Source organism: Lentinula edodes, assembly GCF_021015755.1.
Source record: "Lentinula edodes strain Le(Bin) 0899 ss11 chromosome Unknown C8R40scaffold_80, whole genome shotgun sequence".
Classification (NCBI taxonomy): domain Eukaryota; kingdom Fungi; phylum Basidiomycota; class Agaricomycetes; order Agaricales; family Omphalotaceae; genus Lentinula; species Lentinula edodes.
This window is the reverse complement of record NW_025764386.1, coordinates 56,515-119,330: the sequence shown is the minus strand read 5'-3', so window position 1 is coordinate 119,330 and position 62,816 is coordinate 56,515. Positions and strand designations below refer to the sequence as shown.

Below are 62,816 nucleotides of genomic sequence, written 5' to 3'. Positions count from 1 at the left end.
AAAGATCAGCTTGTGGACTAACGTTCTACTATGATTTAAATACAGTCAGATAACAAAGAGGTGCTCAGATATACTACCAGCTGTTCCCGCAAGGTCCGAGGGCAGTCTGCACTATTGCTCTGCCTTGAGCTCGCTGTCAACAACAACGAGGCAGCAAATAAGCGCTCACGGTCCGCATTTCTGAACACCGTCGTCGAGCTCCAATGCTGGTCCTCCCTCCTACAAATACTACCTAGTAGGAACAATGACTTATATATGTAAAGCCCACGATAAAGAAGTAGTACCTTAAGTAGCAAGTGTTATTATGCCTCAGAAAGTACACAGGGTACGGGCGTCGGGAAGTGTACGTCGGGTAAATTTCTCAAGGTCGGGAATTGAATACAATGGCATATATATAGTGTGTATGTAAGTTAGAGTACTACTGAGTTTATATGAAATATCCAGCTTTTATTCCGCTAGAGGTAGATAGTGGTACTCTATGACAACAGCCTTAGCCAAACCACCCCCTTTGGCAAAGGCTACTACCTTGATTTACTGGGCGTATGAGGTGTTATTAGATGGTTCTATCTTTCGAATGATGAAATAATAAATTTCTAATGATGAATTCGTAGAAGAAATTCCAGTGGGCATAACAAAAGGGTCTTAGTTGACGGAGGCCCCTCAGAAGCTCTACCAGAATTCTGTTCGGGCAAGCCGGAAACTACGCAATGTTTTCGGCGTACATACGCTATAACCGACAAGCTAATCACGTGAAGCTCAAAAAATTCCGAGATAAGTCAACCGTAGGTTGGCTTATCATATGTAGGATAAGATAAGGAGTGGCGATGAGTGCTATTAGGCGCTTGTCCGTTCTCACTCTCGACACTCACCGCACCACATCTCACAACCCCATCTTTCGTCGTAATCCCACCCTCCCATTCTCTCTTTTATTCTAGTGTCTGACAGGTAAGCTACCACAGCTCAGACACTCCGGGCTCAAAAGTCTCCGCTTAGCGGTGTGTTGCCCACCCGCGCGGGGCTTTGCCCCCAGGCAAAACCTTCATATATATACTGACACTAACTATCATATACAAATAAGAATATCTAGCTATGCATACAAGCTCACTCGAATAACTTATCCCCTGAAATTTCCAAAATTGGCCGTGTAAAGTACCCAAAATATACAATTTTCAAAATTTCTTTAGTGCTTCTAAACTACGCTTTACCCAACAAGGACAGCCCCATTGACCTTCAATTTACACTATGTTTGGACAAGGGAATGGCTGATTTTGGCCTCTAAAAGTTCTGGGGGAGCTTCTGGGGGCCTGTTGGCGGTCATGGGCTAATAGTGGCAAATTTAATGGAGGTTTCAAACAATGAACATAGCCTAAAACGGAGGGGAACCTGAGCCCGCTACTCTGAGTCTGAGTGCTTCACAATAACATCCGATTCTCCTGCAGACATACATAGGTTGGTTCACATCACATACAAGTACTTGAACAACTCAAAACTGAGTAATGAAAGAGATATCAATGCACCCTATTTTCCAACCCAAACCAAACCACCTGTTAGTGATGTTTATCTGCCTTTTCTTGATCGTTAAGCCTTCTTGTCTCTTCTTGTAACAGTCTCGCAAACTCAACGTCAGTTAGATTCACATACATAGGGAGCTTCTCCTAAACACTTGGGCCAACACCGAACTGTGGCTTTGAGGACTGTTTCAGTGGGCCACCCGACAAATTTGCCTCATGATTGCCCACAACAAGTTTACGTGCTCCAGTACAACCTGCGTTCACCATCTTCATCACAAGAGGCACCCATATCCCATGCGGAGTGAGATCCAGATCCACGGATATTCCCAGTTCATTGGGCAAGTATGTTTCCAGCATTGCCAATATCTGGTCAATATACCATAGGTTTGGTTTTACTGGAGCTTTGGTTAGCCGGAGGTAAATCTTCCTTCTAGCCACTTGTGATGCACTAAAACTCCCTAAAATTATTCCCTTAGGTTCTCGGACAACGACAAAGATATTGCCTGTGTTGGTATGCATTTTAGCTTCGTTGACCCAAGAACCCCTGGTTCCCTCTTGATTGGTCTCAAACCGAGTACGATAGCCAAAATACGTCTCTATGGAATTCAACTTCAGATCCAGAATCAAAGTCCAGTATTCATGTTCAGTGACCGGAGAAGTTTGAACCAGGTTCCTTCTTGATTCTTTATCGCGACGTATGAGCATAATCTTTACAAGTTGAGAATCCGATGGCTGAGCTACATATTCTCCAATGGTAAGGATGCATTTCCGTAGAAAGTGTAGTTCAACAACTCACATTTTTGAATATTCGCCGTTTGCGCCAGAGTATCGGTTCTTATAGGAGATGCGGCAACAGTGAGGAGGGTTGAGAGCAAAATCAAAGCAGCAAGTAAGCGTTTTGGGAATAATGAGTATCGCATTACTGCTGATGGAACAATATAGTTAAAGACTTGAGCATAAAGAGATAGTACTCACCAGCGTTTGAACCACGACAATTGCGAATCCAAAGATGATATGTATCTTGGATCAGGACTACAAATCTATACAGATGACACAAACTAAACGAAATTGATTAAATGAGGATAATGAAGAGAGCTGGTACTTTGATTGAACAGGGAAGATCTTGAGAAGATGACCACAAGTTTGGGATCATTAGAACGGTCAGAAAATCAAACAACGCACGGACCAAATGATATTGACAAATCTGACCGGCAAATCTGTTGAGAGGGATTAGAACAAAGAAGGTTGCGGGGCTCAGGTTTGATACGAGGGGCTAATTTATAGGTAAGAACAGCTGAAACAATGCCGTTGGCTTGGGATGTCGTGCCTCAGGCTCTGATTCCTCCTGATTCCTCAATTTCCTCTCCATCATTATGATGATGATGGTCTGATTTAGAATGTACAACCCTTATAAGCCCTTATACTATTCAGCCTCCCTAGTCAATCAGTAGCTTCCAGGAAGCTCTGTCAAGACGTGTTCGTGAGCAGTAATATAGGATACAATGGTACCCGGATTGATGGGATCCGGACGGTATAATTTCGCGTTCCGCCGGTGCGTTCTGCATTCCGACGGATTTGCATTCAAGTTCGTTGCATTCAATTAAGTGCATTCACATTCAATATAGCTGCGTTCACGAGGAATATTTATCATATTTACTAAACTATTCCCAAATATTTAATCTATTTTTCTGGAAAGTACATCCATATTATTGCAGCCAAATTTGAGCCCAAAAACATGATCCTGAGATGAATTCTCCACCAAATCATTCAAAAATTAGTGCAGTATAAAGTGATAGAGGGACTCTAGTGTACCTCATAGTGCTTCCCATAGGTAAGATTGTAAGATTGCTAGTTAGCACAGTCTTAGACACTTCTCTCTTGTTCCACTTCTTATTTTCCAACCAATGTCCAGAGGCCATTAACTATCCAATGATTAAAAAACCATCACATACATGTAAGAGTATACTCAGTTGTCTGTAAAGCAACTGTATTGATAATGTACCTGTAAGAGTATACTATATTGTGTTAGTACTTTAGTTTGTTGCAATATACTATGTAGCTCACCTCAGTTGTCTGTAAAGCAACTGAGGGACTCAGAAACATGCCATCAGTATGATCTATATCTAACTGTACAGTGTTCACTAATAATGCCATCTCTATGTTTGTACATATCTACTTAACCTGTATGTACCATTCCCCATGTACAGAGTATACCTCAACAATACATACCTTCTCAAAACATGGGGTTAGTACATTGTGTTGGAATATACATACAAAATAGTCTTTTCTCTTAACTATACTACACAAACATGGACCAAGTACTGTTGAAGTAAGATTAATCTACAATGAGTACTGTGTATATTATGCATACTCAGGGTAGTAGCAACTGAGGTGTTCAAGTATGCCACTTTGTGTGATCTAAGTTGAACTGTAATGTTATCAAGTAATACTGCCATCTCTTGAATAGGCATTTCAAAGCAGTATATCTGACATATGGAGTACGTTAGAATTGGTCTTAAGGATGGATTTGGTATGAGAGGTTTATGTTGTAGCATGCTAGAAGCAAGCTGGAGCTCGAAGGGAGCTACGGGAACCGCGACCGAGGACGGGAATGACCTACAAATAGTTCGGATGGAGAGGATTGACCTTCGAAGAGGTTCCTAGGAGGTCCTGGGAGATCTCTAGGACATTGACGGGGCTAGAGGTTGCTAGGAGCTAGGAAACGTCGGAGGGCTATGTAGTATGAGTTGTAGTAGATAGGATTGACAGTACAGGATCACGTTAGATCATAGACATAGGGAGTTCCAGATGTAAGAGCTCCTGACAGAGTGTAAGACCAGGAAGGAGGTCCCGGGAAGTGGAGGTAGAGGCGAATGTCCTCAAGCGTTGGAGGTAGTAACAGAGAAGCGATATGTAGTTCGACGTTAGCTATATCAAGGTCACTGAGCTCGTGGAGCACTTAGGGAGCTCGAGGAGGTTTGGGGGAGGTTGGCTCACCAAAACGATAGACATTTGGGGAGCTTTAGTATTGGTTGAGGGAGCTCAAAGACTCACTCGGACTGCTTAGAATGGGAGGTCCTTTAAGAGGAGCAGAGGAACTGACGTGCTCATGAAGCAGTTCTGGGAGGTTTAGAAAGGGAGTTTTAGGGACAGGGCATGACATAGGCAAGCAGATCCAAAATTGTCTCCAAAGGGAATTGATCATGATACCACCAAGAAAACCCTAGCTGTTTGACCCATCTTCCAAATGCACCTTCACCTCCCATCATACTCAAGGTGGAATATGATTCATGTAATGGATTAGGTCCCATTTCATACCATAAAGAATACATAGACTGAAGTCAACCAGTAGGTATCTTGGCATCCTGTGTGGTCCGAGTCGATGTATACATACAATTTAAGCTCATCCCCTGGTGTAGTCTTTCCCAGCATTTGCGCACAATACATGATCAAGTAATTAAGTGTGTTGAGGATGTATCAGCCACTGCTCTGTCTCCTCCTTCCCTCATAGCTGATCTACCACATACATCACCCCCATAGGTGCTCATGATAGTATATTTCTCACCCTGTTGTCTCCTTTGGGTTCATCCTTTGATGAGTACAATGTCTGGGTATTGTGTGGAGGGTACAAAGTTGTCCACCTATATAAATGTGGATGACACTTCTCCCCATCACTTGCATTAGGTCATCCAGTCCTCAGTTGCAGCTCCTATAGCTCCCTTCAAGCTCCAGCCTGCTCTACCTCCATGCAATGGATAAGCAGGATCAAGGAAGACATGCAGTGATTTTTAATTAAATGCAGGATGCAGTATCTGGTGTAGATTTTGAGACTTGATCTCTCCTCATTGAGGTATACTCTGTACAAGTACATGTAAGGAAGAGTTTGTCAAGTCCATGCCTCGGGGCCCCACTCCGCCGCTCAGTATTCCGAAGATCCACTGTTTATTGTAATCTCACTCTTATTGTTCTTTCTCGCTACACATACCCTTTCGTTCTAGTCCCTCCTTATTGTCTTTTACTCTACCCTGCAGGTACTACTTGTATAGCTCCTAGTAGTTAGTCTGGCACTCCGCACCGATGCGCCGCTCCGTAGATATAAATACTGCCTGTACGCTACGGTAGTTCCTCAGTCTAATTATCAACTTAGATTCCCTCCTTAACTCTGTGCTCCTCTAAGTCTTCAGGCTCATCGCCTTGAAGTACTCTCTACTCTACCTTAGGGCTTAAATGTTCTTTGGTTCGCTCCTCATCACCGGCGATACCGCCGTTCCGACTTGGCTGCTACTCAGCTCCTCACTTCTATACTTTCGATCTCCGGGGACTAACGGCGTAACGGCGGTGTTGCTAATAGCTTCACTACTGTCCCACTTGACCTCCCGCACTTAGACACCTTGTGGCCTCTGGCATGGTTACACGGTGTACATGATCTTAACAGAGTTAGCCAGTGAACAGTGTTATTACATGATACTGTACAGTAGGTATATAGAGTACATGGGACAACATCAACTCTCTCAGTTGTTCCAATACCAACTGAGGTGAGCCCGTCTACGACCACTACTTACAAACACCATACTGACTTAAGTAGTTTAACTTACACTGACACCTCTGAAGGCTGTTAATAATTGAGAATGATAAGCCTTTTATTTTTCCTTGATTATGCTGTTAAGGAAGGTGCTCCATACATTCAAAGAACTTGGACATTTCCTTTTCTGTGGACAGTGTTATGAGTAGGTACTATACAGTTGTAGTTAGATCATGCCAGCAGTGTCTTCAAGTCCCTCAGCTTCTTTACAGCCAACTGAGGTGAGCTAGATATAATAAAACTCACTGTGAGCTCATAGTATCAACATAGCATAGACCCCCACTTAGAAGGTACCTACAACAGGGTTGCTTCACAGCCAATTGAGACTCTCACTTAACTTAACATATGCAGATGCATACCAATCCATGGTGGTGATGCTGTACTCTATAACAGGACTCATAAATCATGCATAAAAATAGATAATAAAGCCGCTTAGAGGAACAGAATATGACATTTTGAAGACTAGTATCTGACAGTAATAGTGCAATGACAGGGCTAAAAATATCAGAACAGTAAGCTTTATCAATAAGATGCAGCCAGTTCCTCTCAGAGTGTAATCACACTGAGGACCTGGTCAACAAACATTAATGCAGTCATTGATATTCAAATATATAACTGAAGACTCAAAAATTGCAATCCAATCTTGAGTGGAGCCAGAACGCATCCGGAACGCACCTGAACGCATGGAACGCCAAGATTAAAAATGAACGCATATAAGGTGAACGCACCTGAACGCATATGGACGCAACATCAATTTATCAAATTCGCGTTCATAAATTGATTGCGTTCCGAGTTTACATAAATATTGTTAAATTTCAATGTTTTGACTCAAATGTAACTATTGTTCCACTATTCATTCCATATTGTACAGTCTATGCATACATTAAGTATAGTACAATTGAAGTAGTTAATAATTGAACTGTCATGCCTTGCTTCTCCGGACCTTTCCCTTTCCTTTCCAGAGCTCCGGTTCATCACTTATACATGTTTCTGATATTCTATGCACCATCCTTACGATCTTTACTGTACATATTACCTGTCACTCCAGTAGCCACATGACATATGTACCTGACAGCCTCATGTACAGTATATAGGCTGGGGACTCCCCTCGGAGCTCCCCAGCGTGTTATTGTCAAATCTTACCTGGAAACTCTTCCTACCTGGCTTGGTCCCTTTAGTACAGTCTACTAGTACTTGCTAACAGGGCCTGACACGTCTCAACAGTCATATATTTCCTCATTATCTGTTTCCTTTATCTCTGTCTCACCTCAACTCTGTTTCTCCTCTCTGTTTCCTATCTCTGGCCTCTTTCTGTCAATCCTCATATTGTCTACGCCTCTACTTCGACTCACCATCTACATCGAGGCTCTACAATTCGTCCTTCATCCTTTGGAACCTCCCATTAGGTTCCCAATTCCGCTTCATTGCTCCCTAAGCTCCCCACAGCTTCCCACTCGTATCGGCTACACCTCCCCTCCACATTGAAGTGGTGGTTATGCGTTACGTTCCACACCTCCAGGACCCTCTATTAGGTCTACCCAAGCTCCACAACTACCCCTGGTTAGGCTCCCCTCACCAGTATCGGCACTATCCCATACCTCCTCATACGGCCTAGGCAGCTACTGCGTTCACTTAGGCCCAGTCTGGGTAAGACCAGAGCAGGCCTTCTGTGCCGGGGCCTCACATGAACACTCAAAATCATATTATTGTACATAATATAATAATTATATGAACGCATATGAACGCACGAAATGCGAACGTGAACGCAGAACGCACCGACGGAACGCAAAATTCTACCTACCGGACGGGATCCCGCTTGTCCTTAGCAATAAGCACTCGCAAGAGGAAGCTGGCCACTTTACATGCACAAGAAAAGCAAGATGCGAAAAAATTCAATTTGTCAACCAAATTGCAGTTAAGTCCAAGCAGAAGAGGGACCTGGAAGCACTGGAAACCAGTTAATAGAAAGGATAGCATGAGAGCACATGAATACTGACAGCGTGTGTATATCCAACGGGGAAAAGTATGAAAGCACCGTAGAAATTTGTCAAAGGACGGAAAAGAGGGGTTTGTAAAGCCATCAAAAACATCAGAGTTCTACATTAACCACTGGTTCCATGCGCGGTATGGCACGTAAGAGTCGAGGGGGCATGGGTAAAGATGAGATGTAAGATGGGCTTGAGAGAAAAAGATTCCCCAACAGTTCATTGGTTCGGCGGAAGGAAGACTGCAGTGCTTGATATTAGAGCAAGTAATTGTCAGTGGGTTAGGGCTCACATATATTGACAATTCTCTCTTGGATGGAACCCATTAGAATCCGGGAGGTAGTTTCCTCCTTGCTTGACATTCTCTGCAAAGATCTGGGAGATGTAATTTTCAAACAAAGAAATGAACAAGGTGATAATGAGGCCTCGAGAGGCCACAAAGGTTCAGATGGTGGTTATGACTTTCACGACACCGCAGTTGGAAGAATCGTCCTACTTTTGAAGTGGGTGAGAAGCCTTTCTACCACACTTAGGCGAGAATCAGATGAAACACGACTGCAATTAGGCATCCGTTCCGCAGTTCGACAACGGGAGCAGGCGGTTCATGAGAGAGGGTAGGAGAGGGTTCGCCGGATCGATACAGGCACTTCGGACGATAAAAATGAAGAAAATAGTGGGTCTTCGTTTAAACTCGACAGCAAGGGCGTAATTTGCAATCGTTAAGGCTTCTTACTCTGGTGCGTTTCTTCAATTTTCAAAAATTGCGGGCTGCAAGACTATGACATTGGCAAACGCGATGTTCTAGATAGTTGAGAAATGGATACGCTGGTTCAAGGTTGGTTTCACAAAAGCATGTGATCTTAAATCTTCACCCTCTTATTCACATACTCGTACACATCGCCCAAGAATAAGTCTGCTTTTTTCTCTTGCAATCTTGTATGTCCTTACACTCACCGTCGGCCTGTGAATGTAACCATGGTCATACAGAAGATTCGGGTGCGATTAAGATCACATAGGTCCAGATATCATTTGACAAGGTGAATGCGGTATATTATTTCTTTCGATAAGTGTAACAGCGCAGTCGTCGTCAGATTGTTGGGACTTGACAGCTGGAGGTGGTTTCAAAAAGCCGGCCACTTGGACTAGTACTTATGTGCCTCCAAGGCATATATCTCAGAATTTTCGCAAAGGTTCTCATTCGTTGTCAGTGCTTGCTTCTTGAATCACTATCGTGCTGAGAAACCGAGAATCGGGATTTAGAATTTCACTATATCTCTGCAAGATATCCGATGGTTTTCCTGTGGAAAGGAAAGGAAAACCGACACGGTCCCATTGAGGAACAGGTGGATAGTACGGTTATCAAATGGCATTTTCTCAAATATTCCTTCCAAATGGGCGTGTTGTCAGTGTGCTGCATCAATCCGGCGGAGTAAGTTGTGCTTATAATACCATTTCAGGTCTTATTGACGCAATCTCCGAAGTGAATGGTCTATCGCGATCTTGATTTGCTTTTGATTTGCTTTTGAGTAGGTTTTGTGCGATACCGCTTTCGAAAATCCATAAAACCGAAGAAAAGAAATTCACCCGTACATCTGTCACAGCTTAATAGAGATAATCACTGATAATCTGGTGGTAATGGTGGTAATTGCAATATTGATTGTGTTTGCGCGCACTTTCAGCCAAGTCAGCTAAGTACGGGGCCCCAATGATGTTATTGTTCTAATCCAATTTTGACATATCTCTAGCGTTACTCGTATTTAGCGTTAAACATGATGGATATAATGGGAAGATTTGGTGGTTCTACACAGATATGGTGATATAACCTAGAACTCATCCGCCTAATGACCGTTGAGTATCATGATAATCCCCACTTGTAAGGAATTCAAATTTTTCAAACTGATTTTTTCAGCCTTGCAGCGTATTTACCCATTGTCAACTTCCGGTCGTGTTCAGTTGAGTACCATAAATACTAGCTTAGCATCCATCATGCCTGGTGGGGTTCTGATACATATAGAACATCTCCGCTAATTACCCGCATATATACTTACTATTATTCTTCCTCTCTAGCAACATGCTTCGTCAAGTTCAGACACTAACTTCCAAAAACCTTTCTGATCGGATGATGATCCTTGGTAAGTAACTTGTGGGTTAGTACTTCTACACCTGGATATCACACGATTTGAACATATCTTTCGCTCCCTGTTGATAGGAACAAAGCTTGTCACAATCTATCCTCCTTGTGTGTAGACTCTTTGTAAAATTTTTTCAGCGGCGTTGTTGTTTTTTGCTGAAATCACCAGTAGTTTCGAGACGTTATCAAGACTCCAGCTCAAGATTCAGACCGATCCTCCTCACAAATCAGCTCTAATTACCCGTTCCCGTTCACAGATCTCACTGATAGCTTCTTCGCGCGCGCGGGAAACTCAATGCACCCGGATACAGTCTGGATACAGTTTTCGTTTCCTCGAATCACAATTGATTCGACATTTCGGTGGTATGTGTAAAGGGTCCCTTCTGATACTTACTGTCTCCTTGGAACTAAAAAGGACTAAGAGGGGAGAAATGTATCATGCTGATCAATGAATCATGGCTCCCTTTCATCACAACTTAGATTGATGGCAGCCCCTCGCAGCTCTTCCATTTCTCTTTAAATTGTTACTGTATCCAGTTACATGGTTTATCTATCCCCTCATTGTTTATAATAAACTTCCTATCTTTGAACTACCTAGGCTATCTTCAATAATTTCACAAAAACTCTCGTTTATTTCATGATCACCCCATAACAAATATGTCTGATCCCCTGAATAAGCCTCGAGTTCACCCATGTACATAGTAAAATTTCAAACAATTTGGGTGAATTTCACGGTATGTAGCCTCGTGCGCACGCACGTCCCGAAGTTTCCGCAAAGCAGTATGTGCACGGTGTTTTTATTCCGAATTATCTTTACTGAATAATGTTGGGTAAGGACAGAGCCACCACTTTTTGTCGCATGTTTCTAAGTACGACACTAATTTTTGCAGTAAGCTACCTGAGACGTGCAGACTCACCACTCATAACTGATGTTATGGCAAAATTATATGAGAACCTGATAGCCCTCCCGGACTAGGTATATCCCGACCTTTGAGTTCACCCTCTCTGTCAGGGTCCATGATGGCGGCCCATCTGATCCCACATCTGAACCTCTTCATCGTGTTGAGCTAGAAACAAGTTTTCTCCCATTCTGAGAAAACGACAATGACTTTTGAACACCTGGTCGTAGTGTGGTACACATAATGCCGCCAGTGCTTCCACGGCTTTAAGACCTGGCATAACATGACATGCACCTTGAATAATCCGCAAGAATACTTAGTACAAAGGTATTAGAGCTCAACGAGTGAAAGGAAATTCAGAGTGTTGCACATACAAAACGTTCATCTGATCCACATTTCAGGATGCAGTCAACTGAGGACACGCAGACATAATAGTTGTAAATCGCCAATGTCAATTCCGGAGGACTCAACTTCGGATTGTAAATGTCATAGTAGAGGCACAGGCGACGCAAGCTTTTAGTGTTCTTCAAAATCTACTTGACCTGCTCCTGCTCATTCAAGTTTGGTGCACACCTATCCTAGAAAAGATCGTGATGCACTCAATCGTACGCAAACCAGAAGAGCACAATGATATGGAATCCGGAAGAGACATATTGAACATTGAAGGATTGGGAAGAATATCTAGTTCACTTAGATCATCCTGAAGAGAGTCGTAAAGAGGATCGGGATTGAGCTTTGGAAGATTGAGACCCGGCCATTCAGAGATCTGTTCAAGAAGTTTGAAAAACAATTGCTGAGCCTCAGCTGAGCTAGTATGATACTTGAGCAGTTTTGAGTAGGCTAAGAGATTGATTAATGAAAACTCAGCTCGTACCGTCCGTGCACTATGCTCATATGATACATACAAATGAAGGATTTCTGAACTCATCCACTCGTTTATTTTGATCTTTCACGATAGGTCACTTCCACGTGGTGTGACGAGTCTTTTAAGAATCGTGACCTTCGAATCTCAAGCATCCATGATCCTACGTCGCTCATCTGTATCAACATTGTATTAACACACTCTTTTTCTGCACCTCCCTATCAACCATTTTCTGGTAAATTTCTTGAGCTCGGCGAGATGCTTAAACTGCCTTTTTCTGCCTCCTAACTGAATTTCTTAGGCCGACACTGTATCACAACTTTGTAGTCTTCACCCTTATCTTGGACCATAAGCTACCACATTGGTCTTGGTCAACTCATTCTCGAGAAAAATGTCAATCATGTCAAACCATACTCTCAACATCACTCGCCCAGGCCGGTCGGTTTCTTCAGATCGCGGACGGGAGCATCGCTCACCAATGCCGTGGTCTTCTAACACAAGATTTCCCCGGCCTCTCTCTACCCCTCCTGGTCTCAAAGCTCAGATACAGGACTGTGCCTCTTCTTCACTCTCCCGTAGCTCTCTGTCTGGGGGTATCGGAATCGAGGCAGGATATTGGAACTGGGACCCGGAAAAGGCCGAGGTAGTCTTTTGTAGGAAGAGTAATAACCTGGAGTATACACCGGGCTCACGTCCGACAAAGGTATGTCGTCTCTGTGAATACTATATTATCAGTCTGAAATGCCACGCTGTTTGCAGAGTCCCGCGAAAGTGACCATCACCACTAAATCTCCTGCCATGGCCTTTGTACTACCAGAGCCATCCAACTCGCTACGGAGGCTTTCTTCTTCAATGATAGACTCATCCAGTCGACCATACTCGCCAACGCCTGTTTTTGGATTCGCATCGCCCAGCCTCGCTGTACGGGGACTTGCATCGAAGGCCTCACCGGTCACCCTGTCCTCGCCGCCTCCGTTACATTTCAACTCTGATTTCACTGGATGGTTGCTTCCTGATGGTGTCGATACATCTATTCCCGACGATAACTCTGAACTTCCAGACCTGACCGACTCCTCGTTCACTTTTGCAAGTTCATCGAATCCCGACCTCAACACTTCGACGATCTCCTCAAACTCAGAATATAATCCGCCAACACCAGGTCGCGGCATTGGCTTAGGTTTCGGTCTGGGTTTTGCACACACTTCACTATCTGGCTGCGCAAGGGTGTTTTGCTACGATAATGAAATTTCACAGACGTTCCTGAAGGAAACTGCGTTTGACGCTGCAGATGTTAGCAATGGAGCCATTACTCCCCTCGAAGTTCAAGGGAGTTATGGAGGGGGATGTCAGTCTGGGTATAGTGAAGCCTTTGATTTCCCAACTGCCCCCTGCTTCGAAGGGAAAAATGGCGAAAAAGAATATGATTCTACGCTGAAATTGCCTTCGGAGACCATATCCAACTCTAAGGGCAATATCCCTTGTCTCTCTCTCTCCTCGACGCCTCGAAATCGAACTTCGTCTTCATCATTATTTCCGTGTCCATCTTCTACATCGCCTTCTCTCCGGAGGCATAGTCGCTCTCAAGTAACTGGGTTTAGCAGTGTTTCCTCGAGCAAGCGACCTGAGGGTTGTTCTAACGAGAACTCTGTCAGTAAGCCAACCACATCAAAACCCGCCGCGGCGAAGCGAGGTAGCATTCGTCGAACGATTAGCCTCCATCGTCGAGGTGGACCTGACGTCACGCTGGCCACAATATCTAGTTCGTTGAAGCGGTCTACTTCGTCAGGCTCTTCCTCTCCCACGATAACTGTGCCCACCGCCAACCGACTGTTCTCTAGAGTGCCGTCGAGAATTCTGGGACGTGGACCACGTGAGGCTGGAGCGGATTTGAAGAAAATGAAGGGATGCCCGGCGGTAACAGTGCACCCTCGTTATATACCTCAGAAGCAGGCGAAGGCGGAGAATGGACCGAAAGATGTGCGCTCCTCTCAAGAGCACAGGGGAAGGCGGCGCTCATTGAATGCACCGAGCTCGGAGCGAAAATTGTCTTGGAAATAGGGAATGAATATCCTAGGAGTATGATTTCTGAAGGACCTCAAAGGCTAAAACTTTGTACATATATACAATAAGAATAATCGACAGCGGATGATAGTGTAATCCCAACATTGAACAGAGCATATACTACTGGTGACTATCAACGTTTGTACGAATACAAAGTACTACATTATTGGCGATAGTTAAGTGGTCCTCGGAAGCTGTGGTTATACATGGGTTTAAAGCTCCCGTTTATGAAGGTTCGCTATCATGTTGTCACGGGTTTCTTACAGGACCTGTGAGCATTCTATTCTTTTGAGTAAAGCTCTCCAGACAGTAAGCAGCTATACTCATCAACATATACAAAGACACTGGAGCATGCCATGAAGTTCTGAATTCGGTACGGTTCAATTGAATGCAGATACCGCAGAGGGATTGTCATGAATTTGCCCTCTTTGTATGTCTCCCACGTCACCGACCAATACGCAACCGTCAAAGAGTATGCATACTCTCCAAAAGCTGGTGTAAGTATTGTATTTCCTCTAAGCGGGGGCTATCTTCTAAAATGATCGAGAGACGCTCAATTGGACATGATCCAAAAGCACGCATTAACAGGCAGTCACATAATAGAGCAACAAGCACAGTGAGTTTGGGGAGGAGATTCGGGTTGGAAGGTTCGCCGGGATGTTGAGCACCTAGCGGTTCGCCGAAACATTCAAACGCCTGCAGGTTGGGGTGTCGTAGATACAGTGGCTGCATTGGCGGCCGGGTCTCGATCTTGAAGTTGATAAAGCAGCGGAGTTCTCTGAGGGAAGTAAACGTGAATGCCGGGTCTTATAGATATATTCGGTTTCTCCCATTCTCTCGAGATGTCCTTGAGTCGTTGGATATTCTGGCATTCGGGTATAATTTCTGGTTTTGCTGAAGGACCTTTGCCACGAAAGTAGGCTCAAAAGGATAGATATGCTGGAGTCTGTTGTGAGGTTCAAAAAAGCAAAAAGTCTCACAAACTTTCCCAGTGAGAACTCGACGATCCGGACGGCGAAATCGTTGTATCCAAGAGTTTCAGCGAGGGACCACGTAATTCATGAATGTGAATGCAATATACAACGGAGATGGTAGCCACAAATAAAGCTAGGCTTTTCCGGAAAGTACTCGTGTGGAAAGCGCAGTCGAGGACAGTACTCTCGAGCGATGAAAATGCGGAAAATTTAACGTTTCGGAACGAGAGACTAAGCATGCTTGACTGCATCATGAGGTGCGTGAATGGCAATATTTCTGACAGCAGCTACAACGAGTGAGCGGAACGTAGCTCGCTCCGTAGGCGCCAGTCCATTTTTCCGCTCGTCTGTTGCCTGGATACCTCGTTTGTCCTGTGTAGACCCAATCCTGTACGGGACATCATCGAAATCTTCAAAGATCTGACAAAGGCAGCTGGATGAGAGCCAACAAGAGAAAGTGGCGATTTTTCGGAAGAAGCTAGAGTGAATAACGTAGGACTCATGGCTTTCTTGTGAAGTTGAACGGAATATTGAATATGCACGTTTGGAAAAGCAACAGCATTGACCGGTATCTTGGGAGTTTAGTTGACCGTACAGTTCATTAGGCAATGAATCAAATCCAAAACGAAAGTTATTCATTGTTATGTCGCAGCTGAGCCACTGGCATATGAAAAAATATCTCTTAGTGAATGCTAACAGACGTACCAGTAGGCTAGGTTCCGGGATGTTTCAGCATGTTGTTATTGCAAGGGTAGCGCAGGCAACTAAATTCTGGGGTGCGTTCGGGGAGGCTCGGGGGGGGTGATCATCTGCCGTTGCTATCGTTGACGGACGTTGAATTACAGAACTTTGAGATGCTGTCAAAATCACGCAACATGAGTCAAAACTAAATTGAGGGCAAGCGCTGAACCTTGTACATGGATAAGAATGTCTGCCCGTTCAGCACCTTCAACGGAGATCACTCAGGCCACTGACACAGTTATCAAGACCATCGTTGATCTCGTACAACATACTGGAGCTGAAAAACTGAAACTGGTAGACGCGAAACTAATACCGCTCGTGCAATGGGCCAAGGACTATGCCGGTTATAGGGTGCGTTCGCAATAACTTTATCTTGTTGCGATAAGACTTACCTTAATCATCCTTCTCAGTTCCGACACAAGGAGATTATTAGAATCCTGCGCGACGAAGGCCAACTAAACGACCTTTCTGATCAACTTCGAAAACTCGCAGAAGATTCTCTCCAAGCAGGCGATGCATTCGTTCTTGCTCGAGCAGAAGCTGACTGGGAAGGCGATTGGGTTCATCCCCGATGGAAAAAGGCGGCCATGGTGCGCGCACAGGCTGCTGAGAAGCAAAGAAAAGAAGACCTCCTTGTCGCAGAACGTAGGAGAGTTGATGTTTATACCCGTCTTCGTGATGTTTGTAATACGAACATTGAAGATCTTCCATTCAATTATTCCGAAGATTCGGACTCAGAGGACGAAATTCTCCAAGCAGCTTCGGTCGGCGCACCTGGTCCATCTAGCTCTTCTAACTCAACCGCGCACAACCCAGCCAACCGGACATCTTCATCAATTGACACCATGCGTCGTACCGGACCATTGTTCTCAAACCTAGCTAAACCTCGAAGCGCAATCCCAGGTACTACTTCGATTGTTAACAGAGCCCCGCAGGCAGGGACAGATGCACAACAACAAAAGCGAAAGGCGGAAGCTTTTTTGCACGGAGATTTCAACAAACGCTCACGACCAGATGGTACGCTTTCCTATACACTCTCTGAATCATCTATACATCTGATCCTATTCTAGATTCCACCGTGCGTGCCGCATTGCCAACGAACCCCGGGGTTCCAGTGCCTTCTGTACCGGCCCAGCACCCGCTACTTCCATTTAATTTCCGAGGCCTATCCAAAGAAGCTCAACAGATCTCCAACTTCAAACAATACGAGAGAACTCACAGCGGCGACATTGTTCAGACTTTGAATGTTCATTTCAATGGAAGCACAAATCTTCTCGCAAATGAGGCCTATGTGCGGGAAATTTCACAAACATTGGTATGCGCGTACTCTTCAATCAACTATCCATTTGAACTCACGATTACTGGTTACATCGCAGCCATCGTGCATCGCTTGCACCAAGAGAAACATAAAATGTGTATGGATCTTTGACCGCGCTCGGTGCGAGTTTTGCTCGGCTACATCGAAACACTTGAAGTGTAGTTTTGGCGATACGCTCCGATGGCATCGAGCTTGTAGCCAGCTTCCAGATCACGATCCTTCAGAAATTCGAAAGGTGTTTGAGCAGACGTCTCTCGGTAACGGAAATTCAGACCCTTTCTGGTACGAAAAGATTATAGATGGCCACCGCTCCCCGTACGTTAGCTCTTCTGATTCGTCCGATATCACCCTTTTGAGCCCATGAATAGTTCCCTCTGATTTCATTATAATCCTATCCTATCTTATTACCTTCATTTACTCTCTGTCCGATCGCTTTGTTTTTGTGTATCTCAATACCCTGCGAACACTTTCTGACCCTCCTTTTTGCTTTACTCTGCTGTCTATCCTCATCCCACTTTTCTCGCATACTGTGGAAAGGCTGATAAATTATTGATGTTGTACTCCGTACTTTTTACTATCAGGAATGCTCTAATTTTCTTACTTGCACTTAGCAACAGCAAGATCCTCTCTGGTTTCGCGTGTGAAGCTTGATCTAGACCTTCCTGCATATCGAAGGTTGGAATAATAATCTTTAACGGGAGAACGAAAGGTTTACCTCAAAGTATCAGCGCCAATGAATTAGGCTAGAAAAGGATAGAAAGGTGTGGACGGAAAGTTCTTGCCACGTCCTCAATTGCCTTTGTAAGTTAAGCTTAGAATTAGCACCGATAAGACACGGTGCTGGCGGTCTTTCTCGCTGCTCTGCGCTGCTCTTCTTAGCTGTCGTTTTTTAGATCTCTCCTTGGCCTTCCGACCATCAAATGAAAAGCATTCACCAAACCGTTCTTCCACTCCCACCTTCCACGTTGGCGGTCCATCAATATCCACGTCGAATAGCTGGACATGCCACTAGAGCTCTGAAGGAAGCCTCTACTATCTCCAACGACACCGGCGAGTCTGACCTTCAATCGAAAGCTTTCGGAATATCTATTTCACAGTTGGACAACGGTACAATCGCCCACATAGCGTTCGCCACAGATACAGCTGTGTACCTCGTTGACGCCGATAGAGATGTACGAGGAAATGCCACTGTAGACAGGAGTTTCAGGAACTTCCTGGAATCTACCACAACAGTTTTAGCAGGGTTTGATATGCCTCGGATCGCTCTCAGACTCCGTCATCATCTAGGACATCACGTTCGAGGTGTAGACCTATCTACGCTTTTTTCTTCTAGTACTTCGACATGGCACCCTTCAAAGGTTGTACAAAAGCTTTGCAATGTCAAGGATACTTTCGGCGTCGATCGGCTTTGGCATGAGAATGATCAAGATGAAAGTTCCGTGGAAAAGTTGTGCTTGAGGGCATGGATTTCTGCGAAGTGAGTTTGCGTCGTGGATACGATGTCTGGCCGTAAGGTCTAAAATTTCCGTTCCTTCAGAGTTGCAAGGTCAGTCGCGGCTAGACAAACCATCGAGAGCGCACGGAGAGTCGATACCCGTCACCTCAAAAAAGCTGTACGTGTGCAAGGTGATTCTTGTATCTTGCACCACATTCATGTCTGTGTGTTTGCAGGTACTCTTGCGTCTGGGTAGTCTACTCCGACAGACCGATGTCTTAGCCCGAGCTGTTCCAAGAGTGACCAAAAACGAACACGCTGCCTATAAATCTGGTAAGAAACAGAACATGGAGTTGCAAAATGCGCGCTACAAGACTCGGGTGCGAGTCAGCACACAGGTACTCCACTATCTATCACAACTCCTGGTCAATAATAGTAATTTCCTAACGAACTACCTCACCCCACCTATAGTCATATGTCGAGGTAGTGAGCGACAGCGGAAAGATTCACCGAGGTCGAGCTATTCGTGCTCACGGGAAAACCACAGAAATCTCCTTTTCCCGGGGAATTCCAACCACCGTGTCGTCAATTTGCATCGTTGGCCTGGACGAGCCTGCTCCTGCTGAAAAAGCTCGGGATGCACTTCTTTTGAGGGCTCTGCAAGACGAGGAAAACCTTCTTGATGCAGATTTTGTTCGGTTTTTGTGGTTTCTAACAAAGGAAGACGAGGATTCTATACGCCCGTCACCCAAGTCCACCAGATGCCTCAAATCGTTAAAAGCATATTTGAAAGATCTCAATGGTTCACAAGCAGAGGTGGTGAAAGCGATGACTTCTCAGGATCCGATCGTCGTTGTACATGGTGAGTTTTAGATCATTTATCACCTCTTCACTCTACCTTCCGGTTATTATTACTTACATATTCATATTTCTTTTCACACGTATAGGCCCACCTGGTACAGGTAAAACCACGACGATAGCCTCCGCTGCCGAGATATGGTCCAAAATGGATTCTCTTCCCGTATGGATCGTTGGTCATTCGAATGTCTCAGTGAAAAATATCGCCGAAAAGTTGTTGAAAAAAAAAGTTGATTTCAAGTTGATAGTCTCAAAGGAATTTTACCTCGAATGGTACGTCTCACTATTTATCAGCTAGTCACCATATACCATTGACACTGCTTCAATCGTAGGCATGAACACATCTACGAACAAATATCGGAAAAATTAATCCGCACAGACGAACTACCAGATAACACCCTCGGGATGAGCCGTTTAATTGGCAGCTCTACGGTGATCCTCTCGACCCTTGGTCTCTTATCGAATCCCGCTCTCGAACAGAATGGTCTCTTTAACGTTGTACCGTTTGAACGGCTTGTCGTTGATGAAGCATCTCAGATCAATGTGTTTGAATATATGGTGCATTTTACATTGGTCGTTGTTGATTTTTGTGGCTAATTAGATCAATCTCCACGCCTCTGTAGCATATATTTCATAAATTCAGGAAATCTCTGGTGAAAGTGTCATTTTTTGGAGATCCGAAACAATGTTAGTTTGTCTTCCATCTCTAATTCTCGTAGCACCTTCTACTTATATATATGTCTTTTGCTTTTGTCTTGTCCGTAGTACCGCCATTTGGTCAAGAGGAGGCAAAAACACTCCAGAGTATTTTTGATATTGAACACTTGAAACCAAGTAACTACTTCCTTGATACCCAGTGTAAGGCTTGATATGATTGGGTCTTTCATATTCTGACGTGAATGATGTCTTCTACATAGATCGTATGCCAGTACCCTTAGGAAACTTCATTTCACAGAAAGTTTATGAAGGGCGATTGAAATCTCGTCATAAAACCACCAGTCACAACTCCGTGCGGTTTGTGAATACACCCCGCGGAGTGGAGAAGAAAAAGGGGTCCAGTTGGATGGTGAGCTATCCCATGGGCCATTGTGTTCTTCATTATGGATTATAAGGTCGGTTTCTCGCAGAATGAGGCCGAAATTGACTGCATCGTGAATCTCGTTCGAAATTATTATCAAAAGACAGATTTTTGTATCATCACTCCATACGACTCACAGCGGGTTGCGATCGAGAGTCGTTTGAAGGTCGAAAATCTCCCTTGGGAGAAGGTGTTTAATGTGGATAGTTTTCAAGGTGAGCCGACTCCCTTTTCTTCTTTCAAAATTGCAACAAATCCTAATAAATCGTGATAAGGAAACGAGGCCGACTACGTTCTTATTTCTGTCGTCCGCGCTGCCCACGTAGGGTTCTTGCGTTCCCCACAACGAATGAACGTCATGCTCACTCGTTGTCGTCTTGGAATGGTCATTGTATCCAGCAAATCATTTCTAAACGCAGTCGCTCGCCGTACACTTCTTGGAAAGATTGCTGCGTATTGGACTGCCCGAGAGGGGAAGAAATCTTGGGTTGAAGCTTTAGATGTGATGAACTCCCGCGTTGACCTACCGGGTGTAATTGCATTGGCCAAGTTGTCTATTCACAGCAGATCATCTCAACCTGGAGCTACTTGCTAGTCATTCAACCACAATCACTGGGGGTAGGACTTTCATTTTCGAGGTATCATAAGTTCAATCCAAGAGATGGAACTTGCCATTTGATGTGACAAAGGATAATTTTTTATTGGATTTTTGGGTACAAATCTTTTGATGTGTATACTATACAGTATGGGTGAGTTCTAGATAGAATAGATCTTGGAGATGTCTTCCAAGTTTTTCTTTTTTGCTTAGAATATATCATAGATACTATATTGTTATTTACATACTTACAGGTTACTGGATTGAGTTGTTTACAAAAGGGAGGTGCGAACTGGTGCGAAGAGCTCGAATATGTGTTTGTTGTAAATTATGAGGTTCATTAGGCGGTTGCATACCTCACTCAAGTGATAAGTCTCCAAGTAGTGTTAGGAACCCAGGGTTTGGATGATGAGAACAAATTTGAATATCAAAGTCATACTAGAGGATTCCCAGTCCTGGTCCTCCTCTATGAATGAAGGGATGGAGTGGTTGAGCTAAGCTTAGAGGCATCTTGTGACTAGGCAGTGGAAAATTTCCATTTGTGACGTAGGTCAACAAGGATGTAGCGGACGGGTCCTAGAGGTCTAGGATGTATGTATAAAATTCACGATCATCCGGATATGTTCGAGCCCATTGAGCGAATTGCGTCAAGAGAATTGTTGAGTGATGCAAGGTCGAAGCAGTCATAAATCATGGGACGTGTTTAATGCTAGGCGGTAGTCGAATGAGCGATATTTGGAAGTCCCAGCCCAGCCATGATCATGAGTCGAGACGGACGTGTCGGTCCGAGGTCCGAGACTTTCTTTTCAGGCGCTTCTTCTACACGTTTCCTCGAGCCAGTCTCAGTTACCAAAAGTTCGAGCGATAAAGTGCCCGTAAAGTGACTAGCGATGTGGGATGATTGATTGAGGAAAACGATTCGTAAGATTAGATTGTCACGGTCGTACCGGTACGTTTCCGCTTTTTTCGAGTAATTTCATCATTAAGCCTTGCAGTCTCTCGAGTTTTTAAACTCGACTGACATTTAAAGAATGTCCAACACGTACTCAATCCCGTCAAGAAACAACAATGCGTCTAGATGAATGGAAAAGGTTTAGGCGGTAGAACTATGCACCTTTCCCCTTACCCGAAAATCGCGACCATTCCTTGTTCAATGGAATCGTCCAGTAGCCATGCACAATGTGTAGTGGCTGTTCCCAAACGGGACCGTGTCAGACTCTCCTCCTCCTTTGCTTATCATCATGACAGTAACTCTGCGCAGGGACGACTAACGACTTCCACTCATTTCATTTACCGTTGTCCTATGCTCTCTCGATCGTTTCCGGCTTCCGTGCCCTAATGACAAGTGGGAGCTCAGTTATGTCGGAGCACACTGGCAGGAGGGGCTGCGATTTATCCCCTCGGTCATCCCCATGCAATTCTCAGGCATACCATGACAACAGTTTGAATTTTTCTCTATCATTGCTAATTAAGATTGTTCATACAGTGAAACCAGGTCATTATTTCCCAATATAGGTGCGATGTTGAAGGAGTAGATGCGCAATTGGTCATGATACTTTTAAGTCAACATCCGGGATTTCATACGCAGCGACAATGAATGTAATATATCGATATCCACCAGTCTCGGATCCCTTCTTTCTACTTACCCGCAGTCATACTATCCGACCCCGAAATCATAAATGACAATTTAAAGCCGATGATCCCACCATACGCAGAGCTAGAAGCAACTGATCCTATTCTGTCCTTCATTCAATTTTGGATCACACTCAATGACTTTCGATAGTACTTGCATATTGTGCTTGACCTCCAACCGGTCTGTTGTCTGTTCCCCGATACCTAAACTGGTATAAAAAACTAATCTCGATTCCCCAGGTAGCTAAGCAGGCTCACGCTTTTAGTTTGCTTGCCTCCCCTGCTACTCAGCACTTCTTCATGATGATTAGCCTGACCTACTTTTTGAAGCTCACTGCCTTTGTTGCTGCTACTGCTTTTGTTGTCGAGGGGCAGTCGGAGACCCATACTGTTACCTTTCAGAATTTGTGAGCTATTCTCCATTCCATTGTCATGACCTGTAGTTGCTTACCCCCTTTCTTAGGTGCAGTACGGGTGTAGTGAGTTTTTATTTTTAGTTCAGGAGACTAGTTGCATTGTTTTCTGTATTCACCCACCTATTCAGCCTACACTGAAGACATACAACGGAGAAATATTGTCGACTGGACCAGCCTACACCTCCAACGGTGAGTACACATCAATTGTTTATGATACACCGATTTGTCACCAATGATACCATTTTCCAAGGTTCTCTGATAGCTGCCATTGCGTGAGCTTTGTTTCTTGAAATCTTTATCTGTGTACTTAATAGTATATGTCCTCAGCTATCTTGATGTCGGTCAGCACTTCATTCAAGGCGCTGTTCTAGTTATTGGTAGTAACCATGATTAATGCAGGTTGTGGTGCCAAAGGGGAAGGGTGCACACTGATCGAGACAACTCTTGTCAACCCCGCTTCACCCGGAACCGGCTCAAGTACTGATATCAATTTGATTCCTCCGTATGTCCCAAGTAGAACTTTGCTAATCAAGGTTGACCTTTGAAATGATGTTACATATAGCCACTCCTTCTCAGTCCCTAGTGGATTTTGGTGAGCCATGTCTTGTCATATCTTAGTATTTGGATCCGAATTAATTGTGAATACTTTGGTAGGTATTACAATGGCTGTGATGGACATGGAGCAAATTGTGCATCAAACTGTTGGATTCATTTCATTTCTGAGCTGACATATGGACTATTTTTCCAGGCACCGATGCTGACTGTCCTTCTGCTTTTCATTCAAGTACTGAGGGTGGAGTTGGAATAGTCTGCCTAGCTGAGAATGTAAACCATTCTCAATGATTCTTCCTTTTGATCTAGTCACTGACCTATCCTAAATAATAGGTCAACCTTGCCATTACATTCTGCAATTAAGCACCCTACAGAAAATGATAATCTATAGAACCATACATTGTCTCTAGAGATCCAATGACATTGATTGATTCCATGAACCTACATCTGAATGAACATGTGTAAATTATTTGTGTCCTTTGCTCATTTAACTGTGTCACAGTTTACAAAAGCAATGAATTTATGGTACAAATCCTGACTCTCTCATAATATCACCCACCCTTTGTGTTGACAATATCTTCCACGACATTGAGAAACAAGCCATGTAGACATCATGAGCAAAGTCCATATCCAATACATCTCAAACTGCAGAGAACACCATTGCATTCATTAATCCTGGCTTCACATCCTCCAACTCCCATCCTGTTAAACTTCCAAGGTTGATGAACTCAGTTACAGTTCTCTCTTTTCCATTGAACAAAGTGAGCATCTACATAGGTTGAAAATCTGGTGTAAGCAAGCACCGCTAAAATCAGTCAAGTGAACCCTGACCTGCATATCAATCATAGTGATGAAACCACCTGCACCCATACCAAGATTTGCCAAAAGTGGGGCCGGCGCTTTGATGGGGTTGGACACATCTGCAAAGGGACCACTATATTTGCAAGGGTAAGCCATAATTTGCTCAAACACAATTAACTTGGATGAAGGTCCAGCAGCTCTGCGAAGAATTTTGAGGATAGTAAGACATTTCTCATCAGGCCAGTCATGCAGAATGAGACGCAGAAAGTATATGGCAGCGTTCTGCACTGGCTGGGACTCAAAGAAGTTTGTGACTTGGAAAAGAGAAGGTAAGTATGATGTGGTGGAATATTGAAGGACTAGAATCATGCTAGACCGAAACCATTACCTTGCAGAGTTACTTGTCCATCTGTGAGTGCTTGAGGCATTTTTTCTTCCCAGTACTAACCAAGACAAGTTTGTTGTTTTATGATGTTGATTAGAGCCATGATGGGGATTTAGACAAACCTGTTTGGCTTCTTTATTGATGATGGATTCCAAGTCCTGTATGACATAACGTAGATGTTTGTTTTGCTGCAAGATGGTGTAGGTTACGGAGCCAACACTTCCACCAACATCCACCACAACTGCATCCTCTTTCAGAGACTTCCAGTTGAATCCTAATATTGTCAGACAATGGGTTATTGTTACAACAGACATTCAATGCTTACCATTTGTGAAAATAGTAGCCGGAAAACGCTCGCCACCGCCAGTCATAGCTGCAGTTGCCCGGCGCAGACGACGGGTGTTCTCGGGAGCCACAAACCATTCGAAAAGACTGATGGAGCTGCCGATAGACATGTTGAATGGAGAAGGAAATTGGGTTGACTTGTCCTTGAGCCATGGGACAATTGAAACGGAAGCTTTCAGGCATTCGTCTGTCCTGAAAGTTGCATGTGCAAAGTAACCATAGGAAGACCGAAAGTTAAAGAGGAATTCAGACATACGCATGCCCGACAAATCCAGCAAGTGTTGCCCCTTCGAACTCAATGTCAGGACTTGATGGGAGACATGCATTAGTAAGTGTGTGTCAGATATTAGAAATGGAGAATGATCTAACTTTGCCTCTATTTCGTTTAAAGAACGGGATTTAATGAGAAGAGACGAAATTCGATTGTTTGCAAAGACATCCGGCTCAATCTCCTGAAAGATATGACGAGTTGATAGATAGCGGAGAATACGTGCTGTGGAATCTAAGTTAGTAGGGAATTTTGGAATATGATGACTCATGAGAGATTTTACACAAGTGCTCGGTAGCAATATTGGTTTTTGTTCCAAGCTCTTTGGTGTGTATACCCTATAAGGTGGAAATAGTTCAACACATTCATAGAATAATGCCCAAATATCACTTGCCTGTGCTCCTGCACCCTGCAAAATATCAGCAACATGAACGTCCACACAGAGATTGAGTGCAGTAGCAGTGTATGCTCCAGTAGCATGCTCTTGTATGCTTTCAGCTGGTGCCCGTACAGTAGCAATGATTTGGTGTGCTGCTGCAATAATCAGGCAAGTGGATTCATTCACAACAGAGTTAGTGTCAAGTGGGCTAGGTGTGAATGGCTGGCTCAGCAAAGGGAAAGCAACTCCTTGATGATTGTACTCGGATAGAAGAGTTTCTATCCCTGAGTACAGAATAGTAGCAAGCTCAGTAAGTGGGTTGGCATAATTGGCAGCATCCATGTTGTGGTCTAAAGGAAACAACCCACAAGTGATTGAGGCAATTTATATTAGAAACTGGCATCTGACATGACAGAGTTTGATGGACATCTGTGGAACCCACACTGGCCCCACAAAATCTGAAACCTTGAACAGAAATACAGAGATGGATCACAGTAAATGCAAAAAACACCTGAACACAAAAGACAACAATAAGTGCTAGGAGATACTCTAGGGCCATGGGTCCACAGACAATCAATACACATCTGCAAAACATGGATGTTTGCCAGAGCAAGGATACTGGCTGGAGAGCGCTGTCCAGCACTGAAAGCACTCCCAGCAGTATTGATCAACCGCTGGGAGTGCTTTCCCAGCTATTAGCCGAAAATCCAGGTTTTACAGATGTCAGCTTCACTCTTTTGGTCATTATTATAATATATGCATTTACATTATGATTGCTGTGATGACATTCAAGTCACCAAAGTTGGATAGTAGTGCATGCTTTGAGTATTTAAGCATGTAGTGGGAAAGTTTCTAAGCCTATGCAAAACATATCACTGAAAAAAATCAAGTTTAAGTTCAGTGTGATGGGCAATTACAGATCATGAACTTTCACAATTACTGTAAGCTACAATAGAAAATTCAAAAAGAGTACCATCCAAGAAATTTATATCAGTTTGTACAATTTAACAGTGGCTATAAGTAGTTTTGACTATCTCACTGTCACACTCAAGTTGGCAATGCCGGAAACCTGCTAGTGTCTATTGTAAATATTCTGGTGACTCCTAGAACAACCCCAGCCATAAGCTAACACTACAACAAACCATGTCATAAGGGGAGAAGTCTGTACATCTGTTTCATCAGACAAATGGACATATGAACCCTTCAAATTTTGTGCATCAAGCTGGATAAAATTGTTGGGAGCATGTTCCGGAATCCGAAGACACGGGATGTTGCTGGATGATTACCCAGAAATTGGATATGTTAAAGATTTTTGACAAGTTCAAGAATATAACTTTGCTGGGGATATAGTCTAAAGACCGATATTACTCAATAATTACGTTGAAATTGGATGTGTTCGAAAGCTCAAGAACATTATTTGACATATCTGACAGTATCAGTCATATTGTTTTCAAATTCACATTGCTCATGAATAGTGCTTCATCTTACATGTCAGAAGATAGATTATTTTACTCTCTGCTTCTCACTCCCCTTTACCCAATTTCCTTCACTCCTCTATCTTACTTCTGACCACACTACTTGAACAACGTGGCCATGAATTCCACCAGAATTCCATTGACTAGCCTGGGAAGATATATTCCAATTTCCATCAATACAATTTTCTTTCACTTACCAACCAGTCACCTACATATCACCATGATTGTCATCCTTTCTCTCTCAGTGCTATGCTTTGCGGGATGTTCCCTCGCAGCTCAAATATCCTTCTCAACACCCTCCCACCAGGATGACACCCACAATGTTTTTATAACTCCCGAGATCAACAACTTTATTGAAGGTATACTCGAAGAATACAATTCTCCTGGACTCTCTCTCGCCTTAGTTCGTCGTAATGAAACATCTTCCACTGGATGGCTCATGGAATTCGGCTCTTATGGAACTGCCAAGGCAGATGGTTCCCCAGTTACTCCTGACTCATTGTTCGCTATTGCATCAAATAGCAAACTGTTCTTATCGCTCTCAGTCGGGTTGCTCATTGAGAACCAAACTCTTGCTGATCAGACGGGGAGGGAGCTTTCCTGGAGTAGCCGAGCCATAGATGTGATTCCGCAATGGGGTCTGATGGATGAAGACATGGAACGGATTGTGAATATACAAGATATGCTCTCACATCGCACAGGAATGCCCCGACATGACCTGTCTGGTCGCCCATTACAAGGCGGTGTTGCGGAGATGGTAATATTACATTTAACATTCTGATCAAAGCTTTGTTGATTTATCCTTTAAGATATCAAACCTTCGCTACCTACGCCCATCTGCAGAGGCTCGTGAGACATGGCAGTACAACAACCTAATGTACGAAACACTTTCCTACCTCCCCGAACTTCTACTCGATCAACCATTCGAATCCTACGTCGCCGACCACCTATTCAACCCACTCAATATGTCAGCCTCGACCTATTCTGTGGCCATCGCCGAAGAATCTAGTGAGCACATGGCCCACGGATACATGCGTTCAATGCGGGACGAGATCACCGGTGTGAGCGGCATACTGACTCCAGTGGTACCGTACTTTTCTCGCCCAGGGAATGAGAAGATCTGGGCTGGAGCTGGAGGGGTTATAACCAGTGCCAGGGATTTGTCTGTGTGGGTTGCTATGCTATTGGGGAATGGGAAACACCCATTTACAAATGTGACTGTTGTACCTGAGAAATTGATACAGCACATCGCAGAGGGCGTGGCTGTGATAGACGGTACTCCTTCATATCCTGAGCTGGTAAGTCATGCTATTATCTATCTTGCAATGTCCTTATTTTTTTTTCTTTCAGAGTGCATCAATGTATGGCGCTGGGCAGGAAAGATACACCTACCGTGGACATGACCTTATTGAACATGGAGGTTCCAATCCAGGATTCAAAACACAGGTAAATCTATAATATTTATGCAGACCTGTTGACATAATAAGAGGCCTGATTGCTTTCTTAGGTCACTCGTTTCCCAAATGACAACCTCGGCATTGTCGTACTCTCAAATGATGAAGATTTCGGGACTGAAATTCACCAAATTGTGATCAGGCGCATTGCCGATGAAATCCTTGGTCTCGATCCTTTAGATTGGAAAATAAGGTTAGTCCAATGAATGGATTACTGGGTTTCATGCTCTGAGCTCATATATAATCCAGGCTGCAAGCACAAAGACAAAAATTCAATGCAGAGATTGTCAAAATGGCTCTTCCAAGGCCTGAAGCACCCCATCTTCCTACAGCCCCAATTGCTTCCATGGAGGGTGCTTCATTCATGCATCCCACTTACGGACTTTTACAGCCATGCTATATTGAACCTGGTTCAAACCAATCTTATAGAAGTCCTCACTCAGAATGCACCCGCATAGTCACAGATGAAGTCACTCAAGAAATCATCAAATCACCTCTTAGTCACAACTCCACTCTAGAGGATACACTGGCTATACCCACACTCATCATACCTTACAATGGATTCTTTGTTACACACATCATGCTCCGCCATTTCTGCGGGAACCTTTTCAATGGCTCGATCATATGGAGCAATTGGGTAGTGAGAGAGAAGGAGGGATATCACCAGAATAATGAGAATGTCGGCAAAGATATCATTATTGGGTTTGACAATAGGTTCGAGGTAGAGTGGGTGCATGAAACAAAATCTGCTCGAGGAGGACTTGCTTTCAAAGGTGGTTTTTGGGGAAAGGGGAAGAAGGCAAAGGCACCAATGGGAACAGGGAAAGAAAGTGCAGAGGTGTGGTTTGGCAAGGTATAGCGCAACTTATAAGCCTTTTCAGAGAATTTTCAGACAATAAACATCATATGAAGCTAATGTAATGTCGATGTATAGTGAAGAGAACATTCAGAATTAATTGTCTTGCGGCAAAATCTCTAAAGCTCGAGAGAGGGTCCGTGCACCACAGGTTCTGGACCAATGTCCTTTTCACACTTCTACTTGCTTGACTTGTCTGGCTTTACTCGCTCACCGTCCACACAATTTATTCAAAAAACGGAATTGAAATGGATTATCACGTTCTAGTTTTGAAGTTCACCATCTCACTGGCATTTGTTACGGTCATGTTCCATATTTCTTTTTGATTGTCATCCAAAGTCTCTGAAATAGACCCTAATGCTGAACCAAATAACAAAATTGGCCAAGATCCCCCAGTGTGTAAGCTTTTTCATCATCAGTGTTCCAACATCAGTATACACAATCATATACTACAGATGTCGACTTGAAGTGTTTCGAGATCTACTGTGAACCTCCAAATACGTGGGGGTTTGTCATTGACCACAAGGAAGGTATCAAATTGAGCAACACGACCATCGCGACCCGCCTTACCATTCTAATTAGATACGAAGAACGAGGTCCCGGAACCCTCCAAGACTTTGTTTTTTTTCAGATCCATTCTCAACATACACGTCTTCCTCCCAGGAAATCTATCACTTGGACCCAAATGCGGAGATATGTGTGAGACATCCATTTGTTTCCTGATGAAGATGATAGCGAGTTTATGAGTAAATTGTGGAAGATCTTGGTTGATGAATATCCAGGACTTCTCACTTAACCAGATTATTTGTGGTTGCGGTATATAGATTGCTTCAATGAGAAAGTAAAGGAGGTGAGGAAAACAAAACAGAAGTTGGATGGGGCAAAAGGAAAAATAAATGGGGACAGGTAAATGGGGAAGGGGAACAGTAATCATATAGCTTAGAGCAGCTGTATGTTTATTTGAGCCATGACAATAACGTGGCTATTGCTGGTTATCTTTTGGCGGGAATAGCAGTAGAGAATAGCAAGAGATGATAGCAAGATGACGCCAATGTGAAAGTACCGATTCATAAAAAATATAACATGCATATATCATATTTGAATGCCTCCTCAACCTCTTGATCATACACGAGCTTCTACTGACTGTTGCTTGGGGCCGTCTTGAACAATACATATACTTATGTACAAATACGGTTAATCATACTACAAATCGTGTAACAAGCATGTCTTTCTCAACAATATCCTTCTTCCAGTCCCGCTCTACTTCTTCCAAATCCCAATTCGCCGATAGAAATCTAGAGGATACCATTATATCAGAAGATTGAATCTTGAACCATTGGGAACAGGATTTTCACCTTCCTGAAAGAAAGTCGAACCTCCCACTTCCATCTGTCAATTTCAGGATTATTGCAGCTGGTAGCTGCAGAGTATCACTTGCAGTTGGCTCCCATTTTGGAGCGGGTCCTGCCCTCAGTGTTGGAGCTTGGGTAAGGATCCTGCCAGGATGAATAGTGAAGCTCCTGACTGAAGGATACTCTGCATAACCCAGGATTAATGGCTATCTCTCTGAGGTGCCAATTGGGGCAGATTGTAGGACAAGATGCTTACCCATAGCAGTGTATTCAACAAGCCTATTCAACGCCGACTTGGAAACCGAGTAGGCGCTTGCAAATGGTAAGCTCGCCTGGCATGCCAATGATGAGACGGCGACAAATGATCCTCCAGTCTTCTCGAGCTGCGGGAGGGCATAGCTGAGAGTAGCAGAGCAACAAATTACATCAATTATACACATGAATCATCCATTAAACACTAACTGTGCGACGTTGTAAGGTCCTCGTACGTTTACTTCCATTATTTTCCACCAGTCATTATAGGGATCTCCCTCCGTGAAACCTAATCAACAAAAGAAATCTCAGAACGCAAAATTCTGATTTTTGTTTGATGTGAAACTTACGTTTGTCCCAAGACCCGCCAATAGCCGCATTCGCGACAGCCACATCAAGGTGACCGTACTTCTCAATGACCTTCGCTACGACTTGTTCTATGTCTTTAGGGTCTGAAACATCAGCTGCCAGTGCAAGCACCTCCGCTGATGTTCTCGATGATCCAGTTTCGGTAAGGATGCGAGCCTTAGCTTCATCCAGTGTATTTCGATACCTGGACACAATAATGACTGTAGCTCCTGCCCGAGCGTAGAAGGAGGCGATGGAATAGCCTATTCCTTTGGAGCCGCCGGCAACAAGAATGACTTTGTTGCGGAAGGTCGAGCTGAACGAACCAGAGAAGTAGGGCTCTGGAGAGATCGCATCGTAGACACTGCACAAGATGTTGTCAGATTTTTGTCTTCACAAGTGTACTGCTGCGTACTGGCCGTACTCACTCATGTCGATTGGTCACAGGAAGGTTTTTGATCACAGGGGGTGCAGATGACATTGTTGAGAGGTGAAGGAACAGTTGAAAAAGTTGCAGAAAAATAGAACCCTCTTTATAAGAAATGTACTGCTCCGACCTCACGCCGACACGCTCATGTTTAATAGATTCATCTGTGCCGGGCCCAACAACAGTTTGGGAGAGCTTGGGGCCTTAGGTCCATTACTTAGAGTCCGGGCGGTTACGATTGCTCCGACATAGATCCGAGCTAGTACTAGCTAGTACTGTACTGTACTTACATTGAAGGACACTCATTTACTCTATACAATGAGCAAAAATAGGAACTCTTCCAATCTGCCTATATTGCAACCCCATCAACATTTTGAATCAAGAAAGAATTCGGTTCTTTCGCCTTTTGACTATCGTCCAGCAGTCACCTCCATCTTCAGGAGATGGTTGGAACGAGACTCCATAGTCATTAGAGTGCCAGGGTGCCCATTCTATATACAACGGATTGGATTGGTGTACAAAGTGCTGATCAGGTGAAGAATAATCCTTCATGAACGACTGAGGTAAAACCGAATTCTTTGCAGCTAGTCGTGGAGATTGACAGGTATGTTGGAGGGGAGACACCACGGAGCTATTTTTATATACAGCATCTACCCACACATTGCGTTTTGGAGCTTGCTTTCTGCCAGAGGAGAGTAAAGAGTAGCGGTTATGTATGAGGCCTGTGCTAGAGAGTGTTGGGAAATGTCGGTCATCTTTCCTGGAAGGCGGAGCTTCAATAACAGTGTTGATGGTTGCGAACTTGGGAGCTATAGGCAGAGGTAATCGTGTGACAGGAACTGGAGTGCCAGGGCTGGGGGAGATAATCCTCTTCCGAAATAGTGCACTAACATCGAAAGTTCTGGGGATAGTCGGACCGGAACCTCCAGAACCAACCGAACGAGAAGATCCACTGTTGATAAACTTCCTAGCCGTCGCAATCGCAGGATCTACCTTCGATCCTGGAGCGCCAGGAAGGTCAACTCGGGAGTTTGTTATATCCATAGCGTCAACCCAGACGTTTTTACCCCCTTGTACAGTCCAATATGCGGAAATCTTCCCGACAAGTGTGTCTCGAGCGACCCCTTCTAAGAAGGATTGACTAGACACGATGACCATACCGCGGCGACATCGAGTTAGCATGACGTTCATTCGCTGTGGCGAGTGCAAGAATCCAACGTGGGCAGAACGGACAACGGAGAGAACAACATAGTCAGCCTCGTTCCCTGATTGCAATTATCAGAAACGTTATGGCTAGTAAATAAAAAAAGGATGTTGGTCACCTTGAAAGCTATCTACATTGAACACCTTCTCCCATGGAATATTTTCCTGCTTGAGCTGTTTCTCTATAGCAGCCCGTTGTGCATCATATGGAGTAATAACACAAAAATCCTTTTTCTGATAATAATTCTTAATCAGATTCACTATCACCGAAATTTCGCCCAGATTCTGCCGTTTTCCAGTCAGTCTCAAGTCCAGGAAATGAACGGATTGGTCGAGCAGCTCACAATCCAACTGACCCCGCTTCTCTCCTCCACTCCACGAGGTGTATCAACAAACCGCACACAACTGTACTGCGTAATGCTATGGAATGACTTCAACTGATTTTCATAAACTTTCATTGAAATGAACTCTCCGAGGGGCACTGGCAAACGATCTAGAAAGGGTTGAATGAGAAGTTTTTTTTTCCTGATGCTGTTCGTTCTTTGACTTACATTGAACATCAAGAAAGTAGCTTGTTGGTTTCAAGTACTCAATGTCGAAGATACTTTGTAGAGTTTTTACCCTCTCCTGACCAAATGGTGGTACTGAATGAACGAGAAATGAGACTATGACTTGACAAGAGAGGACGTATAATTGGAAAAGAGATACTCGCATTGCTTCGAATCGCCAAAAAAGCACACCTTGACCAAAGATCTTCTGAATTTGTGAAAGATATGCTACACGTGGGAAATACTGAATTAACACAAATACTGGGGGAGCACTTGACGGCGCACCATGTATTCAAATACATTGATCTGAGACGCTTCATCTATAACGAGCCTTTCGACAGATACAACGCGAAAAAGACCATTACTCTCTAGAGCGGCATTCGATAAGAGTCCAAGCGTCGAAAGGATCACTGTAGAACTGCCAATTAAACGACTCATTCCAAGGACATTATCTGGTAGCTCGTCCGTGCGGATCAATCTTGCAGTTATTTTTTCATAGATGTGTTCGTGCCTGAACATGAAGCAGGTTTGGTCGGCGGCAAGTGACGAATAAACTACAGATGGACTCACCATTCAACGTAGAATTCCTTCGAGACAATCAATTTGAAGTCAACATCTCGCTTTAACAACTTTTCAGCGATATTCTTGACTGAGACGTTCGAATGTCCGATGATCCAAACGGGGAGGGAGTACATTTTCGACCAGACTTCGGCGGCAGAAGATATCGTTGTTGTTTTACCTGTCCCAGGGGGGCCTAAAAGAAGGAAAGTGAGCGGAAAATAAAAGACAAAATGGCGGGATAGGTAACTCACCGTGTACAATTACTATCGGGTCATTTGAAGTCATCGCCGTTACCACCCTCGCCTGTGAATCATTCAAGTGCCGAACGTACGGCTTTAACGCGTTCGAATGAGTAGAACCTGTGAAATCCGGAGACGGGTACAGAAGGATTTGTTCATCTTCCCGTGTTCGAAACCAGAGATAACGAACAAAATCAGCATCGAGAAGTTTATCTTCATCTTTCAGAACCCTCAAAAGTAGTGTATCTCGAGCCTTTTCAGCAGGAGTAGGTTCGTCTAAGCCGACTATATGAACTGAAGAGATATCACTGGCTTCCGAGATCCCCTGTCGAAAGGCAATTTCTGTGGTTTTTCCCTTTGCGCGGACGGCTTCACCTTGATAGACCTTGCCAGTGCGGCTCACTACCTCGACGTATGACTATAGAAAACGTTAGCTGCTACTAGGTGGGTCACAAATTGGCCGCGGAAATACCTGTTTACTGACTCGCACCCGAGTCTTGTAGCGTGAATTTTGCAACTTCATTTTCCCGTCTTTGTTGAAGTCGTAAGACTCGTGTTCGCTATGCGTCACCCTTGGAGCCGCTCGGGCCAAAACATCGGTCTGTTGTAACAAAGTGCCCAGACACGAGAGTATCTATGTAGATGGACTTCAATGAGGGCAACATACGAGTGTACAACCAATACGTACATCTTTCCTTACATGACGTGTATCAACCTTTCGTACATTCTCAATTGGAACTCTTGCCACCTCCGACCTTCCAACTCTAGAGGAGAAATTCTGGGTCAGATGGGCATACTACACAGACAAGTAGCGTTAAACTAACTTTGCAGAAATCCACGCCCTCAAACACAGCTTCTCTACGGAGCCTTCTTGGTCGTTCTCGTGCCAAAGAGAGTCAACACGGAATGTATTATCGATCGCGCAAAGTTTTTGTACAACCTTCGATGGACGCCACGCGGAAGTACTAGAAGAAAAGAGTGTAGAAAGGTCCACGCCTCGGACATGATATCCCAGATTATGGCGAAGTCGAAGAGAAATCCGGGGCATACCAAATCCTGCTAAAACCGTGGTAGTGGATCCTAAGAATTTTTGAAAAACACGGTCTAGAGCCCCATCGCCCCGCGCATTTCCACCAACCTCGATGAGATACACAGCTATGTCGGTGGCGAAGGCAATATGGTCGATCGCCCCATCATCGAGCTGGGAAATGGAGACGCCGAAGACTCCAAGTTGAGTGTCAATGTCGCCATCCTTGGAAATAGAGACCTCGGACAGAGCTCGAGCTGCATGGCCAGCGAGTTGGCGCCGGTAGTAGTAGACGGATAGTGAGGAAGGCGGCAGTGGGAGAATTGTCTGGTTGATATTACCCATGCAAGTGAGTCAGATGCAAGTTGAGACTTTGGAATAGAGAGGGAGACGGAGAGGAAGGAAGTCAGGAAGTGGGCGACCAATTTACCCCACAACCACCTTAATGCTTGAAAGCATCCGCCTCATGCCTGATTGGCGCCAATTTGAAATAGTTGTACGTTCATGAGCACAAAGGATAAAGGAACTCAGCTACATAATAATTACATCTTACATTGAATTTCCATTCATACTTGACTTTTTGACTCCCTCTTCCAGACTTTGAAACACTTATGCCCTTAGGTAGATGCGTCTAGTGTGAAAGGTTGCTCTAAATTGTAAGTTCGTAAGTAAAGTCGATGAGGAAAGTTGTCGGAATTCTAGGAGACGTCACCTTGCCATGAGCATAGCCATATATACAAGGCTTCCGGGGATTCAGAGGGAACATTCTGAGCCATCCACCGTTATGTATCTGCCGACAGTCTAATTGGTGCTAATCAAAATGTTATGTATATGGGCGAAGGAGAAAGAGCCCTGGTACATCACATACCCCGCAAGAAGAGGGAAGAGGGGAGTCATGTCTAGCTGCACCCAGTTCGATACTTCGAGCGTGAAAAGTTGAGTGCGGGGATTCCAGGAGCGAGGAGTGCATTGATCATCAGTGGAGGAGGCCGGAGGAGGCGAAAGCAGAAAAAGTCAAGGGCGCAGAATGCCACGTGTTCTATCCACCTCACACCGCACGGTCATACGAAAAATGAAGGCGATATTCTATGATCATCAAGTAGATATAAACGTATACACTACAACATCATATCGCAACATCCCCATGACCTATAGCTACATCACCCCACACGGACATACAGCGTTTACCAAAAATGACGAACGGAGCCGAGCGAGAGTCTAGGGGCAGTCTAGGTAGTCGTTGCAGCTCCCCGCGCCTTAGTACTAGTCTTACTTACTTGCGGTTGATGAAGATGTACAAAACAGAAAGACAATACCATCGGGAGGTCTGTAATTTCTGTTACAAAAATAAGATAGATACGCGATATAACAGGACAATCTTGAAAATGGCCTTCTCCTTCGAGATCCGGGTCTCCCTCCCATTTTTAACGACTGATTGTCAAAATATAGGGGGCGAGCGCTGCGGGATTCATCCCTTACCGCTGCCATTGAGCTCGGAGCCTTGATTGGGCGAAGCGGTAATGTCATTTTGGGGGGAAGTTCGGAATATGGATGGTAAATTGGCAAAGAAAGGAGAGTGATTGACAGTGATGTTGATAGATGAATTGAGAGGAAAGGAGGAACCAGCGGAACGACCAGGAAATGAAGGATCCATTCTTGAATTTTCCCGAGCAGTATTCGATCGTTTGCAGGTAAAGGGACAACGGAAATATGAGAAGGAAGATGAGAATATAGCAACTAGAAATCACTTGTATGTGGCAATGGTTTATCTCAATCAGACAGCTAAAAAACCGACAATATTTAGTAGTGCTGAACGTACCGCTCCATCGCTCTCATACACCGTTCGCTCTCTCTCTCTGCGTCACTTCTGGCTACTCAAAATCCCTGTATTTTCTCCAGCGCTTGAACGTTCTCCAATTAGTTAATTGGGATTGAAGCAGTGACCACATCATTTTGAGCTGGATAGATGGCACATCAGCAGCGCTGGCATTACCTGCTGCCGAGACAGATGTTCTGGTGTGGTTTCGAAGTGTTTGTGATCTGCGCATTGGCTGCTTCTGCATTCAAATTCCAATATTTGTAGTGATTGAACGAATCAGATGGAAGTTTGTGAGGCAGAGGTCGGTCAGTATTGAGGTTGTTTGTATCGACGTCCAGATCTGTGAAGCAAGAAGAGGCGCGATCGCGATCTGCGGTCCGGGGAAACCAGCACGTGTGTCACCTAGTCCTACAGTTCATATTCTAACCCACCTAGCTCTTCCATTCAATCTCCTGCTCGTATCTACTCCCCCTCATTCTCTCTTGTGCTGCTTGCAAGTCGCAGAACTCAATCGTTCATGGTTCTCGCAACAGAAATTTTGAGACATAGAATGTATAAATACACAGCGCCAACTTCGCTGCTTACTATATATCCGAAGTTATAATCTATTATAATTCGGATGATTCGGATAGTCGATATCTTACATATGACAGGGCGCTCTTTGCAAATCCCAACGGATCAACTTGGCTTATCTGAGGAGGTGGTAGTTCTCAACCTTGTTCTGAACAGTTTACCCAGAGTTTACCCAACATAGTCGACGACCTACGATATCGGGGTTCGAGTTTAAATTATGTACACCGAGTTCTTCCCTATTCTTCCTGTCAACTCACCTCTATCATTAATCTCACTTGTGAAGTTCAAGATACATACTCCATCTTTAGCCCGACACTGAGGGCTGAAGCGCTGACCGATGGGTGGTCGGACTCTCCAAAAAAGAAAATTCCCTAAAATTTCAATTAGAGAAAGTGTACGCCGGTCCTCAGACAGCTCCTCAAGCCATCGGAGACCAGTTCGGAGATTGACATATGTATATGTACACTGTGGGGAATGCAGTAATAGACAAGCCATTTTTCAGGTAAAAATGGGCAAATTCAAGCATCGTGGAGCTCATTTCTACAGGGAATGAATACAAATTTTGCGCGGTGTTCGCATTCCATTCATCTCAAGACTTTATAAACAGAAAGACTCCGGTCTCAACCTCGAAGAAACAGCACCCGAACGACCTCGTCAACGCCGCGCGACACAGACATATAAAGACATTTGGGCATCAACCATGCTAGAAGTGTAAGTAGTATTCCATGACCGCAGATGCATGTATTACTAACATACCCGCCATCTCTCATTTTGACTGCTTCAATTTGCTTAGAGCCGACCAAAACCTTCAATCCAGTGTGGACACAGGGGTTATCGATTCAAGCTTCACTACAGAATCCGCCTATATTCTACCTTCGGATGAGCCCGAAAGACAACGGTATCCCAGATCCCACGTCCCTCTCCGCGCACTGCGCTGACTTTCTTCTCTCCCAACTTGCGCTACGCTTTCAAACTTAGACTTAACGAGCAAAGCCGATTCATGACCAAAGCCGTATTCGGTGGAAGGTTGATATCTGTACCGTCCTTGACAATCTCACCTGGAGATGAGATTTTGGAAAGCGCGACTGGGACTGGTGGGTCGACAATAAGAATGAATTGAATATATTACTTGACGATGGAACTTGCAGGTATATGGCTCCTCGACCTCGCTCATCAGCTTCCTCTTACAATATCCCTAACCGGAATCGACATCTCCACACGTCTGTTCCCCAAGCCTACAACCTACCCCTCCAACATCACATTTTCCTCTCAATCCATCACCGACCTCCCCCCATCCTGGTCTAACCGCTTCACACTCATAAACCAGCGTCTTCTTACAGGTGCTCTAAGCAAACCCCAATGGATCCAAGCACTAACTGAAATTTTTCGTGTCCTCAAACCGGGAGGGTGGATCCAATTCATGGAGACTGGTCCAACCCCCAATGCATATAGTGGAGCTAAGATGAAGAGAATGGTGGATTCATGGGCTTCGTTATATAGAGCGAGAGGACTCGTTCCAGAAATTCAGGACGTACTGGGACAATTGATTTCGGAAACTGGCTTCATAGAAGTGCAGAAACGCGTAATTCCCCTCCCATTGAGTCCCGGAAGGAATTCGAGCTCCTTGTCGGATTCAGAATTAGACCACTACGAAGAACATAAGAAGAACATTATTGGGTTCTTCGTAGCTGCAAAACAACCATTCTTGATGGCAGGGTTATTCAAGGATGAAGGAGAATTTGATCAGGCTTTAGAGGAGATGCGGGAAGAGTGGGATGCGTCGGAGGGATGTTGGTGGGAATGGGCAGTCTTTTATGCAAAGAAGCCAGAATGCTAATTGAGGGGTAGGTCATTATTTTCAGAGAGCAATTGTATTTTGAAAGAGTCTATCAGCCAATTGTCAACCTTACTGCAAAAGAAGATGCGGACGAGTTGGGGAAGACCAAGGTCAATTGATTTATATATAGTGAGGGATGAGAAAGTCTTCGTTCTGAGGAGTAGAAAGTTGCTACGAGAGTCAAGTCCATTGTTCACCGTCACCGTCATAGTACCACCGTCCCCTTCGTTTTTTGCCTCGGTCTTGCTTGTTCACGGAAGGCTGAGCATTCCACGCCATCTTTTGACTTGACAATAAGAGCATAGAACGTGTCAACGAACGTTGCCAAAAGATCATGACAGAACTCATGTCAATCAAGACGCCTCATGGAAAACTCGCCGTTGGTCGCCTTTGTCTTTCATCAAAGCCTTAAATGGTTCGCCGCTGGTACTCATGTCACAATAACTATATCTCTCAGGATGAGCTCTTCCGTGAGCTCCTCCAACATCGAGGACGGATATCCGTTCCCAATCTTCTCAGCTGCTCACAGCGATGCCCAAGACTTTGCTATCCATTCGTGGTCAAACTCGATTGAAAGATCTCATGGTCGGTCAGATCACTTCAACGAGTTTGAGACTGCCGTTCATCGTCTTGGAGTATTCCAAAAAGGCGTTGGAGATGTCAGCTCAAAAAATAACAGCGCTGACAATGGGAATGTCCAATGGCCGCATTGGCGAAGTAGTCACCTCGGATTCAGCTCAAAATTTAAAGGAGAATTGGCCGATCTTGTAACCGAAGTGAAGGAAGGGAATGAAGAGACGACAAACGGGGTTCAGAAAGAAAAAGAAGTCGACAAGGTCGCTAAGAAGACTATCAGCAACCAGAGGAGGGTTGAAGAGTTTCAGGAGATTGCATGGAGGGAGAGTCACCGCGAAACGAGGTGAGCGCCTGTAGCTGGTTCGGTATACGTGCGAAATGCTTACCTCATTCATCCCAGCCAGTCGGCTCCCGAAAGGGAAGCACGTGGTAAGCTCGGCCGACGTCCTTCACGGTCCTAGGGCTTCATCCAAGTTTTGTTTCTTTACTATCCTATCTTACTGTATCCTTCAAGCTGCAATCGAAGGCTCGCAAAATGGTCTACAACGAGGAAACCAACCCTCAGTCTTGAATAGTCCGCGAAATTTCGCCAACCCGCCGTCAGCAACAGTACCGATATGGATAAACTTGTGGTTTCTATTTTCTACCATGGTACGTCCAAGCTTTGTCTCGATGTATTTCGCTGACCGTGTAGCTTTTGATTTGTTGCTACGACTTCCACTCACCTTTTCCTGCCCTTAATCTGCCAAATCGCGATTTCAACTGCAATTATCTATCCAAAGGTTGGTATCTGGGATTTATGGGTGATGAGGTGCGTATCTTACCAGTTTTTCATCACCTATACTGAGTTTGCTATTTCGCAGAGCCGGGACTGGGGAAATGCTTGTCTGTAATCTTGCTATGTCAATTTCACTAAACAATTTCGAATTTCTGTCAGTTTGAGGAGATCGTCCTCCAGAAATTGGAGATTGTTCTCTCCAAATTACCGATCGATATTCCCTCCAACCATTGGTTTTCCGATCCCATTCATCAAGGTATGCAGTGAGGCTCATGCAACCTCATCCGATTTCTAAGAACACTAAACTTGAATAATGACACAATCTCGTAGTATTTCCTCATGCTACAGAGGTAGCGTTAAACACTGCCTATCTGTTCCTTACGCTTGCCGGCTGGACTCCGGCGTTGCTTTTCGCTCTTTCCTCCGTGGTGCTTACCTTGGGGCAGGTTCGTATTATCGATATCAACATTGTGTTGCCACTCTGAATTTTTGAAAACATCTATCACAGACTATATCGCTCTGTATCCAAGCCCACTTTTATCCTAATTTTTTATCCAAAGCAATCCACTTGTCAACCGTATCCTGGAGCTTAGTTTTAATGTGCGTATCTGCTTTAAACAGGGTCTCCATCCAACTAATATCATTTCTTATGACAGATTCCGGGTGTTGATTCCCTCACTAGTCATGTTTGTAATCTGTAGGGAGCTTTGCCGTCGTCTGGTGGAAGTTCGACAACTTTTGGGGTAATTTTGAGACCTAGGGCGGAGGACATCGCCCACTAAAAGGATCATTTGCAAATGATATGTATTGTCAATGCGAAGAGGATATGATATGTGCTATGCTCGCTGCGTTTTGATATGTATGTGGTCTGTGAAGTTAGTGGATGATTCCCACTTGAGATCCGGAAAATTATGATTAAGCTTTTTCCACGTCAGCAGGACCGCCATTTGCGTCAACATCCTCCACGTCGTTGTGCCTAACGGAACAGTTAACTATATATGAATTGCAAGAATGAATGAACAACGTACTTGTCAGAAAGATACATATCCTTCACGAATAACGATAGCCCGACAGGGATGACTGCAACAACCGTTGCGACGATTAGGAGAATTTTCATCGTGTAGTCGTATGATGTTATCTGTGGAATTAATGATGAACGTTTATCAAACAAGACAATAGTGCGTAATAGCGAAATAGCGGAAAACGTTGATGCACAGCATTGAGTGCAAAGAAGTTGCAAAGAGAAGACAGAGGGCGAGAAATGAAAGACGCACGATTCCGTTGTAAACCGCTTCATCAGACCTGTATGTCACCGCGGTGACAATACTGGAGTAAATGGTATCGATTTCCGTCGAGTTGAGAAGACCGTTGAGATTCTGCGACAATTGCTTCGGCATGTAATCCCTCCAGATGGCAGCAGCAAGCGCAGAGCCTACAGCGTTCTACGATAATACAACGATGTATCATTATCCCTAACCCGATACAAAATATTACAGAAACTCACCCCGATAGCTGCCCAGAGCAGTACGAACGCAGTGGCCGTTCCAAGATCCTGATGCCGCACACTACCTTGTGCGAGCAGCTGTGAGGAACAGGCAGCGATACCGCCTCCGAGACCTTGAAGGACTTGACAAATGACAAGGAAGCCGGTTGATCCATGAGCCCCTCTGGACTTGATCATTAAGCCAACGCCTAGAAGACGGATGCAGAGACCAAGGGTAAGTAGCCACTATTATGCGGAAGTGTTTCATGGTGAGACGCGTACTAAAGGCAAGATGCTGGAAAACGGACCTTGGTACGACGAGTGTAGGCTTGGACAAAGCCAGTAAGAATACCGAACACTGTTAATGCCAGGGTCTGAGTGTAGGCGAAATAGCTGAAATTGAATGTAATGAATCAGTAGTTGATATGAAATGTCATTTGCAGAAGTTCACTTTTGGTCGACCGTGCTCCAGTCTCTTGTGACGAAAATGAAGCTGTACTGGTACGTGTATTGAAGGTAGAACGACACAAAATCAAAGAACCCAATGAACGCCGGAAACAGAATAGTCGGGTTCTTGAAGAATGCCAGAGGGAACACCGGTATTTTGGCGACATAAGCTTCGTAGGGGACAAACCCGATAAGAATGACGCCACCGCAGACAAGCATGGCAATGATACTAGGCGAATTCCAGGTTGTGTAGGCACCATTAACGAGAGTGAGGCTAACGCATAGAAGAGTTTTCAGTCCTTAGCAAAATCAAGATGATTGGATTCCACTCACGGGACCAATAAACAAGCCCATCCCGCCGCGAAAATCAATAAACCCAACGCATCCATATCAATCAAGAAGTTCCAGAATTTTAGTAAGAATGGTTGATTGGAAACAATTCGAGGCGCATCGACCTCTCCGGTCGCGTCGTTGATGTTGGTAGCCACGACACCGAGCTTTTTCGCCCGATGTTGAGCCCAGTAAAGGGTGATTGTAATGGGAGCAACGGCGGCGGGGACGATTATAGCGAACATACCATAGCCCCATCTCCAGCCGGATTGGGCGAGGACATCGGCGGAGATGTTAGATGCTACTGCCCAGTTCACGAGGAATGGAAGCGAATAGAGGGAGGAGAGGAGGGAACGCCATCGCAGGTTTGTGACGTCTCCAATAATGATCTATGAGAGAATCATAGCATTAGTGAACTAATCCCCGAAGATTAAGCACAGGAGAAGTGAGAATGCTGAGAACATAGAAACAAACAAACCTGAATGAGAATCTCCAAGCATGAGTAGCCGACGTAGTAGATAATTCCACCCGCGGCGTAGGTGTTGATGTCAGTGCATGAGGCAAGAACTACGGATATGATGTGTTAGTGCTCTTCGGCGGTGATTTCCAGTAAGTAGAAGGACGAATGAGCGGAAATGATAACAGGCGATTGTCGGAAGACAATGAATGGATGAATATATGTTAAGAAGGGACGAAGCTGGAAAACAGCAACAACATTATCATAATTATACTCACGGATATAACCTAGGCAGTAGAAAAACACCAAGAACGTGAACGCCTCCGCACGGCCGAAGGTATCAGCAATCTAATTGTGTATAAGCACATGGGTCAGTCAGCATGACGGGAAGCATATCATGCGCACCTTGGCAGCGACAGGTTTCATACATGCTAGGATGATGGCCTGCGAGCACATTCAGCCGTTGTAAGTAGAGATAAGAATCGAAATTCACTTGAGCAGTAGCAATCGCGCCGAGAAGAGAATGCTGATTGAACGAAGACGTCGCGTATGTTTGGTAGGTGTAGGTTGTTTCGCCTGTCGATAGGAAATATGAGCACAATGTAACGAGAAGGATACACAAGGAAGTAGTACTAGACATCGACATCGACAGAGATTTGAATGAAGAAAGAGATACATACCGTCTAGCGAGTAAACATATGAGATGAGCGCAATGCCCACCCAGAACGCGATTCTAGACTTGGGTCCCCTGGTAGTAACCACGCGAAAATGAGCTCTACAGAGAGTGGTCATAGGGCTCCAGGAGGAGTTAACGTACCAGACACGTTGAACAGCCTCTACCTTCGCTAAACCCTCCGTCTGACCCTCCCCCGCGACGACTACGCTCTTGGCACTATGCTTCTCATTGTACTCGTCGGAAGAGCAATGATCGTGATTGAGCTCTGTCGTCGTATTCATGGCGAACGAGTGAAGATTCTAGACGAACAAGTCGGAGCAAGTTGTTCGAGTCTGATCAGAGTACGAGGGAGAGAGGAGTGTTATCAGATAATGGACGAAAAATTATCTGATAATCTAGCTCTTATATAGCCGCATTTGATCATTTTTTTCGCATTGAAATTTGAGGCGGTGTTCCTGAAGTACCTGACCATTGAGGATTTCTTCTTGAGGTCCTGGAAAGACAGTTTGACGTGTAGATGGGAAACCGCTACGATCTAGACATATTTTGTACGAGCATCCAACAAGTTTGTACTTGCCTATCAAGTTCCAGCGAAAGTAGTCGTAAATAGTCGTAAATGGCTTCGTTGAGACTTGACCATGATGACTGCGCAGGTCCATGAGAGGACCCCTGATTATACACTATGATCCCAGACGGTGGTTCGGACAAGACACCCCCCCAAATTTGGTCTATAGCCATAGGAAAATTCGGACAAAAGACCGCCATAGGCGGCAGCCAGAAGGAAAAATTCGGACAAAACACCTTAAAATTTACCATAAATTGCACCAGAAAATTCAATGAACCAAATTTACAACCAGTTGCACTTTGCCGGTGTCGGAAAATTTGGGCGCTTATACCATGGCCGGAGGGAAATTCGGACAAAAGTCCCTCCCAAAATTCTACTTTTGGTTCGGACAAAATCCCTCAGGATCAGGCAAAATTTTCATATGGGATCATAGGGTATAATCAGGGGTCCTTCCATGAGGCGCATGTGGTGATGAGTCGGCTAATACAGCCGATCTGACCCGACCTCGGCGTGCAATTGCTTTCGACCCGCTTTCGACCTGACCATGACTCGAGTCGTACATGAATCACGCGTGGACATGCGACATCACTGTGTACTTGATCCCAGGTGGTGTCAGTATCACTCGATCATGCTCAGCCAGGATATTGTAAATGTCCTTGAGTGGTCCGAGTTGAAGTTTGACTTTTCTGAACTGAAGCTCGCTGATAACTCCCTGTTTCCAAGAGGTACAAGCATATTTCCCTCTCCTTCTGCACTAGATACCACAGGTCTGACTATGTCCTCTTCGGACATATTTGATGTTTCGATGCATCTCTCATTGTCGTTCTGGCACAGTCTCATCAACATAAAATCTATAGCTTTTGACGCGATGGAGTCGTAGAAGAGCAATAACGATCAAGCCATTTTAGCTGTGCTGTCGACGTTTTATCGATATGGTTCTCATTCTCTTCGGGGCTACTACTAACCCTTGATCATCAAAGAGATGTTTGCTTTTGATCCCGAATATTAGGCTCCTCGTCTCTCCTCAATTCTAGGTCTCTTCTCGGATTCTCGATACTGTGGGTCTCGAACATATACTACGATGTGAAAGGCTATCTTCGCATAGTCTCCGACATCATTCATCCAGCAACCTCAAACAATCTGAACCATCTTCGTTCCTAGATGAGAACAGCAGCAAGGTATCTAGACTGATTCATTTACGTATAATCACCTACGGCACAACCAGTGAGCTCCTCTGTCATGACCCAGGAGCGCAATCTTGTCCAATCATTGTTGAAACTTTATGATATCTTGATATCAACAAATCAAGCCTCCACCTTCCGCTCTGCAGACTATGATTTCTTCAGCCCGAACTATCGCTTTCAACTTGAATGTTGCACTTCTTTGTGTGAGCATGGTTTCCCGTTCCTCCCACGCAGACTTGCTTTTCGTTTTCCAAGACTCTCATTGGACGTTACTTTCCAGACTGAGCTAGTCCTGGCTCCAGAATACTTCAGGTCGACAAGTGCTCGGCTTCGGATTAGCGTCCGGGTTTCAAGCACTCAAAACGTGTTGCGCATAGGTAGCACCGAACAATAATAAACTAACATAGTGCTCAGGATGAACGTGAGACGGGCTGAGATGGGCCCTCGGTGAGTACTGATGCTTTCATTCTGTAACATATCTGAATGTATTGGAGAAGCACCTACAGTTGAATCTTCAATCATCGACCTTGAGGTCGTTTCTGCGTCTGGAAACGAAACAGTTGTGATCTTCACATACTCGGTTAAGTTATTATATATACCGTCTAGTGATACAGGCTTTCGAAGGATATTGCCCCCATATCCATGTCTTCCCCACCCACTCCAGAGCAAGTCGCCCAAGCAAGCATCACTTTGTAAGTTTCTTCGCTTGAATCAAATAAGGATGAAATTCATTGTTTTTTCCAGCACAGGGCCGATCGTGAGTATACTCTATACATCTGAACACCTTCGTTCACTCAAATTGGATGTTGAGCTTATGGCAGGTTTTCTTCATTGGGGCTTGTTCGGAGCGTTCTTTACACAACTCTGTGAGTTGTCATCCTTCATATTTTTAGCAAAAACGTCAATACGAACCTTGAATTCTTGCTAGATAACTATACTTCCTCAAGTCGTTCAAAGTATGACAACTTTATCGTTAAATCATTCGGCATGAGAAATTTCCACGAGTCAAAACCGAACCTTTTTTCTGATATTAGTTTGCTTCAGTCTATGTGACAATCCTCATCCAGCTGAGCGCGATATTCTTCATCACCCATACCATCTGGGGAACCCTGGTTCTGAACTTTGGCGTTGTTGCGGTTGTTACGCACGTACCATGGTCGGTACCTCTGGCGCTGTTAACGACTGGTATATGTGCGTTCAATTTAGTGCCTTAGTTCTTGCAATCTCCCCTTTTTCTATAGGCTCCCTCTTTTCTTACCGGTAGATCACAGGACAGCTAATTTCTATGTACTCAATTTCTAGCCACATCACTGGCTCAAATGTTCTTTTCTTGGTATGTTCACCCCCCTGTTCCTGCCCCATATATTACTTGATATCAGGATCGACTGACGTTTTGGCTGATCACAGGCGCATATACACTCTCAGCGGAGGAGCGACTAAAGGAGGAGCAGTTTTGATAGGGTTTTTAGGCATCGCCATCATGGTGAGGATCGTTCGCTGTTGGCACATGATATCGAGTCTGAACAGGTTTAAACCCCATCAAGATATCGACCATGCAATTTTCAGCTTGTTTGGCATTCAATGTCAAGGTGTGTGTTGATTTTTGAATATAAATACGGACAAGATATATTGAAGCAAAATGAAACAGTTCTATCTCATTAGTCGCAATTTTGAGCTTGTGCCTTCGCTCAACAAGATTTCAGAGGTCGGTCTCGGGTCGCGGGTTTCTAAAAATTTACCTGTAAATCATTAGACTAGGTTTGGTTAGCATCCGCCGTCATAGGGGACTGGATTAACGGTGTTACCTTTGTGGTCATGGTAGGTTCCTTACTCGTAGTTCCTAATTTCTAGGCCAAGCTCATGTAACCCGTCAGATGCGTCGGGAACGAAAAAACTCTGCCTTTCCGCTCACCAAGGCTCTGTTAGACAGGATAATCATAAATTTCGTGGAATCTGGGTTGATCACTGCGACACTCGCATTAGCAGATCTCATTGTATTTCTTGTACTTCCTACCACAACTGTGCGTGTAACGTTGTGAGTTTTGAATCATGCGTCTCTCTTCCGAATAGTATTAACTAATAGATGCCTGTCACTCGGAACAGGGAATTTACATTGGGTCCTCTGTGAGCGATTTTCTTTTGAACAATCCGACCATTCAAATGAACATAACATTGCAAGATATGCCAATGTCATGATGGCCAACCTCAACAGCAGAGAAAAAATCGGACAAGCTGCACGCGCTCTGGAAATGAATACTTTTACATCTAGTTCTCATGGATCTCAGTCTCGACCCGCTGTCCAAATTATCCAGAACCCCAATACGTTTTCGACGTCTGTAGGTCATACGACGGACCTGGGAAGAGTGCGTCTGGATACCTCTGTCATTCACCACAGTGATGATGGTGTTTTGTATAATGTGAGTCGAATGCGTTCTGCTCGGACTATCTCGGTTCTCAGTGATGATGTGTGCAGAGTGACACTAATCTGGATGCAAAACTTGCAAGTCTGGCCTGAAGGACATGCTGAACGACTGCATTTGCTCTATGCAAATGAACACTTTATAATAGCTCGCGAAGAATATTTATAACCATGTGTACTTGTTTAAGCGTTTGTAACAGTGAGAATTTGTTTCCTGCACTGGAAGGGCAAACTTAATAGACTCCTGGAATTCTTGGAGTGGCAGCTCGGTGGCGCGCAGGTGTGGCGCGCGCTTTCGAGCATTCGATGACGTCGGCGGCTCCGGCAATCTTAAATCACATCTTAACATGCATTCGCATGTGAGCCTCCTTCGTCCGGCTCGGAGGGGGCCTTCGGCCCCTCCGATCCAAATACGGCTCACATGGGGTGCTCGCTTCGAAGTGCTAGATCCAATAGTCTTGGTCGGTGCTGGCGCACCTCCGTACTATGTTTGATCATGATTAATTAAATGATTGTTTTTGTTACGGGGCTACAGAGCACTACTTAAAAAGGAACAGCTCCCCGCCCCAGCATCCGCTCATCCGTACACATCCGCGGGTATTCCGACTCCGTGGGAGTTTGCGCGACAACAATTTGTATTTGTTTACTTCCCGGTTCAGCCCTCTAGCCAGATAGATAGATAGATAAATACGCGGCTCCGTCCGAAGACGGGGTCCCACAAGGGAACAGCCGGGCCCACTGCCTCCACTACAGCGAATGCTCATGCCACATGGTCATGGTAGACTGCAGCAAGTACAGTGGGGAAGTTACATGACTGCAGGTACACTGACATAGCTACTTGAATGTAATGTAGAAGTTAGGTACTGAAGGTGTTGTGAAATGCAGATGTAACTGAAGGGTCAGTTCATTTGAGGCCTGAGGTCCAAAAGCCCCATAGACAAAGCAAATTCCCCTATGGTCCAGTCTGTCCAAAGACGGTTTTTGATGGCCACCTCAGGATGATAACTGTGATGAACTGCAAAGATATAAATGTTCAATATAACTCCGGAAAACTGTGTAAATGAGTAAATGAAGTGGCGGTGGGGAGACAGCTGGCCGGCAGCTTTGGCTTTGGTAATATGAAGTCACAGGGTGGAATGGAGTGGAGTGGTGGAGTAAGTCAGACATGACCCCTCTCGAGCTTGAGTGCTATAGTGAGCAGCACTGAGCAGTTGTGCCATTGCAAAAGGTTACAGGTATTGGTGGTCATGGGAAGAAAAGAGTAGATGATAGTAGGCCGGTGTGTGTGGCTGAAGATTGATGGGGTGATAGGCAAGACCGTGGGTGATGGTCACAGAAGGTGAAAAAATGGCGACGAGCAAGGGCAAACATCCACCAGCGGCAAGCAAATAAGTATGTCCAACATTGATGAATGATAGCCTAGTTGCAATGATGTTAGCAAGATAACTGGTGGGGAGAACGCACCGTTTCCTTCCATTTTCTTTTTAGCGCCTGTGAGAAGATGGTGGTCAGTAAGAGGTTTTTTATTGCTTCGCTTCGCTCGCAATCAAATTGATGTGGGACGATCACACATCGGTGATTACTCACCATGAATTTCATAGTAACGTAATCCAAAATCGTCCTTCTTAGGCCCCCAGAATCTCCTGCAGAACCCCACCCGGCCTGACGCCCTAATTGACGCTATGATTTTGCCATGATTGACGCTATTTCGGACCAGGATCGTCACGTGAAATCGAAAAATTTTCCAAAATTTTCTTCAAAATTCAAATGTTGGTGTTCTTTTTCCATTTTTTTCCGGTGCTTTAAAATTTTTTTGGTTTGGTGCTGGTGCGCCGACTCCTGCCGACTCAAATGACGCTATAAACGGACAAGGACTAAGGATTTTGACTGAAAATGACGCTATTTTAGGACCAGGAAATCGTCAAAATCGGGCCCAAAATGACGCTATTTCGGGTGAGGTTCTGCAGGAGATTCTGGGGGCCTTCCTTCTTCCTCGTTCTTCGACTATTCCTTCGTTGTACCAAATAGCTCTACCACCAGATTCCTTTCTGTGGGCTTTGTACAACACTTCTTTGCTGTAACTGGATTCTTTCACTTAGAACCAACAACGATATCTTTCCTAAATACACACTGGCTCAATAGCACGAAACCCAGGACGCTTTAGCGGTGATTGTTGCTATACTGAATTCGAATTACTAAACGTCGTTGCGGCTCCTTTGAAATTTCGCTCAAGATGGTTGGTACCACGATGGAGGTGTCGCTTCCACTGTCGGCGCCTTTAACTATACATCCATATAACAACATGTCTTCGTTCCCGGAAGCTTCATCATCTTGCGATTCTCAGGTTTCTATTCAATCCTACCCAACCTTGGTCTCGAACCCGCCACCTACTACTGCGCAACCTGCAGTTGTCACAACTTCCCTCGTCCAAACCACACGGCTTGCAGATGGCAAGAAAATGATTAATCAATACGTTATGGACGCTAAAGTCGGCTCTGGACAACACGGCAACGTTTGGCGATGTTACGAGAACAAGTACTACTACTCATACTACGATGGCCAAGATCCTGAGGAACGAGAGAGGATTGAGAGGCAGAGAAACTCGAAGGTCCTAGCAATGAAGATTGTCAAGAGAGATAATCCAAAGGCCAGAAGGGATAGACAGTATAAGATGCTGAGGATGAGAGGAGGACTGGGAGCCGCAGGTGCTGGCGCAAATAATTCTGGAAGTAGCGCAGGCAACGCGGCAGGAGCTTCCAGTGCGTCGGGTTCTGCAAACGGATTAGGGACCTCTCGTCCGCGAAGTACACCGACAGTCGTCGACGGTATACGTACCGCAGAGCAGGAGATTCGAAAAGAGATCGCAATCATGAAAAAATGTAGACATCCGCATGTTGTACGGCTATACGAAGTTATCGACGACAGGAAGAACGAAATGGTGTTCATGGGTAAGTTTGTTTGTCATCCAATTCGTGTACCGTACTTTTCTGTTGCCTTTGAATTTCACGTTCCGTCGACATCGTTTTCGTTCACTCCTAGTGTCAATCCACTATCCTTGATAGAAGCACGAGGATTCTTTCTGATTCGTGTTTCGTCCCTTCCACTTTTTCGTTATTCACTTTCACTCTTCTCATTTGCTGACGAACTACAACTTTACCAGTCATGGAATACCTTGGGGGCGGCGAAATCCAATACACCTCTCCTACATCACCCGGTACACCAATACTGACTGTGGAGCAAACTCGCAGAATCATGCGAGATGCTATACTTGGGCTAGAGTATCTGCATCACCAGGGTATTATCCATAGGGATATAAAACCTGCGAATTTGCTGTGGAGTACGGGCCACGACAGAGTGAAAATTGCGGATTTTGGAACAGCACATTTTAGGTACGTTTAATAATTCATGGTTGTGTCCATTTTCTGTTGCGCTTCATGTTATACTGTGCTCGATTTCCATCTACCTCTGCACCGTTCACCGTTCTGTTTTCTAATATTGCTATCTTTCCCACCGACTATTTATTTTTCTCTTTCTATCAAACTTCTAATCCGTTCTCCTGACCATCCTGGTTTTCACGATCAGTCTGTATATGTTCGGTCCGCGATATTATATGCGCGAAACGCTCCAGACCTTTTTCCGTGGACTTTTTCGAAGAAATCCATGTTCTTCCTTATCCAAATCTATATTTGAGCGGAGGATAAGCAACTTTACCATTATTCGTCTACCGTCTTTTTTCTTCTTCTGATCTACGATTTTTTAAAATCTTGCTCTTATCATTAATTTCTCGTCCCGCCTACTTCATCACCGTGTATGTCTAATGCATTCCTTTAATTTTAGCTACGCGCAACGTCTCGCTGCAGCGAAGGCTTCGAATCTCCCTATAATTGACGACAACGAAGAAGACCCGTTACTGCTCAATGACGCCGACTTGGCGAAAAGAGCAGGAAGCCCCGCGTTCCTGGCTCCGGAAATCGTATGGGAGTTCGTCGAGTGGCCCCAGGCGGAGAAATTCTACCCTACATACACTCCGTTATTGCCTACCACACCAGAAGGCTCTTCACCTTCTGAGCCAGTATCTGCGGACGTAGTTCCTGTTCCCGCACCTCCTCGTCCACCAGTCACAAAATCAATCGATATTTGGGCCCTCGGCGTAACACTTTACTGTCTTCTTTTCGGTAAAACGCCATTTCGCCCTCCAGGCGATGAAGGAGACCGGATAACTGAATGGGCGGGCTATTATTGGGTATGCAATCGTGATTGGCGGGCGGAGGACAAAATGGGCTGGGACGGTGTGCTCACAGGCGGACAAAAGGCCAGGGAAGGACAGTGGAATGGTTGGGGATGGTTGATGAATGGGGTAACGACGACTGAAACTGATACAAAAACAAGAGAATATAGTGAGGGTGGTGATTCCGCGGCGAAGGAGGAAGGTCAAAAGGGTAAGCCCGAGGGATCCAAGGAAGGGGCGTTGGTTATGCATCTTTTGGACCATTTCCTCCAGAAGGATTTAGAGAGGCGGATAACGCTTGAAGAAGTGAAGGTGCATTCAGTTTCCCCAACGTCGCTTATGTTTCATTTAACTCAATTCCTCTGATTAATACTTCATCCTCTTATCACAGATGAACCCTTGGTTCCTTCAAGACCTCCCAAACCCCGACTACTGGCTTCGCATGACATCGCCGAACGATTCTACTTGCCCATCAACGCCTACAGGCATAACATCTTCCCCCCCGGTACCTTTCAAGACCCCAGCCACTAGCTTCAGCGATACCACATCACTCACGGATTCAACTGCGTCGGTCACGCATCCTGACGCTATCTTCCCTGGTCCTTCTAATTATCCCACACCACCTTCATCCTCCGCAAGGGCGAACTCTACCTCAGGAATTTCAGGAACTAGTGCAAGCGGCTTTATCGTTCAACATACCGCTGCAGACGAAGAAGACCCTATCACGCAATTTGCCCCAATAGAGAAGATTGAGGTCACTGATAAGGAGCGGGACGCAGCGATGAGTGCAGTCAAGTTCAGATGGCGGAGGCAAGGTGCCTCTGGGGAGAAGAAGAAGGAGAGCAGAGGAAGTCGAGTGATGGTTGGTGGGGTCAGTAAGGTTACGGAGGAAGTCTCAGAGCTGCAAGTACAGAAGGGAGGTTTGCTTCGGGTTAGTTTTCTACTCCGTTTTCGATGCAAAAGATGGATTGCTTACTATTTCCTTGCCTTTCATCTGATAACCGTTCGTCATATCAATTATCTCAACCGCTGGTTTTTACAATTGGTGAACCTGCATCTTGCGTGTCTTCGAATACGTTGCGCTCCGGGTATCCGCATACCCTGTATCCCCCGGTGCACTAGATCTCGCACCGAATTTCCAACTTCTTACGTGGCGCTGTCCCATCTCGCTCCAGGCCTTCACTTCAAGACTCTGATTCTACATCCAGTCATGACCGTACTTCCCGTGTCGACCGCACTTCGAGCAAACGTAGTTCTCGCTCTAGCGGAAGGCGCGACAACAAAGGCAAGGATATTGGTGATCGCGGACCTGTTACTAGCGAGCCGAATATGCGCTTGAGGGCGCTGAGGCGCGATGATAAAGATGCTCGAACTCGAGAAAGAGAGCGGCGTCGGATTCGAGGGAAAGAGGAGGGTAAGGGAAGCAGTCATTCGTCTGACCTTACCAAGCTCAGTGAGCAGGAATTTTTAGAGAGAGCAATCATAGGGACTGCGAATAGCCCCCTGTTGTCTCAACCCCCTAGCCTAGGCCATAAGCCACCATCCGTTCGCCCCAGTGCTTCTGCGCCAGAAAGGCGTTTACGAGAACTGGGCTTGGAAGATGCTGAGAGAACGCCACGACTTGGAACTCGAGGACTACCTTCATCTGCTGTATCTACCACAGCCGCTCCTTCTCCGCGCAATAAATGGAAAGGTAAGGCAAAACAAACGCAGGACTTTCAGCCTTCCAAAAGACAATCTATATCTCTTCGTCGTTCAATTTCCCGTTCACGCTCCCCCGCCATCTACCGATCGCGTTCACCAACACCAGATGCGGGTACAGGTACCATCACACCGACGCTCACGGCCACTACAAATCACCCGAATGCAGGTATGTCACCTATGGGGAAGATATTCTCCACGTTATCGTCTGGGTGGAGGAGGAGTGAGAGTGTAGTGTCGTTAGGTCTAGGTCTTGCCCATGGCCATCTTACGCATGCCAGGAGTGCTTCCTCAGTTCCCGGTGTCACAGGGGCGTCAAATACGTGCTCACCTTCCTCTGCACCGTCGGGTATCAGTGTGTTGAGTGCTGTGGCTGGGACTTCATCAACAATGGGGGTAACTTCCTTGCCAAACTCCGCGATTCCATCTTTGTCTACTTCGCCAGTCTCCTCGCGCTCCCCAGTATCACCTTCCTCGATACGTCCTCGACCAAACCATGCACTAACACAACCACAAATCCTTGGTTTTGCTCGTTCGGATCCCCGTGTTCGGTCTCACATGAAGTTCTTCGTCGACTCCGATGAGGATGCTCGCTCTGACTCGTCGTCCCTTGACCTTGATGACGATAATATGTCTTTATTTTCAGACGAAGGCGAATACCGTCGTGTACGGCATATCCCTTCATGGAATCAAGAAGGTGGTCGTCATCCTGCTGAACTTGACTCGTTGGAGCCTGAGCAGCTTTCACCCACTTCGCCGATATCGTTTTCGCCGTACCCCAGTCATGGTGGTTCCGATTATGAGTACCGGTACGATCATCGGTACAATTTGGGTCCGTCGTCTTCAATTGCGTTTGCCCCGAGGAGGAGAGGATGGGACGCCGTGTCAGATGGTGACATTGTGGATGTCATGTCGAATCTGGATATATCGGATGATGAAGGGAGTAAGACTGATGACATTGAGTAGGACTAGGACGAAGGGGAAGAAAATGAGGGCCGGTTGTGGACTGTTATAATATCAGAACAACGCCTCCTTGTCCTTGTGACTATCCATGATAACCACCCATTACCCTCCCTCATACCCCCCGCACATATGAAACTAGAACACGAAGCTGTTCAGTCCATACCATATACGCCGAATGTCCCCGATCTGTGATCACCCGGCGATACCCTGATCCTATATCGAAAAATGTACCAAAACCAAGCCTAAAACCACTTTTTATGTGGACGTTGTTACCCTTTTATTCGTGATACCTATCCCGACTTCATTTTTCTGTTCGGATTTCGGAAATTCGAGTTGTTGTCACAATACTATGCTGTTTTTTTCCTTATTTAAACAACTGATAGAAAAAAAGCTCATCTCAGCTCAATCCCCCTTTTTTTGTCTTTCTGTGTAATATTGTCACTTTTCACATCATTCCTCACCATCCACACATATCTCACATACATGGTTATGATTTTGGACATGGACAAGGACATATCATATTCTTCCACTCTATCAAGTGAATACGATCCTTGGTTTCTTTATGAGTGTTATCCTCTTCGTACAAATTCTGCTCTTAGATTTGGATAGATTTCGACTTGCATTATTTACACAATTACCCGAAAGAATTAAATCATTATACGTACGTCGGCTTCCCAGTACTGCATGGAGAATGAAATTCTAACGACGTACATACAGAGTGTGTCTATTTCTCATACGAAGTCCTAGCCAGTGAAATTTTACTCGATCGATCTATGTAGATAGTCTATCCTTCAGAATATTTGCCTGTCTATAGACCACTAGAATTGGTTCATTAGTACCAAAGTCGAAGTGCGTGCAAATGAAATGCTTTATGGCCCTCGATATGTCTGCAATAATAGGCACAATCAATCGAACCTTGTCCACCAACCGCAATGATGCTAACGCGAATATAACAGCACGCCCATCAAGAATTCGTGCTTGAGGTTCTGCCCGTTCAATCTCTAGACCTTTCAAATCAATGGGGAATACAAGGCTAATGTTCTTCAGCCGATTCCCTTTCTGAGCCTCCTTCACCACATCAGCAAGGAACTGAAAGTCATCATAGGTGAAGGAAAACGTCACAGAAAGTTCTGTAAGATTAGAAAGAATAGCAGGATTTTGTATGATTCCATTGAAAGCTCCGGAGCTAGCTGCAGGAACCAAGGAAAATTTCAGTCGTTATTGCACACAGTTGAAAAATATACTGACCAAAATGATACATATATTCTGTTTCTTTGAACTCGATACACCTTAGGGCTGTCAATGGCCCATTCAAGAATCCCTGTATGAGTCCATTGTCCCATATACGGTAGAACGTAATTCTTCGCAAACATGCCCAATCGAATGATGAATTGGGGTGGTATAGGATATTGAAAATATTGTGATGCGGGATTAATCCAATCTCCATCTCCTCGAGCATAATGCGGGAATTGGTGGAAGACCTCACGGTCGAAGATCTTGACCATGACTCGATTATCCGATTTGCATCACTAGAGCTTGAATCTGATCTAAGCAGATATGATATGTCGGTCATAGTGAGCGAACGAAGTTTTGAAAAGCAAGGGCTCGACAAAAAGTGAAGTAATTGGACCGGGGCTTTGAACACTGCTCGATCAAGAACCAAAGTATCTAAAGAAGGCACTAGCGTTCGAGTCAAACATATATTCCACTCGAAGCGCGCAAAATCAGTCCTGCAGAGCCACAATCTAGTGAGATGTTGGAGCCTCAAAGTGTTGAATGTAATCCTTGTAAACTCGGAAACGTGACAACAGTCCACCTTGACACTCTTCACAAGAAAGTTCAGATGTGAAGATTGAACAAGTTGGATTGTTTTCAAGAAGGGTTCGGATATGCGAGCGGGAGACGTTGGACAAGTAGATAATGAATTGAAGAGCAAAGCACGACTTCTGGGAGCCCATGCTCTACACACAAGCGTGCATTCATGAAGGTCTGTCTTGGAGTTCGCTAGTTGGTCGAGGATAGTTTCCAATATCTCGATAGGTAGAGTAGCGACCATATATGTGCAACGTAGTAGTGGTTAAGGTGTAAGGATTGAATGAGATTGCGTAAGAACCTCACGCACGGTCCGGACATTTCTCATCAGCGAATCTTCAGTACGGAAGGAAATCGTGCAACACAACAAGTATGGATGATACAGTAAATACAAACCTGCTGCTGCGGCAAAATTACAACATAACAAAACCACCGGACCAGCCAAGAAAGACGAAGAACCCGACGACGTCAATATCCGTCATCTACTAAGAAGATATCAACAACTCCTCCACTGCATCTTCCAAGCACTCCCAAAACCTCTCAATGTGTCCGATCTCGAACCCATTTACATCCCAACACAAATGTAGCCATAATTTCTTCGCGAATGTGTGTTCGAGGAGAAGAAGACCCCCGGGTTTCTGTCGACTCGCAGTGGTCACGGTGTGTATGGTTATCATCTGAATTGGGTGAATGTATTCTGTTGGGTGCGTACCAGAATCGACAGACGGGAGAGGAAGAGTGGGGGAAGAAGACAGTGTGTCGTAAGACGGGGAAGCGGAGGCGGATGTGGGCGAGATGTGTTTGCGGGAGTAGGAAGCAGATTGCGTATATATGTTGTCCAAGTTTCCAATCAACGATAAGCCAAAAAGTGCGGCGCTCGGAGCTGGAGGAAGCTTGATGCTTCCACTTGCCGCCTGAACATCATTGATAGACGCAGGAAGAGATTCTGCTGTATCCGTGGCGGAGGCAACGTTAGAGGTCGAAACGGTGGAAAGTATACCTTTCGCTTTCGCTGCCCTTGTTCTAGCTCCCGTCATAGCTCGGGAAGGAAGGAAGGGGGACTGTACAACTTTCCGTGTTTGCGCCTTGACCGAACGTGCTCGGTTCCAAAATGCGGCGATAGTACCTGGTACGAAAGAGGGTAGGACAACGTTGAAGTAGGTGAGGGCGAGGAACCAGTATGTGGATGACGGGTGTAGGGTTAAATAGGGACGAAGGTTTAGTGCGGTATACATCATTCTAACGACGAATAGATGTCAGACAAATTCGAATTGTAGGAGCGGAAAGACGGATTGACAGGGAGATGCGATGAAACTTACATTGGTGATTCAACAGCTCGAAAGTCCAAATTCGAATGTCCCCAGGCGACATTGCACAATGCGAACAAGGCATGATTGATAGTGACCCCACTTTGTTTGCACTTAGCGAGTATTTTCACAGTATCTTCTTCGGAGAATGATTTTTCTACCATGACTGTCTTCTTAGGTTCGCGTTGTTGTCGCCGCAAAGTGTGGCCGCCCTAAATCATAATGGCATGAACACTTGAAGATTTTAAGAATGATCAGGATAAAACAACGATATCGGCGCACAGATTGTAAGCAGAATGCACAACAACGATCATGATTAAAGAAAGAAGTCGGAGGATTGACTGACGATTTCTCTGTGCAAAGTCTGAAGATAGTTGACTTTCGCTGTGGCTTTACCAATCCTACTAGATAACACTGGCAGGCGGCTTTCAAGTGCGGGAGGGAGGAGGTCAACCTACGGAATAAGGAAGTTATTACTCCAATGATCTGCAAGTAAAGACTAAGAGTACCCAATTCGGAGGCCGTATCAAACTTTGGGCAAGGTCATGAGTCGTTTGAGGAGAGGACAACAAGGTCATCAGTTCGTGCGTACACTGATGAAGTGAAGCGCCGTCTCCGATGAAATGAGGGGCACACATCAAGAGATCATACTTTCCTTCATCATTGTTGGCGGACGGTTCGAGATCTGAGGATGTTGATATAACCAGATATGACATGCGCTCGTCAGATAGTGTACGGGAACCATTGAGGTAGTTGGATATCAGTTCTACGGAAGTCCGTGATTAGCATACAATTCGCTTACGATAAAAGTTACGCACCATCCTTGGATAAAGTATTGAATACCAAGCTCTCTGTAGCCTCTTTTACCGCGTCTTCTGGAGGTGAAAACCTAGGAGTAACTTGAGAGAACGGATGAAAAGTCATGGACTATGCGTTTACCAGAAATACGGTTCGTCCTCGGAAGTTTGCGAATTTCGATCCCGGATGACTTTGGCCATGAGTAAAGGATGATGGGAACGAGTTATAGCCCAACAAACAGCTATCCTGGACGGATCCATCACTGTTTCTTTGGATTTGACCGTGAAAGAGGAGTGAAGAAACCTACAACAGATAAAGGTCAGGTGAAAGTTGATAAATGGACGACCTACATGTCGTTCAACCCATCGCGCGAAGCTGGCACGTAGTATGCATACTCGCTTTCACCAAGGAGACGAAAATAATCTCGTCCGTTATGTGAACACCACTTCTTTTGATCATCTCCGTTGTTTCCTAGTGGTTTCTTGTTCTCCAAAGTCATCGTCGCGTTAAGCGAGGTATTAATCGAGTGCGACGAGGATGCTAGTGCGCAACAAAGCAGCAAAGGTTTCGACAACTCGGCGTTGATGCTAGTAGCAGAAATGGTTGAACGAGTGAAGAAGAAATTTGAATAAAAAAGATGTTGATGATACCAGGCACCTCGATGAGCAGGTAGGGGTACCGGTAGGGGTTTAATATGATGATATCCCGATAATATCGATGCCGGGGCGAATCACTTTTAATTAAGCGTCACGATGTCACAGACGTCCTTCCAGCAGAGTGAGTGTCACACACAACAATTTTTTCATAGACTCTTCAGAAACTAGCGTAGAACTGGCACCATCCTATTTATGAGAGCTAATGAAACATGATAGCAGTAAGCAATAGTACAGTATAACGAAAACAAGAGATGAGCGGGTATCAAGTCGAAGTAAGCAAGAGATAAGCATCTGTGCCAGGCAGACGTTAAGAAACGAAAAAAAACTTTATAATATGAGTAGCAATAGAATAGTATGTAACGTACGAAATGATGACATGCATAGGCAGTGCAAAAAATACAGAAAGAAGCAGGAGAATGCTACAAGGAGAACATAAAGAATGTATAAAAACTAACACATGTACAATTGGGTAGGTCGAGCGTTCGGAATGTTCATCCGTAGTAGACACTGCGTAACATCATGAATTTCTGAAGTTCACTCATAGACGAAACCAGTAAACTCACCCTCTCGCCGTCGTTGATATAGGTTGGAAATCTGTCCGACCAGACTCTACAAAATGATGGAGAACAGAAGCCCAATCCTCACGGGTGTCCCATGCAATTTTCGATGGAGGGTCGACCTCGATAGGCATGACCTGAGATATCCCTGCGCATTGAACAAGGACAACAAGCGCGCCGATACCTCCGTTATGCCGACAGCGGTCATCTCGTCGTTGAATGTCTGCAAGGACAAGAGGGTCACCGATATAGCTTCGTTTGACGATCCGTGTAGAGACAACCGAGAACCTGAAAAAGAACACATGATAAGCTATCGGTTCATTTGAAGGAAGGAAGAAATGGTAGAACGAACCGTCGATGGCCTTCAGGATGACTGTGAGGGGCGAGATCGATGATCAAGACGTGTTGGCGGATGTTCGAAGGAACGCGTTTCAGCTGCAGGGCTTGAAACCCAACCCAGCAAAGAAGAGAGGTGTGAGCGGAGCAGAACTTCCGTAGATTTTTGGCAATGTTTTCGTCATTGGAAAAACCGCCGACTGCTTGTTGTTTGATAGAAGCGATCTGTGATGTTGTATGCTGGCAGATGGTCTTATGGTGGGGCCAATGGATTTTTTGACATTCCTGTGACTGAAAGTACGACATAAGGAAGTGAAGAGTGGCTCTGAGGAGATACGACGTACGCAGTATTGGGTGACCATCTAAATGGATGAAGTAATTGTTAGAAACATCCTAATCGCGAAAGCCGAGACGTACGCATCCACCACATAAACGGAACCTCGCAACTGGAGTTTCGACCTGGCCGCACTGGTCACAGATGCGATAACCTCTCTGTTTTTGGGAGTGTGCCGGTGGTGTGGAATAGTTAGCGGCAGCAGGCTGGGAGTAGTAAGCTGGCATTGTCAAGGATATCTTGAGCGAAATGTCGGTGACTCCACTCCATCTTTTGAGTAGGGGTTATATAGTCCCAGACGGAGGATACATCCATATTAGAACGAGCAAGCCGTGTCAAAAATAATTGAGTGAAACACAAAAAGTTCTAGCGCCCGGTGCTCGCTACAGCTTTTTTGTTCTTTCTTCTTGTTCGACTTTCGCTAAGATGGTGCGTTTTTTTGTTTGGCGAGACATTATCACCATGCGAGATGTTCTTGGGGAAGCCAGTTTCAGAAAGGGCGAAAGACAAAAGACCCTCAGAATCACGGGAAGAATGAGAGCGAAAGACAAAAAGCACCATTTCCTTTTTGGGCAAGCTCATTCAAACACAATTATGGCGCTTATATATCTTTGCATCATCCATGAACGCGTTGAAAATTTTGACAAAAGGAACCAATCTCCTTCTTTCGCGCTTTCTTTACTCAAAAGAGAATCTTCAAACTAACCTCCTTTTTAGGTCAGGCCTCAGGGCTCAAGCTTTGGGCTGGCTTCCCTGATTGAGCATGTAACCGTCCAAAGCGCGTTCCAATGATCCCTTCGTCTTATCAGGTTCCCTTTTCTCTCTGATCTTAGGCTCGAGAAAAAGGTTGCTTCTGACGCTCTAGTAGCATAGGTTTCTGACGTCGAATTTACTCAACTTCCCTGTGCAAATATAACACACACCGTCTCGATTGATTGAACTTGAATCTATCTGGTAAAATCTCTAACTACCTCCAGTCAATCTTGTACAGCTCTGGCTGCGTCTATCATCCGTTAGGATCACAATTCTCTAACTTCAATGATTAAGTGCTCGGAATCAATCGGGAATGAAGTAACAGCAATTTGCTGTTTCCCAATCAACAGCCTTGCGCTCTTGATGGAGATCAATTGTCTGGGATCCTTGCGGAAACTCAATGGTACATATTCATTCTGAAGTTGAGCCCCCAAACCCGTCGAGTAACTTATTGACTGACACGTATGGCGTGGCGCGCTCTAACATGTTCAGGCTGAACAACATGCACTGGAATCCGTTGATCCAGTTTCATTTTTTGATGTCTAATGATCATGGCAATGAAGAATAGCAATCTCGAAGCTTTAATTCTCTAAGTCAAGTGTGCCTTACCTCAAATAGATAATTGTTATACTCACCACTATGGCATTCACAAGACACGATCTCAGCTTATTTCGCCA

General features: G+C 44.9%; 20 protein-coding genes across 20 annotated transcripts; 11 read left to right on the top strand and 9 right to left on the bottom strand.

Annotated features, from left to right (window-relative positions):
• Positions 1-1,655: 1,655 nt before the first annotated feature.
• Positions 1,656-2,883, bottom strand: C8R40DRAFT_1075190 (uncharacterized protein; the record flags this gene model as incomplete). Its single annotated transcript, XM_046226821.1, has 5 exons — positions 1,656-2,248; positions 2,308-2,433; positions 2,487-2,543; positions 2,694-2,728; positions 2,804-2,883. The coding sequence occupies 5 exons, from the start codon at positions 2,881-2,883 to the stop codon at positions 1,656-1,658; spliced, it is 891 nt and encodes a 296-aa protein (XP_046079095.1).
• Positions 2,884-12,025: 9,142 nt separating this feature from the next.
• On the top strand, positions 12,026-14,230 carry C8R40DRAFT_1136815 (uncharacterized protein). Its single transcript, XM_046229396.1, has 3 exons — positions 12,026-12,205; positions 12,272-12,673; positions 12,730-14,230. The coding sequence occupies exons 2-3, from the start codon at positions 12,362-12,364 to the stop codon at positions 14,026-14,028; spliced, it is 1,611 nt and encodes a 536-aa protein (XP_046079094.1). The 5' UTR covers positions 12,026-12,205; positions 12,272-12,361; the 3' UTR covers positions 14,029-14,230.
• A 1,645-nt stretch (positions 14,231-15,875) lies between these two features.
• Positions 15,876-17,670, top strand: C8R40DRAFT_1136812 (uncharacterized protein). Its single transcript, XM_046229395.1, has 5 exons — positions 15,876-16,097; positions 16,157-16,763; positions 16,817-17,061; positions 17,123-17,379; positions 17,433-17,670. Exons 1-5 carry the CDS (start codon positions 15,933-15,935, stop codon positions 17,440-17,442), a joined length of 1,284 nt encoding a protein of 427 aa, XP_046079093.1. The 5' UTR covers positions 15,876-15,932; the 3' UTR covers positions 17,443-17,670.
• Positions 17,671-17,851: 181 nt separating this feature from the next.
• C8R40DRAFT_1136808 (P-loop containing nucleoside triphosphate hydrolase protein) lies at positions 17,852-20,044 on the top strand. The gene is made up of 6 exons (XM_046229394.1): positions 17,852-18,541; positions 18,602-18,677; positions 18,736-18,897; positions 18,971-19,361; positions 19,447-19,630; positions 19,690-20,044. The coding sequence occupies exons 1-6, from the start codon at positions 17,985-17,987 to the stop codon at positions 19,952-19,954; spliced, it is 1,635 nt and encodes a 544-aa protein (XP_046079092.1). The 5' UTR covers positions 17,852-17,984; the 3' UTR covers positions 19,955-20,044.
• A 232-nt stretch (positions 20,045-20,276) lies between these two features.
• Positions 20,277-21,030, top strand: C8R40DRAFT_1063140 (AAA domain-containing protein; the record flags this gene model as incomplete). The annotated part of the gene is made up of 3 exons (XM_046225511.1): positions 20,277-20,423; positions 20,485-20,650; positions 20,711-21,030. Coding segments are annotated over 3 exons (633 nt in total), but the record flags the coding sequence as incomplete, so codon positions are not given.
• Positions 21,031-22,636: 1,606 nt separating this feature from the next.
• C8R40DRAFT_887338 (uncharacterized protein) lies at positions 22,637-24,076 on the top strand. The gene is made up of 11 exons (XM_046236574.1): positions 22,637-22,843; positions 22,903-23,069; positions 23,126-23,141; positions 23,207-23,267; positions 23,329-23,350; positions 23,406-23,419; positions 23,478-23,580; positions 23,641-23,670; positions 23,733-23,767; positions 23,827-23,903; positions 23,964-24,076. Exons 2-11 carry the CDS (start codon positions 22,963-22,965, stop codon positions 23,991-23,993), a joined length of 495 nt encoding a protein of 164 aa, XP_046079090.1. The 5' UTR covers positions 22,637-22,843; positions 22,903-22,962; the 3' UTR covers positions 23,994-24,076.
• A 135-nt stretch (positions 24,077-24,211) lies between these two features.
• C8R40DRAFT_1261133 (S-adenosyl-L-methionine-dependent methyltransferase) lies at positions 24,212-26,150 on the bottom strand (the record flags this gene model as incomplete). Its single annotated transcript, XM_046233823.1, has 8 exons — positions 24,212-24,399; positions 24,462-24,745; positions 24,820-24,874; positions 24,939-25,090; positions 25,142-25,353; positions 25,418-25,468; positions 25,531-25,663; positions 25,793-26,150. 8 exons carry the CDS (start codon positions 26,148-26,150, stop codon positions 24,271-24,273), a joined length of 1,374 nt encoding a protein of 457 aa, XP_046079089.1. The 3' UTR covers positions 24,212-24,270.
• A 1,353-nt stretch (positions 26,151-27,503) lies between these two features.
• On the top strand, positions 27,504-29,596 carry C8R40DRAFT_1075185 (beta-lactamase/transpeptidase-like protein; the record flags this gene model as incomplete). Its single annotated transcript, XM_046226820.1, has 5 exons — positions 27,504-28,040; positions 28,093-28,581; positions 28,634-28,729; positions 28,791-28,930; positions 28,987-29,596. The coding sequence occupies 5 exons, from the start codon at positions 27,504-27,506 to the stop codon at positions 29,594-29,596; spliced, it is 1,872 nt and encodes a 623-aa protein (XP_046079088.1).
• A 1,151-nt stretch (positions 29,597-30,747) lies between these two features.
• Positions 30,748-32,041, bottom strand: C8R40DRAFT_1269408 (NAD-P-binding protein). The gene is made up of 6 exons (XM_046234020.1): positions 31,974-32,041; positions 31,548-31,909; positions 31,408-31,486; positions 31,202-31,344; positions 30,949-31,129; positions 30,748-30,888 (listed from the first exon to the last, which is right to left on the bottom strand). Exons 1-6 carry the CDS (start codon positions 32,024-32,026, stop codon positions 30,792-30,794), a joined length of 915 nt encoding a protein of 304 aa, XP_046079087.1. The 5' UTR covers positions 32,027-32,041; the 3' UTR covers positions 30,748-30,791.
• Positions 32,042-33,052: 1,011 nt separating this feature from the next.
• On the bottom strand, positions 33,053-33,406 carry C8R40DRAFT_997233 (AAA domain-containing protein; the record flags this gene model as incomplete). The annotated part of the gene is made up of 2 exons (XM_046236786.1): positions 33,053-33,237; positions 33,295-33,406. Coding segments are annotated over 2 exons (297 nt in total), but the record flags the coding sequence as incomplete, so codon positions are not given.
• Positions 33,296-36,211, bottom strand: C8R40DRAFT_1225163 (P-loop containing nucleoside triphosphate hydrolase protein). Its single transcript, XM_046233305.1, has 10 exons — positions 35,348-36,211; positions 35,212-35,287; positions 34,996-35,157; positions 34,536-34,941; positions 34,294-34,477; positions 34,009-34,234; positions 33,884-33,951; positions 33,727-33,819; positions 33,520-33,668; positions 33,296-33,460 (listed from the first exon to the last, which is right to left on the bottom strand). The coding sequence occupies exons 1-8, from the start codon at positions 35,893-35,895 to the stop codon at positions 33,765-33,767; spliced, it is 1,725 nt and encodes a 574-aa protein (XP_046079085.1). The 5' UTR covers positions 35,896-36,211; the 3' UTR covers positions 33,296-33,460; positions 33,520-33,668; positions 33,727-33,764.
• A 2,731-nt stretch (positions 36,212-38,942) lies between these two features.
• On the top strand, positions 38,943-39,779 carry C8R40DRAFT_1178366 (S-adenosyl-L-methionine-dependent methyltransferase; the record flags this gene model as incomplete). Its single annotated transcript, XM_046232860.1, has 2 exons — positions 38,943-39,036; positions 39,091-39,779. 2 exons carry the CDS (start codon positions 38,943-38,945, stop codon positions 39,777-39,779), a joined length of 783 nt encoding a protein of 260 aa, XP_046079084.1.
• A 1,009-nt stretch (positions 39,780-40,788) lies between these two features.
• C8R40DRAFT_1136763 (uncharacterized protein) lies at positions 40,789-41,935 on the top strand. Its single transcript, XM_046229393.1, has 7 exons — positions 40,789-41,006; positions 41,050-41,166; positions 41,219-41,240; positions 41,293-41,389; positions 41,464-41,579; positions 41,642-41,733; positions 41,790-41,935. The coding sequence occupies exons 2-7, from the start codon at positions 41,162-41,164 to the stop codon at positions 41,878-41,880; spliced, it is 423 nt and encodes a 140-aa protein (XP_046079083.1). The 5' UTR covers positions 40,789-41,006; positions 41,050-41,161; the 3' UTR covers positions 41,881-41,935.
• C8R40DRAFT_1136760 (drug:h+ antiporter) lies at positions 41,936-45,193 on the bottom strand. Its single transcript, XM_046229392.1, has 14 exons — positions 45,104-45,193; positions 44,668-45,019; positions 44,531-44,598; positions 44,344-44,426; positions 44,256-44,294; positions 44,129-44,198; positions 43,872-43,960; positions 43,397-43,782; positions 43,068-43,337; positions 42,925-43,009; positions 42,638-42,862; positions 42,408-42,575; positions 42,069-42,271; positions 41,936-42,008 (listed from the first exon to the last, which is right to left on the bottom strand). The coding sequence occupies exons 2-13, from the start codon at positions 44,805-44,807 to the stop codon at positions 42,122-42,124; spliced, it is 1,773 nt and encodes a 590-aa protein (XP_046079082.1). The 5' UTR covers positions 44,808-45,019; positions 45,104-45,193; the 3' UTR covers positions 41,936-42,008; positions 42,069-42,121.
• Positions 45,194-46,818: 1,625 nt separating this feature from the next.
• On the top strand, positions 46,819-48,805 carry C8R40DRAFT_886910 (uncharacterized protein). The gene is made up of 14 exons (XM_046236573.1): positions 46,819-46,967; positions 47,020-47,032; positions 47,087-47,141; positions 47,204-47,260; positions 47,320-47,466; positions 47,578-47,608; positions 47,683-47,758; positions 47,820-47,864; positions 47,924-47,980; positions 48,034-48,093; positions 48,150-48,310; positions 48,379-48,399; positions 48,455-48,638; positions 48,751-48,805. The coding sequence occupies exons 1-14, from the start codon at positions 46,918-46,920 to the stop codon at positions 48,751-48,753; spliced, it is 960 nt and encodes a 319-aa protein (XP_046079081.1). The 5' UTR covers positions 46,819-46,917; the 3' UTR covers positions 48,754-48,805.
• A 2,191-nt stretch (positions 48,806-50,996) lies between these two features.
• Positions 50,997-53,379, top strand: C8R40DRAFT_1063083 (kinase-like domain-containing protein; the record flags this gene model as incomplete). Its single annotated transcript, XM_046225509.1, has 7 exons — positions 50,997-51,229; positions 51,287-51,423; positions 51,481-51,642; positions 51,855-52,083; positions 52,532-53,028; positions 53,125-53,234; positions 53,314-53,379. Coding segments are annotated over 7 exons (1,434 nt in total), but the record flags the coding sequence as incomplete, so codon positions are not given.
• On the top strand, positions 53,019-55,876 carry C8R40DRAFT_886855 (uncharacterized protein). The gene is made up of 4 exons (XM_046236572.1): positions 53,019-53,254; positions 53,314-53,853; positions 54,045-54,336; positions 54,394-55,876. Exons 2-4 carry the CDS (start codon positions 53,314-53,316, stop codon positions 55,587-55,589), a joined length of 2,028 nt encoding a protein of 675 aa, XP_046079079.1. The 5' UTR covers positions 53,019-53,254; the 3' UTR covers positions 55,590-55,876.
• A 127-nt stretch (positions 55,877-56,003) lies between these two features.
• On the bottom strand, positions 56,004-57,762 carry C8R40DRAFT_886843 (uncharacterized protein). The gene is made up of 3 exons (XM_046236571.1): positions 56,835-57,762; positions 56,530-56,776; positions 56,004-56,473 (listed from the first exon to the last, which is right to left on the bottom strand). The coding sequence occupies exons 1-3, from the start codon at positions 57,640-57,642 to the stop codon at positions 56,419-56,421; spliced, it is 1,110 nt and encodes a 369-aa protein (XP_046079078.1). The 5' UTR covers positions 57,643-57,762; the 3' UTR covers positions 56,004-56,418.
• A 121-nt stretch (positions 57,763-57,883) lies between these two features.
• C8R40DRAFT_1063084 (uncharacterized protein) lies at positions 57,884-60,002 on the bottom strand (the record flags this gene model as incomplete). The annotated part of the gene is made up of 8 exons (XM_046225510.1): positions 57,884-58,043; positions 58,167-58,637; positions 58,718-58,917; positions 59,052-59,159; positions 59,206-59,471; positions 59,524-59,594; positions 59,654-59,806; positions 59,854-60,002. The coding sequence occupies 8 exons, from the start codon at positions 60,000-60,002 to the stop codon at positions 57,884-57,886; spliced, it is 1,578 nt and encodes a 525-aa protein (XP_046079077.1).
• Positions 60,003-60,274: 272 nt separating this feature from the next.
• C8R40DRAFT_1136729 (uncharacterized protein) lies at positions 60,275-61,958 on the bottom strand. Its single transcript, XM_046229391.1, has 5 exons — positions 61,470-61,958; positions 61,397-61,414; positions 61,069-61,343; positions 60,723-61,004; positions 60,275-60,666 (listed from the first exon to the last, which is right to left on the bottom strand). Exons 1-5 carry the CDS (start codon positions 61,611-61,613, stop codon positions 60,651-60,653), a joined length of 735 nt encoding a protein of 244 aa, XP_046079076.1. The 5' UTR covers positions 61,614-61,958; the 3' UTR covers positions 60,275-60,650.
• Positions 61,959-62,816: the final 858 nt, after the last annotated feature.

Coding starts and splice junctions, on each gene's coding strand:
- C8R40DRAFT_1136815 (XM_046229396.1), top strand. CDS start 12,362: ATGTCAATCATGTCAAACCATACTCTCAACATCACTCGCCCAGGCCGG. Junction 12,674..12,729: donor CGGGCTCACGTCCGACAAAG/GTATGTCGTCTC, acceptor CGCTGTTTGCAG/AGTCCCGCGAAAGTGACCAT.
- C8R40DRAFT_1136812 (XM_046229395.1), top strand. CDS start 15,933: ATGTCTGCCCGTTCAGCACCTTCAACGGAGATCACTCAGGCCACTGAC. Junction 16,098..16,156: donor AGGACTATGCCGGTTATAGG/GTGCGTTCGCAA, acceptor CATCCTTCTCAG/TTCCGACACAAGGAGATTAT. Junction 17,062..17,122: donor GGGAAATTTCACAAACATTG/GTATGCGCGTAC, acceptor GTTACATCGCAG/CCATCGTGCATCGCTTGCAC.
- C8R40DRAFT_1136808 (XM_046229394.1), top strand. CDS start 17,985: ATGAAAAGCATTCACCAAACCGTTCTTCCACTCCCACCTTCCACGTTG. Junction 18,542..18,601: donor AGGGCATGGATTTCTGCGAA/GTGAGTTTGCGT, acceptor CCGTTCCTTCAG/AGTTGCAAGGTCAGTCGCGG. Junction 19,362..19,446: donor TCCGATCGTCGTTGTACATG/GTGAGTTTTAGA, acceptor TCACACGTATAG/GCCCACCTGGTACAGGTAAA.
- C8R40DRAFT_887338 (XM_046236574.1), top strand. CDS start 22,963: ATGATGATTAGCCTGACCTACTTTTTGAAGCTCACTGCCTTTGTTGCT. Junction 23,268..23,328: donor ACCAGCCTACACCTCCAACG/GTGAGTACACAT, acceptor CCATTTTCCAAG/GTTCTCTGATAGCTGCCATT. Junction 23,581..23,640: donor GATATCAATTTGATTCCTCC/GTATGTCCCAAG, acceptor TGTTACATATAG/CCACTCCTTCTCAGTCCCTA.
- C8R40DRAFT_1269408 (XM_046234020.1), bottom strand. CDS start 32,026: ATGTCATCTGCACCCCCTGTGATCAAAAACCTTCCTGTGACCAATCGA. Junction 31,487..31,547: donor TGGCGGGTCTTGGGACAAAC/GTAAGTTTCACA, acceptor TTTGTTGATTAG/GTTTCACGGAGGGAGATCCC. Junction 31,130..31,201: donor TGTTGAATACACTGCTATGG/GTAAGCATCTTG, acceptor TGGGTTATGCAG/AGTATCCTTCAGTCAGGAGC.
- C8R40DRAFT_1225163 (XM_046233305.1), bottom strand. CDS start 35,895: ATGGGTAATATCAACCAGACAATTCTCCCACTGCCGCCTTCCTCACTA. Junction 34,235..34,293: donor AAGGAATTCTACGTTGAATG/GTGAGTCCATCT, acceptor CTTCATGTTCAG/GCACGAACACATCTATGAAA. Junction 33,820..33,883: donor GGCGATTCGAAGCAATGCGA/GTATCTCTTTTC, acceptor TCGTTCATTCAG/TACCACCATTTGGTCAGGAG.
- C8R40DRAFT_1136763 (XM_046229393.1), top strand. Junction 41,580..41,641: donor TGGTGCTTACCTTGGGGCAG/GTTCGTATTATC, acceptor CATCTATCACAG/ACTATATCGCTCTGTATCCA. Junction 41,734..41,789: donor TCCTGGAGCTTAGTTTTAAT/GTGCGTATCTGC, acceptor TTCTTATGACAG/ATTCCGGGTGTTGATTCCCT.
- C8R40DRAFT_1136760 (XM_046229392.1), bottom strand. CDS start 44,807: ATGAATACGACGACAGAGCTCAATCACGATCATTGCTCTTCCGACGAG. Junction 43,783..43,871: donor GCTTGGAGATTCTCATTCAG/GTTTGTTTGTTT, acceptor ATTCTCTCATAG/ATCATTATTGGAGACGTCAC. Junction 42,272..42,407: donor AAGCGGTTTACAACGGAATC/GTGCGTCTTTCA, acceptor TTAATTCCACAG/ATAACATCATACGACTACAC.
- C8R40DRAFT_886910 (XM_046236573.1), top strand. CDS start 46,918: ATGTCTTCCCCACCCACTCCAGAGCAAGTCGCCCAAGCAAGCATCACT. Junction 47,142..47,203: donor AGCGTTCTTTACACAACTCT/GTGAGTTGTCAT, acceptor AATTCTTGCTAG/ATAACTATACTTCCTCAAGT. Junction 47,865..47,923: donor GTTTGGCATTCAATGTCAAG/GTGTGTGTTGAT, acceptor AAAATGAAACAG/TTCTATCTCATTAGTCGCAA.
- C8R40DRAFT_886855 (XM_046236572.1), top strand. CDS start 53,314: ATGAACCCTTGGTTCCTTCAAGACCTCCCAAACCCCGACTACTGGCTT. Junction 53,854..54,044: donor AGAAGGGAGGTTTGCTTCGG/GTTAGTTTTCTA, acceptor CCGGTGCACTAG/ATCTCGCACCGAATTTCCAA. Junction 54,337..54,393: donor GATTCGAGGGAAAGAGGAGG/GTAAGGGAAGCA, acceptor AGGAATTTTTAG/AGAGAGCAATCATAGGGACT.
- C8R40DRAFT_886843 (XM_046236571.1), bottom strand. CDS start 57,642: ATGGTCGCTACTCTACCTATCGAGATATTGGAAACTATCCTCGACCAA. Junction 56,777..56,834: donor AGAATATATGTATCATTTTG/GTCAGTATATTT, acceptor TGGTTCCTGCAG/CTAGCTCCGGAGCTTTCAAT. Junction 56,474..56,529: donor GGGCGTGCTGTTATATTCGC/GTTAGCATCATT, acceptor CTATTATTGCAG/ACATATCGAGGGCCATAAAG.
- C8R40DRAFT_1136729 (XM_046229391.1), bottom strand. CDS start 61,613: ATGCCAGCTTACTACTCCCAGCCTGCTGCCGCTAACTATTCCACACCA. Junction 61,005..61,068: donor CATCCTGAAGGCCATCGACG/GTTCGTTCTACC, acceptor GTTCTTTTTCAG/GTTCTCGGTTGTCTCTACAC.